The 51,322-nt window shown below is 46.1% G+C and overlaps 3 protein-coding genes and 1 non-coding gene across 11 annotated transcripts; 3 read left to right on the forward strand and 1 right to left on the reverse strand.

Moving 5' to 3' along the window:
- Positions 1–653: 653 nt before the first annotated feature.
- LOC133381374 (piggyBac transposable element-derived protein 1-like) lies at positions 654–10,841 on the forward strand. Of its 3 annotated transcripts, XM_061620424.1 has the most exons (6): positions 654–758; positions 5,619–6,679; positions 7,439–7,571; positions 8,820–9,578; positions 9,663–9,854; positions 10,244–10,825. In XM_061620424.1, the coding sequence occupies exons 2-6, from the start codon at positions 5,867–5,869 to the stop codon at positions 10,249–10,251; spliced, it is 1,905 nt and encodes a 634-aa protein (XP_061476408.1). In that variant the 5' UTR covers positions 654–758; positions 5,619–5,866; the 3' UTR covers positions 10,252–10,825. The 3 variants fall into 3 exon arrangements, with proteins under 3 accessions (XP_061476408.1, XP_061476407.1, XP_061476406.1); XM_061620423.1 differs by having other exon boundaries at positions 654–856; positions 9,663–10,841; XM_061620422.1 differs by having other exon boundaries at positions 9,663–10,841.
- A 19,512-nt stretch (positions 10,842–30,353) lies between these two features.
- LOC133381379 (gastrula zinc finger protein XlCGF26.1-like) lies at positions 30,354–42,011 on the reverse strand. Of its 4 annotated transcripts, none has more exons than XM_061620440.1 (4): positions 41,703–42,011; positions 35,693–35,802; positions 34,935–35,055; positions 30,354–32,443 (listed from the first exon to the last, which is right to left on the reverse strand). In XM_061620440.1, the coding sequence occupies exons 3-4, from the start codon at positions 34,966–34,968 to the stop codon at positions 30,651–30,653; spliced, it is 1,827 nt and encodes a 608-aa protein (XP_061476424.1). In that variant the 5' UTR covers positions 34,969–35,055; positions 35,693–35,802; positions 41,703–42,011; the 3' UTR covers positions 30,354–30,650. The 4 variants fall into 4 exon arrangements, with proteins under 4 accessions (XP_061476424.1, XP_061476425.1, XP_061476423.1 ...); XM_061620441.1 differs by lacking the exon at positions 41,703–42,011 and adding an exon at positions 38,818–38,938; XM_061620439.1 differs by lacking the exon at positions 41,703–42,011 and adding an exon at positions 37,214–37,476.
- On the forward strand, positions 34,176–34,294 carry LOC133382493 (5S ribosomal RNA). The gene has a single exon (XR_009761976.1). It is a non-coding gene; the product is annotated as a 5S ribosomal RNA (ribosomal RNA).
- Positions 41,818–48,761, forward strand: LOC133381395 (gastrula zinc finger protein XlCGF8.2DB-like). 3 transcript variants are annotated; one of them, XM_061620482.1, is made up of 3 exons: positions 41,818–42,030; positions 43,704–43,843; positions 47,139–48,761. In XM_061620482.1, the coding sequence occupies exons 2-3, from the start codon at positions 43,810–43,812 to the stop codon at positions 48,182–48,184; spliced, it is 1,080 nt and encodes a 359-aa protein (XP_061476466.1). In that variant the 5' UTR covers positions 41,818–42,030; positions 43,704–43,809; the 3' UTR covers positions 48,185–48,761. The 3 variants fall into 3 exon arrangements, with proteins under 3 accessions (XP_061476466.1, XP_061476464.1, XP_061476465.1); XM_061620480.1 differs by having other exon boundaries at positions 41,819–42,030; positions 43,723–43,843; XM_061620481.1 differs by lacking the exon at positions 41,818–42,030 and adding an exon at positions 42,128–42,450 and having other exon boundaries at positions 43,723–43,843.
- Positions 48,762–51,322: the final 2,561 nt, after the last annotated feature.

Genomic DNA, 51,322 nt, shown 5'->3' on the forward strand with positions numbered 1-51,322 from the left:
TAACTCGAAGACGACTTCCTTCCTGGGAGGCAGGAGGAGGCCTCTCTCCTGAAAGAGTTGTTATGGCTCACCAGCGTTTTCCTGGCAGATCCTTACACATGTTAATAAAGGCCCTTGAATGGAACTAGCCTGGCCAGTGGGGTAGGTTTCTTCCTTTGCAGAGCCCAAATCACAGGCTGGAAAGGGGACTCACAGAAATCATCCATCTCAACCCCCCAAATCCCGTAACAGAACGATTCTTAACAAGCGCGGGATATAGGCGGTAACCCAAGTGAACTGGTCCCAATTGGTTCAGGGCTTCACACGTCCTACAGAAGTTTCCAAATGGCCGTCATAATGCCGGGGAGGGGCGGGGGGAAGGCTCCCTTGGAGCAAACGCTGAGCCGAGGACAGCCGACCTGCTCCAGCTAGACGGGGATGGAAGAGTGAGATCAGAAGGCAGCCTGAAAAAAAGAAAGGACCGTTTTGCAGCCAGTAAAGAAAAGCGGTGCTGGGCGATGGTTGGTCGGTTTTTCTATTGCTTTAACACAAAGGGGTTTAACAACAAAAAGGAGTTTTGGATTCCTAGACAGAACACTTCTCCCTTTAACTATTTTTTAACAAAGAGACAGACCCGGATGTCAACTGAGGCTGCCACCGTTTCCTGTTTTGGTCCCGCCCACAGATGCAATTTCCAAATGTTGATTTCCACACGCTGGAAGAGTTGGCATTTGGAGGAGGAAGCGGCGGAGGGCGATCCCTGGCCGTGGGACGCTTGGGTGAGTGAAGGGCAGGAAAAGCCAGGCGCTGAGTTAGAGGAAAAGTGGATCTGCAGCTTCAAGAGGAAGAAGGATTTGCAGAAAAAGGGGAGGAAAAGGTGACTAAAATGAGTGAGGGTAGAAAAGTGTAAAGAGCCTGCGCTGAAATCGTTCAGGTGGGAGCCGTTGCATCATTGAGTCATTTAGAGCTGCTCTGTGTACAGCTTGGTATTTTTAAGCGGGGGGGGAACATTTGTGGTCCTCCAGATGTTAATGGACTACACACAACCCTATTTCCCCAGGCTGTTGGCCATGCTGAAGGCCTGGGCTGATGGGAGTTGGAGGCCAACAGCATCTGCAGAGCCCCATATGTTCCTCATCCCTGCTTTAAAGAGGGCAAAAGGACAGGTCTCTGGCCTGAGCAGCTTATAGGTGGGAGTGTGGTGTAGTGGTTAGAGTGTTGGACTACGACCTGGGAGACCAGGGTTTGAATCCCCACACAGCCATGAAGCTCACTGGGTGACCTTGGGCCAGTCACTGCCTCTCAGCCTCAGAGGGAGGCAATGGTAAACCCCCTCTGAATACCGCTTACCATGAAAACCCTATTCATAGGGTTGCCCATAAGTCAGAATCGACTTGAAGGTAGTCCATTTCACACACCATACGTTTGAAGTATGTTACTTCTCCCCAAAGAAGCCTTGGAAATGTAGCTTTAAAGGGTGCTGGGAATCGTAGCTCTGTGAGGGGATGAACTACATTTCCCGGGATTCTTTGGCAGAAGTAATGTGCTTCAAGTGTATTATGTGAATCAAATGATAGTTTCAGATCCAGGAGAGGAAGGATGATGAAATGAAGGAAAGGGTTAAGATTCAGTGGAAAAAAGGGTTAAAATGTATATGTGGGTAAAATAATGTACACCTGTATCTTGCCTTTCCTTTAATGAGCTCAAGGCAGCATCCTAGTTCTTCCCGCCTTCTTTTATGCTTACCTCAACCTTGTGGGATTAGGTTAGGCTGCGAGAGAGATAGGCATAAGTTCACCCAGTCAGTTTTGGGGCTGAATGGGGATATGAACCCTGAGGATTAAACAAATTCCTCTGACCCTTGAACAGCGATTTGTTGTTGTTGTTATGTGCCCTCAAGTTGATTACGACTTATGGCGACCCTTTGAATCAGTGACCTCCAAAAGCATCTGTCTTGAACCACCCTGTTCAGATCTTGTAAGTTCAGGTCTGTGGCTTCCTTGATGGAATCGATCTATCTCTTGTTTGGCCTTCCTCTTTTTCTACTCCCTTCTGTTTTTCCCAGCATTATTGTCTTTTCTAGTGAACTTCTCATGATGTGTCCAAAGTATGATAACCTCAGCTTCATCATTTTAACTTCTAGTGACAGTTCTGGTTTAATTTGTTCTAACACCCAATTGTCTTTTTCGCAGTCTGTGGTATGCGCAAAGCTGTTCTCCAACACCACATTTCAAATGAGTTGATTTTCCTCTTCTCCGCTTTTTTCACTGTCCAACTTTCACATCCATACATAGAGATCGGGAATACCATGGTCTGAATGATCCTGACTTTCGTGTTCAGTGATACAGTAATGGAGGATGTAATGTGCTTCAAGTGTATTATGCGAATCAAATGATAGTCTCAGATTCAGGAGAGGAAGGATAATGAAGTGGAGGAAATGGTTAAGATTGAGTGGAAGTAAGGGTTAAAATGCGTGTATGTGTGTGTAAAATAATGTACATTTGTATCTTGCCTTTCCTTTAATGACCTCAAGGCAGCATCCTAATTCTTCCCGCCTTCTTTTATGCTTACCTCAACCTTGTGGGATTAGGTTAGGCTGTGAGAGGAAGATAGGCATAAGGTCGCCCAGTCTGAATGGGGATATGAACCCTGAGGAAAATCCCTTCTCCCAAAAATACCCTTGGAATTGCCTCTTTTATTCTTTTAGTTTTCATCCTAACATTTAAAAATAATCTCTTGTTGTCATTCCTCCATGAGTACCAAGAATGGAGCCTCCCTATACAGAAGCAGTACACCCCTCTGATTTGCAAGTCTCATTAAAAAAAAAAAATCCAAATAGCCTCTGTCATAATGTTGACAAAAAAGGATTTAGAGTGAATGCAGGGCCGGCTGCTCAGGCTAAGCGAGGGTGAAGGGGTGAGATCAGGAGGCAGCCTGAGAGAAGGAAATGCCCTTTGTACGGCTGTACCTGCATCCAGCAAGGAAAATCTGGTGCCGGTAGGTAGTTTTGTGTTGCTGTATACAAAGGGGTTAAACAAACAAACAAAAAAGTGTGTGTGGTTCCTAGAAAGAGCTCTGCCCCAAGTAAGGCACTATAATTAATCTATTTATTTGTTCGTTTATTATTTGGTTTATATCCCCCCCTTCCTCCCAGGCAAAGAAAAGCACTAAAAACACTTTAAAACATCATAAAAACAGACATTAAAATACATTAAAACAAAACTTTAAAAATATTTTTTAAAAAGCTTTGAAGTTTTTTTTAAAAAAAGGTTAAAATACTGTTTTGTTTTGTTTTTTAAAAAAGGTTTAAAATCATATTAAAAAGCAATTCCAACACAGAAGCAGTCTGGGACAAGGTCTCAACTTAAAAGGCTTGTTGAAAAAGGAAGGTCTTCTCTAGCCACTCTGGATCTCAAAGCATGCATTTATCTCAGTTGCATGTTGTTAACCTTAGTTACGGCAGGGTAAGGGCGACTAAGCAGTTGCGTGCTTGATGGCAAATTGGGGAGTTGTGAGAGAGGGGGAGCTGTGCCCACATGTTACAGGAGGCACCTCCAGGCATATGGGGCTGTAAGTGTTCTAAACTGGGGGTTTGGGGAGGTGCCTGCCTCCTATAAGGAGATGGGCAGAGAAGGTAACAGCCTTACTGCACTGATGGAGGCAGCAAATGCCAGTTGCTGGGAATCACAAGTGCTTTTGGGCACACTGTATTTTGCTCCCACCAGAGGCACCAACTTGGCTGACTTTAAAAGAGAGGATTAGATACATACATAGAAGATAAGGCGGTGACTACTAGGCATGATGGCTATGTTCTGCTTCCACTGTCAGACTTACCATTCACACCAGATATTTATTCCACTTTTATTCCACTTTAAACAGTCATGGCTTCCCCCAAAGAATCCTGGGAAGTGTAGTTTGTGAAGAGTGCTGAGAGTTGCTCGGAGACCCCTATTGTCCTCACAGACCTACAGTTTGTCAGAGTGGTTTAGCAGTCATTTCCTCTTCCCAGAAAACTCTGAGAATTGTAGCTCTGTGAGGGAAACAGGAATTTTCTAACAGTTTTCAGCACCCTTCATAAACTACACTTCCCAGGATTCTTTGGGGGAAGACATGACTGTTTAAAGTGGAATAAATGTCTGGTATGAATGTGGCCACAGTGTATGCTTCTGAATGCCAGTTCCTAGGAATCTCAAGTGGCCCTGCCTTTGGGCTTCCTGTTGGGGCATCTGGTTGGCCACTGTGAGACTTTAATACCGGGCTAGATGGGCCTTTGGCTTGGTCCAGCTACAGGGCTCTCCTTACGTCCTTATTTGGGAGCAAATCCCTGATGAGTTCAGCGAGACCCAAATCTTCATCGGCTGGTTGGCAATCGTTTTTTTTAATGGGTCAAACTCTGAGTTGCACCCAGACCAGAAGTCTATAGCCTTGCCAGCTCTGCCTGGTGATTTGGTCCTCGGATTGCTACAGTGAGGACTCGTCGACCCCCTGCCTCTCCAGTAACAGCAGCAACGGAAGCTTTATCCTCCTGCCTGCCTTCCTCTGCATGGAGCCGACTGATTCCTTCATGTGAGGCAAGATGCAAGCAACAGGAACATAGGACGTTGACTTCTACTGAGTCGGACCATTGGCCAATCTAGCTCAGTATTGTTTACACTGACTGGTAGCCACTCTCCAGGGTTTCAAGCAGGAGAGATTCCAAGCCCTACCTGGAGGTGCCGCTAGGGATTGAATCCTGGGACCTCCTGCATGCAAAGCAGATAGTCTGCCACTGAGCTATGGACTTTTCCCAGTTGGGATTGAGGATCTAAAAAAGGGGGATCCTGTTGTTCCCACACTGCAGACAGAAGGGACAAAAGAGTTTTGGTGCTGCTGAGGGTGTGTGTCATGGGTGGGTGGGGCGGCTGTGGGCCAGTTGCTCACTTAGTAAGTCTGTTTAGGATTGCGGCCTTAAAGCATAATCCTATGCAAATTTACTGAAGGCGTCACTCCTGCTGTGTCCGATGGGATTTGCTCCTATGGTAAGTATGTGGAGGGTTGCAGCCTTAAAAGGGCTTGCAAGATGGTCTCAAGTGGCAGGAGGCTGTTTGCCTGGGAACAGCTCAAGGGGTCGGCAATTGCTGCTCAGCAACGATGAGTAAACACATCTGCCGACATTTACGGCAGGTGTGGGGAACCTTTGGCCCTCCAGATGTTACTGAACTGCAGCCCCCATCAGCCCCAGCAAGCATGGTCAATGGCCAGGGATGGTGGGAATTGTAGTTCAGCAACATCTGGAGGACCAAAGGTTTTTCCATGCTTGGTTTGCGGGGACCACAGACCTTGCCCCGCTCTGAGTCAGTCCCTTGATCCTGTCCTGCTGCTGTGATGTAACCAAGGACACACCTTGATTCTAGCCTTTCCTTTGTCAGGAATGCGACAATCCACAAGTCTGGATTTGAGCAATACCCTAAGCCAAACCTTAGCTTAGCTCGTAGCAGGAGGAGCCAAGCAGCCATGATTTTGTGCTAAGCCATGGTGGTGGGGATGGAATGCTGAACAGGAGCGTTGCATGCAACAACATCGTCTTGCAGTCCCACTTGCCATCATGTTTTGATTCTCATCTCACTCTCTTTCTGTTTCTCTTCTCCCCTCCCCTCCAGGAACAATCCTGTCCCATCTTTCATGGACCCCATTTCTTCCTGCTCATCACCCTTTTAGTCTCTGAAGAGTAATATTCTGGTGAGGGAAAGTGGCATTGTGGGACAACCCTCCCCACCCACCCCACCTGTGCCTGATTGCAGCAACCCTAGCGGCAACAGAGAGCCGCCTGCAAGACCTTCAGTGATCAACATTTCCACCCACACTGTGGGAGAGCACTCTCTGAACCGTCCTCCGTTGGAGGAGCAACATGGCTGGGGTGGAGCTGAGAGGCTCAGATTTCGGCCTCCGGGTCCCGACTGCCGCAGAGCCAAGGGAGCATCCTGGGATAAAGATAGAAGAGCAAGATCCATTGGAGTTGGACCAGGTGGGAGATGGACGAGGCAGGACCCCTCATGTTGTCCACGCCGGGAGTATTGAGGAATTTGTGCAGAGGAGTACGGAACCGTGTGTCGATCTGGAATCGAGGGAGGAGTTGCTCCAACGCTGGGAGGCCCAGTGGGAAGAGTTCTTGAGGAAATTGGAGTCCCCTCACCTGGAACGGGGAATCCCACAGTTGCCGGAAGAGCCCACCCCATGGGATGACGCTAAGGCCTTCCTGGCCTCCTTCGAGCTAGTCGCTGAAGCCTGCCGCTGGCCCAAGGAAGAGTGGGTGGCCCGGCTCTTGCCGGCCCTCGGCGGGGGAGCCCAGCAAATGTTCAGCAAGCTGGAATCCCAGGACTGGAAGGACTACCAAAAGGTGAAGGTGGCCATCTTGCGGGGGGCAGCCCTGAGGAGGGAGAAGCAGCGACAACACTTCCGGCGCTTCTGCTACCAGGAGGCCGGGGGTCCCCGGGAGGCTTATGGCCGCCTCCAGGAACGTTGCTCTCAGTGGCTGAGGGCCGAGAGGCGCACCAAGGAGGAGATTCTGGAGCTGCTGATTCTGGAGCAGTTCTTGGCCATCCTCCCGCCGGAGATCCAGAGCTGGGTGAAGGAGCGCGGCCCGGAGTCCTGCGACCAGGCGGTGATCCTGGCCGAGGTTTTCCTGCAGAGGCAGGAAGAGGCGGAGAGATGGCAGCTCCAGGTGAAGGCAGTTCTTCTGAGGGGTCCTTGTGACTCAAAAGTGTGAGGGGGATGGATATGGTTGGAGAGACCTCCAGTCCCCCCCTTTTCCATTTGAGAGCGGCTTGGAAGGTGGAGAGGAATCTTTGCCTCAATTCTTCCCACGTAGACTGCAGGGGGTGAGTGAGTGGATGGGTGACCCCAGGAGAAGGAAGACGGGAACCTGTGGCCCTCCAGATGTTGTTGGACTCCATCTCCCTGGAGCCCAAGCCAGCATGAGCAATGGGTAGTGGTCTGGAGGGCCACAGGTTTCCCTGCCCTGCCCCAAAGGTTGCTCTAGCACAGCCTTTCCTAACCTCTGGGTCCCCAGATGTTGCTGGACAACAACTCTCATCAGCCCCAGCCGGCACTTGCTAATGGTCAAGAATGATTGGAACTGTAGTCCAGCATCATCTGGGGTCCCAAAGGGTAAGAAAGGCTGTGCAGCTTTAAAAATGGATCAATATCGCACAGAGGAAGCTGACACAGACCTGGTCAGACCCTGTGTCCGTCTAACCCTGTATTGTCTGTTCTGACCGGCAGCAGCTCTCCAGGCTTGAAGGCCTTTCCCATCACTTGCTAAGATAGCCTTTTTTTAAAATCTGGAGGTGCCACTGGGGGTTGAGCCTGGGACCTTCTGCGTGCAAAGCAGGTGTTCTGCGACTGAGCTCCAGGGCCCCTTCCGAGTCTCTTCCGCTTCCCGGCTTAACTCTGAACAGACTCTTTGCTGTTGTTTCGGCAGCCGGTGCCATTTGTGAAAGTGGCTGTGAGTTCCCCAGGGGCAGAGCAGGCGCCATCTGTCTCCAGGCAAGGGCAGCCATGCCAAGAAGTGAAGCGAGAGGAGGAGGAGGAGGCCTTCGAAGTGACCTCGCCTGGTAAGTAACATTTCTCTCATGTTAATTCTGGAATGCTTCTGATTCCCTGAAGGGGCTACCTTGGTTTTGTTTCTTTATCCCACCTTTTTTCAATGGTAGATCTCAAGGCAGCATAAGGAGATCCCCTGGATGGTCTCCCATTCAAACGCTGACCAGACCTAAACCTGCTTAGCTTCAGTAAAGTGGCTACGTTAAGCACTTTCAGACTGTGACTTAGTCCTGTAGCCTCTCTCCATGTAGAGAGCATGGATGAACTGAAGGACCACCAGCACCCATAACAAACCTGCCAGGGCTTACAGTCAGCCCCAGAGGCCTGGCTCATAACCACATGATGAAGACCCATTAGACTGGCGAGCACTGGAGACTGGGCCTTTTCAGTGGTGGCTCTGTATTCGTGGCAATCTCTACAACGCAGCTCCCATCTCTATTACCTGTCAAACGCAATTACTCCCCGAGTGTGGAGCCTTGTGTAGCCAAAACAGCTGCACCCCTCCAGGCACAGAGGGAGATAGGAGCAACTTGCAACGTGAGGGGAGTGCCAGGGTTTGCAGTATAAAAAAAGGCTTTAAAGGGAGGGGGGAAATCTATGGAGGGGGCAACCCCCTCCCCTCCAAAAGAGCCCACTGAAGATTGAGCATGCTCAGTAGGCGTGGAATGGAGTATGCTCAACAGGAACACTCCACACTGCAACATTTTAGTTTGTTTGTTTATTTGTTATTTGATTTATATCCCGCCCTTCCTCCCAGCAGGAGCCCAGGGCGGCAGTTGTATCAGTCGGTTATATTGCTCTCTTGTCATAACATTAGAACTTGTGGACATCCAATGGCGCTGAACGTTAGAAGATTCAGGACAGGGAACAGAAAGGACTTCTTCACACGCACACAGTTAAACGATGCAATTTGCCCCCACAGGATGGCCACAAACATGGATAGCTTAAAAAAAGAGGTTTAGGCAAATTCACAGAGGGCATGGCTATCAACAGCTACTAGCCACAACGGCTGTGCTCTGCCTCCACAGTCGAGACTGTATGGTTACGAATACCGGTTGCTGTAAACCGCAGGAGGGGAGAGATACTTTTGCACTCAGGTCTTGCTTGTTGGCTTCCAATCGGGGCATCTGGCTGGCCACTGTGAGGACAGGATGCTAGACTAGATGGGCCACTGGCCTGACCCAGCAGGGCTCTTATGTTCTTATCTATTAGTAAGTCACATAAAACAGAAGTGCAGGATTCTTTCCTCCTTTCAACAGGTTGTGGAGCAGCAGATGAGTGCAAGAGGAAGAATCTCCAACAGGGATGCCCCAGGCGAGCAGAACCATTTGGGAGAAGGATGAGAGTTTCTGAGGATGAGGATCAGGAAGCCACTGAGGAGCAGCACAGGCTAAAGAAACGACAACGGCGACGGAACCACTGTGGGGAAAAAATGGGAAGACCTGTTTTTTGTACACTGACTGACAAAACTCCACACCGGCAACAGCAAAGTCCAGAGCCAGTCGTCACGGAAAACTTCCAGCAGGGCTCCGGCTGCTGTAGGCATGCTGCGGCCAACGGGAGCAATTCCGCTCTGCCTTTTAGGCAGGCCTTTAGCTTGCACGTCCCCACGGAGGGAGACCTGCAGCCCACCAGAGATCCGGGGACACCAAAGAAGCGGAGGAAGCCAAATTGGAATATGGAGGAGAAGAAATTGCTCTACGAGTTAGTGGTAGCGAACAAGGAGGCTGCTCTCGGCCTCGTCCCGGGGAGTGGGGCTGCGGCACGCCAGGCAGCCTTTTTTGTGGCTGCAGGGCGGAAAGTGTCCACCTTGGGTTATTACGAGAGGTCGGGGCCTGCCACCCGCAAGAGGTGGAACGACACTTACGGGAACCTGAAGAAGAGGGTGCGAACGTACCGGCGCCTAGGCCTGTCATTTGACAGGGCGGTGGAGAAAGCCACACGGCCGGAAGAGGCAGTCCTCCGCCCGCTCATCCGCTGCAAGCGCCTGAAGGCCATGGCATCCGGCACCCGGAATCGTGAGTATCGTCCATGTGGTGGGTGGGAAGAGGAGGGTGTCTTGTTTTGCCCCTATCTAATCTTGTCTTGCCCTTTCATTCCAGCCCCGCCAGAAGAACCCACAGACACAGAAGAGGACTCCACACCCCCGACCTCAGACCAAGAACACTCGCCAGGAAGGATGGTGGAGCTGGTGGCATCCCCAGGGACTGCGACTCATTGTAAAGGCGCAGGAGGCAGATTGCAGTCAGGGACACCTTCCCCAACAGCATGGGAGGAGGTAGCATTGGGGAAAGGTGAACGCTCAGGAGCTACTCGGCGGGCTTCCGAAGTGGAAACCAGTGTCCCTGCAGATGGTGCTGGACTACAGCTCCCATCATCTCGGACTATTGGTGGTGCTGGCTGATGGGAGTTGGGGTTCAACATCTGGAGGGTCCTGAAGATGATATCATAATCCTTACAAACGATGCGTTGCAATATTAATCTGCTGGTTGGCTGCAACAACTTGAGTTTATGGTGATCTTCATGGCCACCTTACAATTTTTTTTAAAAAAGGTCATGTTGCCCTCCAGTGCCAATCTCTCTTCTTCTACCTAGCAATTGTGAATGAAGCAACCCCAGTTTGTTCCTCCTCTTTTCTTTGTATGTTTCATTTTCATTCATTTGTATGTGTTTTATTTCATAGAATCATAGAGTTGGAAGGGGTCTTGTAGGCCATCGAGTCCACCCCCTGCTCACAGCAGGAAATCCACAGCTAGAGCATCTCCCGCAGATAGCTGTCCAGCCTCTGCTTGAAGACATCCAGCGAAGGGGATCCCACCACCTCCCTAGGCAGTCGGTTCCATTGCCAAACTGCCCTTACTGTCAAGAAGTTCCTTCTAATGTCCAATCTGAATCTACGCTCCTGCAACTTAAAACCTTATTTCCTTATTTCTTACATGTTGCCGATTATGTTTTTGATTGAATAAATTTGGAAAAAAAATCTGGAGGGCCACAGGTTCTGAATTCCCCAGAATTGCAGCCTGAATTGTTTAAATATGCATTGCAATTGAGAGGATGTTTATGCAGCTAATTATGCAATATTTGAGAATTTAAGGAGGGAAATAAATAAGTTGTCCCCATTTTGAATCTCTTGGATAAGAAGGAAAAAAGCACTTTAACCAACATTTCTTAAAGCACTTGTTTTTTTAAAAAAGATGATTGCTTCTGTTTTGTCAAGAATGTAATCTTGTTGGTTACAACTATAAGCATTTTATCAACTTGGCTGCGACAGATCGTTTTTTTATATTTCTTAAATCATTTTTAATTTAAGTTGAAAAAAAAATAGAGTTGGCTATCATTAGCAGAGCATGCTTCACTCCAAATATTTGAATGACCTTATACTCAGTGCTTTAAGGTACAATTTCCAATAGAACCTTGGCCACAGGCCGTTCCATTGCCAGTGAGAGACGAACCATTCATAGAAAGATTCAGGATAGACTAAAGAAAGTCCTTCTTCATGCAGCACACAGTTAAACAATGGAAGTCACTCCCACTAGAGGTAGTGATGGCCCTCAACTTGGATGGCTTTAAAAGAGCATTAGACAAATCATATCAATAGCTACTAGCCATGGTGGCTGTGTTCTGCCCCCACCAGTTTTTTACTACCTACTGGCATGTAGGTTCAGGACAGACGAAAGAAAGTACTTTTTCATGCAGTGCATAGTTAAGCTATAGAATTCACTCCCGGAGGAGACGGTGATAGCCACCAACTTGGATGGCTTTAAAAGAGGACAGATTCATGGAGGATGACTATCAAAAGCAAATAGCCCGAACTCTAACCCAGTCCTTCAATTAGCTAAAATCGCTGATGCTAGATAGTGTCTGGTTTTTATATTTTCAAAGTGGGATTCCTAGAGCATGCTTACCTTATGTAAGTTGTATAGAAATTCACAAGATCTGCCTTGGGGCAGGCACACATAGGATCATGCTTCTAATTTGCTTCTTTAGAAAAGTGTGTCATATAGTTTTTATTATGAGGTGTGTGTCTGGTTGTTTTTTTAAAAAAAATCAAAATCATCTGTCTTAATTGGTCTCTAAGAACTCTTTCAACTTATCTGAAGACAGATTACAGATTCAGCCAGATTCTCACTCCCTTAAATATCTCCCCTCACTTAAATTCCTTCCACTAATTTCATAGAAGCCCCCATTACACAATATTACAGACATATTCCAATGTTCACCAGCCAGAGTGAAACTCTCTCTCACCTGCCACTCTCCCTGCTGCTTCTCCTCTGCCTGACTCGGGAGGAAGCCTTCTGCCAGGGCCACCGCCTGGGCACTGGTCTCCGCTCCACATTTCCTTGCCCAGCTCGCCATCTCCGGGGGAAGGACAGTCAGGAATTGCTACAGGATCACCAAATCCAGCATCTGAATCTTCGTGTGTCACTCTGACTTCGGCCACTGATGGCAAAGATGATAGAGTCGGCTACAAACCTCTGCTGGTAGCGGACATGCCTGATAAGCTGGCACTGTGCATCTGAGCTCAGGGTGCTCCAGGATCTTCTTCATAGTTATTTCCTAGAATTCTCCACTGCTCCCAGCTTGAAAGTTATGAGGCCCACTTCCTGCCTCAGGGTCAGCCGAGTCTTCCTCTTCCATCTGTGATCTGTGTTCCAATGCAACCTTAAACATGATTGAAGAATCTCTTTCCTCTTCTGCCAGATTTTGTCTTAAGGCAAAGGACTGGCCAAACAAGTGGGGGGAATACCACGTCCTGAAAAACCACGAAGGTGTTCTGTGATTGAACTGTTTATCATTAACATTTTTTTTTAATCATTTTTATTGTAAATATAACAGAAAGAAAAAAGAAACAACATTTGTTTGCGTTAAAAATAATCAATCAGTCCCAATTTTAATGTATACATTAATATAGGCAGTCCATATGTCCAAATAGACATCCCATCAAGATTTATGATTATAAAATTGATGTTCAAATGCAGGAAGGCCTATAGGGTTCCAACCTTGAAGTGTAAGTCACATTGCAACCATAACGGCTCGCAAGATCCATTTTTGTTGGCCATCTATTAGTTCCCACTTCACAGGAATATAATTTAAAAGTGTGTGAACATCTGCAAACTTTCCAAAACAACATTAATACCGTGGGTAGGGAATATTTTTGGCTTGGTAGTAGGCCAGATCATTATCTCCATCCAGCCCCATGGGCCAAATTTGTAGGTGAGTGGGACCACCAACCTGTCAATCATCTGACATAATGAGGCCAGGTGATTGACACCTTGCACAGCGTTTCCCTAGCAGCCAACAATCAGCTGGTTGTCAGGTGCCTGGGAAGCATTCCACAAGGGGCTTCGCAAACCCAGTGTTTGGGGCTTGGAAGTGCCTGCAAAGCGCCTTTTGGGCAAGCCCCACCCTTATGTGGCAATCATATACAATGTCAGGTATAGGGCATAGGTATAGGTGTGGGTTGACCAAAATGGCCTGATGGGGCAAGTGGGGAGGCCTGGTGGGCCAAATGTCCTCAACCAGAGGTCCTCTACACCTGTTAATACAAACAGCAATTCTGACCAAAAACAAGTCGACATGCTCCCCCATCATATGCCTCAAAGAGGCATTGTCAGCCTTACAGTGCAAGCTCCTATCTGAGCTAGCCAATTCCTTTCTATAAATTCCAGCCTATATATCCAAAATACCCAGAACATGATATTTTTTTGGTTAAATCAATCTCAGTTTTCACTGATGGAAGAATGTTCTGTGTTTCAGAATTTTTAACAGTATTTTAAAAAATATTTCAACTGTGTTCTGAAATGTTTTTAGTTGTACCTGTATTTCACTACAGTGTGTGCTAGAACTCACTACATTTATTTATTTATTTATTTATTTATTTATTTGAGCATTTGCACCCCATCTTTCAACCAAAAAGGCTCCCAGAGTAGTTTACATACAATCAATCAAAACGAGACAGTTGCTGATTACACCTTATGGCGACCCTATAAATCAGTGACTTCCAAAAGCATCTGTCATGAACCACCCTGTTCAGATCTTGTAAGTTCAGGTCTGTGGCTTCCTTTATGGAATCAATCCATCTCTTGTTTGGCCTTCCTCTTTTTCTACTCCCTTCTGTTTTTCCCAGGGTATTTGTCTTTTCTACTGAATCATGTCTTCTCATTATGTGTCCAAAGTATGATAACCTCAAGTTTCATCATTTTAGCTTCTAGTGATAGGTCTGGTTTAATTTGTTCTAACACCCAATTATTTGTCTTTTTTGTGGTACTTGGTATGCGCAAAGCTATCCTCCAACACCATATTTCAAATGAGTTGATTTTTCTCTTACCTCCTTTTGTCACTGTCCAACTTTCACATCCATAAATAGAGTTCGGGAATACCATGGTCTGAATGATCCTGACTTTAGTGTTCAGTGATACATCTTTGAATTTGAGGACCTTTTCTAGTTCTTTCACAGCTGCCCTCCCCAGTCCTGGACTTCTTCTGATTTCTTGACTATTGTCTCCATTTTGATTAATGACTGCGCCGAGGTATTGATACTCCTTGACAAGTTCAATGTCCTCATTGTCAACTTTGTTACATTGATATATTAATGTTATTTACCAGATCAGAGAGAAGGATATTACACTGGTGCTGAAAGCTCTCCTCTGGCTACCCGTATATTGTTGAGCTAAGTTTAAGTATACAAAGTCCTAAATAATCTAGGACCAGGTTGCCTTGTCCTTTATACCCCATCCAGGTCACTGTGATCATCTGGAGAAGCCTGACCATCCCATCATTATCTCATGTTTGTTTAGTTTCTCTGCCAGGTGTAGGGAACCTGTGGCTCTCTGGCAGGTATTGGAACTCCACCTCTTATCAGTCCCGGCTGTCAGCTTCCTCCTCATCCTCAGTGTTGGTGGTTTCTTTGGACAGCTCGGCTGGGAGGAAGATGGGGTCAAAACTAGAATGAGTTGGCTGTGGCTGTCATTGGCTGTGGCTCCGCCTACTATTGGGCTTTCTGCTCCGACCAGTCCCAGTGGGCACCAGGCACCAGCCATCACTGCCAAACTGCATTGACCAATTGTCCTGAAAGCTCCTCTGGGCTTGACTCCATAGGGTAGACGGTGGAGAGCGGGGTCTCCTGATGCAAAGGGAAGAGGCTTGCATGCAGCTGGAGAAAAACCCTCTTCCCATTTCCCAGGCCTGAAGGAAGCTAGTCAATTTCCTTCCACTAAGAGGAAAGGGAGTTTCTTTGCATTTGACCTGCATGTGAAATTGACTCGACCCTTTCCCCCTCTTTCTATAGCCCCAAAGCAGAGCTTAGACAAAGGGCTCTGCAGACTGATGTGCTGCTGCTGCTGCTGAAGGGGACCAGAGTGACTCCACTTTTCCTGTAAGAATTTCATTTCTGCAGGGGAAAATAAAAGGACCCCTGCCCTGAGGAGCTTACAAGCAACATGTTAACATTAGGGCAAAAGGTCAGCAGCCTTGTTGGGCCAGTGAGCACATATGTAATGTTGAGAAAGTGCCATGGGTGCCAGTCACAAAATGGCTGCTGGGAGGGTGTTACACAAAACAGCCGCCAAGGGGAGGGGGTTGTAGGAGAGGTGGAACTAGTGAACAGAAATTGGACCGGAAATCTTCTGCATTGCAGATTTTTGAGGGGAAATTTATTGAGATCTTTTGCAGGAGCCATACTGGCAGGCACACTGGTGGCCCATGGGTGCCATGTTGCTGAACCCAGCATTATGGGAAACACATGAGAGCTGGGGAGAGAGTGCCATGGGAGAGCTATAGGGAAGCCAATAATATTTTATCCTATTATCATTGCTAGTCCTATTGATAAACAGAACCATTAAAGTCAATAGACATCACTAACTTAGGTTCATTAATTTTCATGGGTGTGCTCTGGCTAGGACTGCGTAGGAGTCTGGCAGTTCTTCAGAGAGCCAAACAGGCAGCCAGCATTTTTTGTACTTCTAAGCCTTGGTGGCACCTGGGAGATTGCACAGTTAAACTATGAAATTCACTCCCAACTTGGATGGCTCTAAAGGAGGTTTAGACAAATCCAGGGAGGGTAAGGCTATGAATGGCTACTAGCCACAATGGCTATGGTCTCCCTACCCCGTGTGAGGCAGTAAATGCCTCTGAGTGCCAGTTGCTGGCGATCACAAGTGAGGAGAGTGCTGTTGCACTCAGATCCTGCTTGTGAGCTTCCCACTGGAGCATCTGGATGGCCACTGTGAGAACTGGATGCTAGCCTAGATGGGCCTTCTTTGGCCTGATCCAGCAGCCAGGCTCTTTTTAGGTTCTCAATTAGACATGTTACCAGCACTTTACCATAAGGTCCTAGGGTGGGTTACACTATAAAGATATATTAAAATCAGTTTTAAAAAATGACATTAGAACTGAGCACAAGTCATATTACAGTGCTATATTTAATGTCTTTATTTTTATTCTGTACCTTATAAAATCTATAATTTTGTATCTCCTGAGAAATGTATCTCCTGAGAAATGTATCTCGTGTGTGCATGTGTATATGCGCACACACACCCTTTTTTGGTATATTTCTTAAGACTTGTAAAAATGTATACATTTCATACGTTTCATACGGTATCTACACCTTATATATTTTCTCTGTATAAAGAAAGAAAAAAGACTAGGGTAGGTCATATATACATATATCCCAGAGCGTGGAAAAGTTACTTTTTTTGAACTACAATTCCCATCAGCCCAATCCAGTGGCCATGCTGGCTGGGGCTGATGGGAGTTGTAGTTCAAAAAAAGTAACTTTTCCAAGCTCTGATATATCCATGGCTGTGAGCCGTGAAGGTTATGTTCTACCTGCCCTGTCGGAAGCAGTATGCCTCTGAAAACCGGTTCTGGGAACTGGAGGTGAGGAGAGCACTGTTTCACTCAAATCCTGCTTGTGGGCTTCCCCATTGGGGAATCTGGTTGGCCACTGGCCTGATCCAGAGGGCTCTTCTTATGAACACTCTTCCGTTCGCTGAGAGGCTGTTAAGTTCCAGGGTAGCGAGTTTATGGTTTCCTTTGAAGGATGGATCACTGGAGACTTAAGGCATTTCTGTAGTATCCGAGTTTATTCACAAATTAAGACATGCACACACACAAGCTGCCTTGAGCATAGACGGAGGCAATTGTTGTAAACCGCCCAGAGAGCTTCAGCTGTGGGGTGGTATACAAATGCAATAAATAAATAAATAATCCGCACAGCACATTTTACATTCTGCAAATCCACCATCCCACATCACATCCTCCACTGAGGCAGCTCCAGAAGCTCCAAAAGATCCTTTCCAGGACTCAGAAAGCTCTCCAACTCAAAAGCTGTGTTTCCTTTGTACCGGGAATAGCTAATGTGGTGCGCTGCAGATGCAACGGACTACAGTTCACATCAGCCCCAGGCAGTTTGGCCAGTGGTCAGAGATGTTGGGAGTTGTAGTCCAACTCCAAACATCTAGAGGGCTATCTCTGCTTTACACACACAGGGAGACCTAAATTGCATCATCCATAGTTGTGGGGGGGGATGCAGAAGGTATGCCCCCTACTCCAATTGGAGGTCAGCCATTAACAAAGGTGCTATGGACTTTGAAGAAGCACGAATGCAGGGTGAATGGGACAAACAAGCTAAGTGGAAGGCACGTCAAGCAAATCCTCATCGTGACCATCTTCCAGAGCTTGGAAAAGTTACTTTTTTGAACTACAACTCCCCATGCTGGCTGGGGCTGATGGGAGTTGTAGTTTTAAAAAGTAACTTTTCCACTGTGGGAGGCTGTGTGGATCCAGAATTGGCCTCCACAGTCACTTACTGACCCACTGTTAAAGTCCTTCTCTTGGAAGACAACCTTACTCTGCCACCAGTGATCACCAATGAATGAATGAATGGCTTCGTCCCCTCCCCCCCACCCATTCGGAACTCTCCCTGGCTATTTGGGGCAATTAGCCAGCAACCTCGCTAACAAAAGGACCCGGCAGGAAGGTTTGCACAGAGTGCCGCTCTGAAGGGGTGCCTCTGGCCCCCTTCTGTCTAAATGCCAGAATGTGTTACAGTAACCTGATAGCAATGCAAATAATAAAGAACTCGGGATTTATCAACTGCATGAAGCATTGCCCCTCAAGGTAAAATGGATGGTGATGATTTAGTAATTTATATTGGCTGCCCAACAACAGAGTTCTGGGAGAGGGCTCCCAAAGAGAATATCCCTGGTTAAAAACAACTGAGAAACAATGGCAGCATGATATGGTTGGTGGGGGGGTAGCCTTTGTTTGGTCTTCTCAGCCCCCACTCCCGGCTTTTCTCTCCAGTCACTGGCTGAGCTCACTTTACTGGCTTACAGATGCACACCCCACTTCCCAATCAACTCCCTCCGCCCATCAACCCCCACCTTTTTTGCAAGGAACATTCTCTAGGCAGGATAGGGAAGGATTGGGAACATTTGCTCTGGAGGACACCCCCCCCCAAATTCCCTTTCTCTTTAGGAATCAACCTCTGTCAGTGTGTGTGTGTTATGTGCCTTCGTCAATTACGACTTATGGCGACCCTATGAAGTAGCAACCTCCAATAGCATCTGTTATAAATCACCCTGTTCAGATCTTGTTAGTTCAGGTCTGCGGCTTCCTTTATGGAATCAATCCATCTCTTGTTTGGTCTTCCTCTTTTTCTACTCCCTTTTATTTTCTCGGCATTATTGTCTTTTCTAGTGAATCATGTCTTCTCATTGTGTGTCCAAAGTAGGATAACCTCAGTTTCATCATTTTAGGTTCTATTGATAGTTCTGGTTTAATTTGTTCCATCACCCAATTATTGGTCTTTTTCACAGTCCAAAGTATCCATAAAACTCTCCTCCAACACTACATTTCAAATGAGTTGATTTTTCTCTTACCTCCTTTTGTCACTGTCCAACTTTCACATCCGTACATAGAGATTGGGAATACCATGGTCTGAATGATCCTGACTTTAGTGTTCAGTGATACATCTTTGCATTTGAGGACCTTTTCTAGTTCTCTCATAGCTGCCCTACTCAGTCCTAGCCTTCTTCTGATTTCTTGACTATTGTCTCCATTTTGGTTAATGGCTGTGCCGAGGTATTGATAATCCTTGACAAGTTCATTCATTCATTTATTATTGTACAGTCACAGACCCGGTATACAATACAAAATTAAAGTAAACAATGTCAATCAAGATACAGAAATAAAAATAAGAATAAAAATAAAAATGGGGGCGCCAACCTGAACTTATGGGACTTGGTTTTTACGTATAAGTTGGGCTGCGTGGAGGAATTTGGCCACCCCAATAGTTAAAAGCTTGTCTGTGCCTGAAAGGAGAATTTTCAGCTTCTCGGCTGTTGAACTTCCCGGCAGTTTCTCAACCATAGGGTTTAAGAACCTGGTACGTTCATTGGAATAAAATGGGCAAATAAAAAAAACATGAAACAGATTCAATGTCCTTCTGACGGCAGGAACAGAATCGGTTATCGTAGGGTACCCCGCGATAGCGGCCGTCAAGAAGGGCAGATGCAAGGCAATTAAATCTGGCCCTAGTAAAAACCTATCTATAGGATGGGAAATCTAAGAACTCCAAGTAGTGAGCTGGGAAGGGGGAATGCAACTTTAGGCCTAAATGAAGTGGGGAACATATTTTGGCGGCATTTGCTACATCTCGTTGGAGGTCAATGTCCTTTATGCGATTAACAATGATCCTTTTGGCTGAACAGTAGTCAAATAAGGCTAAGAAGTCCAAAGAAAGACCGAGAGAGGATAATTTATGCTGAATGGCTTTAGCCCATGAACTGACGAAACAGTCTTTCTGAATGGCATTGAGATAGCCAAAGGAGGGGGTTGCTTTTGAGCCACCTTGAACCAAAAACATAAAGTTCGAGTCCAAGAAAGGCAGTCTAAGGATGGAAGACCAGCTTCCAGCCGTAGTACTGCATTTGTAACACAACGGGGGACTCCAAAAATTAGGCGAAGAAAGCTGGAGAGAACAGCTTCGATTTTGGGGCCAAAGTCCTTTATCCAAATTGGGGCACCATAGAGAAGCTGTGCAGCAATTTTGGCGAGAAAGACTCTGGTGGCAGCAGGAATGTATTGCCCGCCTTTGGGGGGAAAAAAACAGAAGAGGGCCTTAGACATGGTCTTAGCTGAAGCCACAGCTGTACGGATATGGAATGACCATGATAGAGAGGAGTGGAATATGATCCCCAAATACTTATATTGTTTAACTTGGGAGATCCGCTGGCCACTAATTACCCAATCGGTCGTGGGAGAGTGAGAAGAGAAGGCTAGTATTTTGGTCTTAGTGAAATTAATGCATAGCATGTTATCTGCACAATAGGCTATGTATGCACGGAATAATCTCTTCAGGCCTATTCTCGATAGAGACAGTAGGACCGTATCATCAGCGTACAGCAAAAGAGGGCAGGCATGATCAGCTATTTTGGGAGGATGGAAGACAGGGGAGTGCCAGATTTGACTCAAATCATTAAGATAGAGATTAAATAGGGTGGGAGCAAATATACACCCTTGTCTCACTCCCCTGGCAACAGAAATAGGATTGCTTAAAGAGCCATCTATGCCACATCTGACCCTAAAGGTAGAGGGTTGGTAGAGTTGGTAGATGAGGAAAAGAAGCCTTTTGTTAATGCTAGACTGAAAAAGCTTTGTCCAGAGTCTGTCTCTGGGGATGGAATCGAAAGCAGATTTCAGATCAATAAAGGCCACGTACAGGCCATTTCCAAGAGAGCCAGAATATTTTTCTGCCAGGTGGTTTAGCAGGAAGCAATGGTCAAGTGTGGATCTATATTTTCTAAAGCCTGCCTGCTCCGGGCCCAAAATATTTTCCTCCTCAATCCAAGCGGATAGTCTATCATTAAGATGACCTGCGTATAATTTCCCAACTGTAGAGAGCAAGCTAATAGGTCTAAAATTTTGGGGATCATCTCGAGCCCCCTTTTTGTAAATAGGGATCACTATGGCGTCAAGCCAAGAGGCAGGAATACATCCATAGTTATCAATCATGGTAAAAAGGTTAGCTAATAGAGGGGCCCACCAGTCCTGCTGGGATCTTAGCAAGTCAGGGGGGATAGCATCTAGGCCGGGGGCTTTGCCAGCCTTCAAACATTTGATGAGGAATATAATCTCGCTTTGAGAGACTGGCAGCCATGTTGGAAGATCCACAGAATCGATTATATCTGGCCAAACTGAAGAAAGAGGAGATTCCTTGAAGAGGGCCAAAAAATGATGTTCCCAAACATGGGAAGGAATGTTACAGGCTATGGGGTTTGCGGACGACAGGGCATCAGTGACAAGAGCCCAGAACATTTTGGAATCATTCAGTTTGGATCCGTTAATTAGCGCCTTCCAACCTTCTTGTATGGCCTGCCTTTTTTTGGAGGCTAAGAGAAGTTTATAGGAGCATTTTGCGTAATAATATTCCGGCGGTAGTTGGTTGAGATTATTGGTCCTATAATTGCGGTAAATCCTTCTCAAATTTCTCTTCGCTTCCACGCAGGTATTATCAAACCAGCAGGCATGATGGTGAAGCGTACGGGTCTTATGGTGGGGAGGATTAGGTTTGAGGAAAGACTCCAAAGCAAGAGTCAGAGTGGAATAGCCCTCAAAGCAGGTTTGGACATCTAGGATGCGTCCTTTAAGGGCTTGACCCGATGGGGAAGCTAAAAAGGAGGCTATCCTATCCGAGATGTCCAATGACCATTTAATTCTTATATCGGGAGGAGAGCGAGTTATATGGGTAGATGTTTGTTGTCATCAGGTGACCACTCTCACACACTAAAAGTGTAAAAGTTAGAGGGAGATGGTCACTATCCAATCTGTTTCCCACTGTAAAATTAGAAATCCACCTAAGTAGTTGGGGAGAAATCAGAACATAATCTACCACACTGCTGCCCCCACCCGAAAGATAGGTGTATTCCGCTCGGTTATGAGGCAACCTTAGCTATTAAAAAGAACTTAGAAGTCAAAGAGGAATGGAATAATCTCATTCCAGCGTCTAGGTCTAAAAATTCAAAAAAAATTTGGTCGATAATTTCGAACGCCTTTAGACTCTGGCGACCGGTCATTTGTAACATCTCTCCCCATATATGGGAATGTTACTTTATGACCTTATATAATAACAACTGCTCTAATGTCACTACTGCATTCTTACCTCCTGAGCCCTCTTCGCTTCTGTTTTGGTTGCCCGTGAATTCAATTGAAATAAAGACCTTGATTGCTGGGCTGAAATCAGGTAAAGCGCCTGGATCGGACAACATTCCCCCGGAACTTCTAAAAAATTTCCCAGACTGGTGGGCCCCGTTACTTGCAAAATTATTTACTAGGTTTAACAAATCGGGTCATTTCCCGACATCTTGGCGAGAGGCAATAGTCATCCCCATTTATAAAAAAGGGGATAGAGAGGATCCCTCTAACTACTGTCCCATTAGTCTTCTATCAGTTATTGCCAAACTATATGCTTCTTATCTGAAAGCAAAACTCCAGAATTGGATGGTTGAACAAAATATACTTGGTAAGGAACAGGCAGGATTTAGAAAAGGTTCCTCTGTTTTAGATCACTGTCTTATTTTACAACACCTTGCGGAAAAGTATAGCAAACATAAAGGCAATGGTTTGCATGTAGCCTTTATTGATTTAAAGGCCGCATTCGATTCGATTCCTAGGGACATTTTGTGGTCCAAACTATCAAAAACCACTGTTGATAAAAGACTTTTATTTTTGATGTATCACCTGCATCAACAGACATCCCTACGAGTACGTTGCGGAAAAGAGGGCGGGTTGACCAAATCTATCCCCACGTCCACAGGGGTGAGACAGGGATGTATACTTGCACCTCTTCTTTTTAATCTTTTTTTGAATGACTTGAATGAATGTTGCCTATCTCATGATTTCCATACTCCCAAGATTGCGGATGAGAGATGTCCTTTGTTATTATATGCTGATGACGCTGTGATTCTCTCATTATCGAAGGTTGGCCTCAAACGTACGCTAAGGGCGTTTATGTCCTATTGTACAGAGAACCACCTAATCATAAATTTTGATAAAACAAAAATTTTAGTGTTTTCAAAGCGAATAAACACCCCAGTTTGGATAGTCAATGAACATCCAATTGAACAAGTTGCCGACTATAAATATCTTGGTATCACCTTTCATTCTTCTATGAAATGGTCTTTTCATATAAGAAAGACAAGAATGAGAATTAAGAATTCCCTAAACAGCCTGCTTCAATATTTTTACTATAAAGGGGGACAATTTATTCCTGCGGTCATCCAGATTTTTAAAAATAAAATCATTCCCCAAATTCTATACGGAGTTCCAATCTGGATCCACTATCTGGACTCTACAGTTGAAGCAGTTCTCTCCTCTTTCTTACGACGCTTGGTAGGCGTCTCCAGATGCGCCCCCTCGGTGGCGCTTAGACTAGAATGTGGGTTTATGTCAATGGAATACCAGGCCTGGCTGTTGACTGTAAATTATTGGGTCAAAATATCAACCAATGCTATGTTTGGTTTTCTATCTTTACTTTGGAATGATAATTGGCCTTCTAATTGGAACCATAAATTGGAAATGAAATTAATGCAAATGGGTCTCTCTAAGGAATATTTACTATCTCAAGCTCCAAACGATGCCTTAGCCATAATCCGCTAGCGAATTAAAGATATCGATTATCAGAATACAATTTTCCTGGCTTCCAAAACATGCTCCCCACTGTATTTGAAATTAAACTGCCTCCCTGGAAAGTTTAGTTCCTATTTAGATTTCCTTACAATTCCCAAATTCCGTTTAGCATTTTCTAAAGCCAGGTTTAATTCTTTATATTCTGCAGTCCTGGAAGGGAGGTTTAGGGGGGTCCCCTATGAGCAACGTGTCTGTCCATGCGGTGCTGATATTGAAACTCTGTATCACAGCTTTTTCTCATGTCCCTTGTATTCTCAGATTCGTTTTAAGCATCTTAATGATATACTGTTAAAAGTCACACATAAATCGCCTGAAGCCACGATTGTCTATTTGCTTTCCGGCTCTGTTAAAGAAATCACTTTTCAAGTTGCCAAGTTTGTTTCTGCGGCTCAACAGAAACGCATTTCTCTTTCATGTACTTAATCTTTGTTCATGTTATTATTGTATGTACTTTTTTAATATGGGTCTATGACTGTAAATAAATATTGAAGAGTCAGAGTGGAATAGCCCTCAAAGCAGGTTTGGACATCTAGGATGCGTCCTTTAAGGGCTTGACCCAATGGGGAAGCTAAAAAAGAGGCTATCTTATCCGAGATGTCCAATGACCATTTAATTCTCTTGTATCGGGGGAGAGAGAGTTATATGGGTAGATGTTTGTTGGCATCAAGTGACCACTCTCAAACACTGAAAGTGTAAAGGTTAGAGGGAGATGGTCACTATCCAATCTGTTTCCCACTGTAAAATTAGAAATCCACCTAAGTAATTGGGGAGAAGTCAGAACATAATCTACCACACTGCTGCCCCGACCCGAAAGATAGGTATATTCCACTCGGTTATCAATCAGATGGCAGCCATTCAGAATCGTCAGATTATAGCAGCCCGCCAAAAGGACCAGGCAGATCCCTCCAAAATTCACCTTCTGATCTTTAGATGATCTTTCATAAGTGAAAATGAAATTGTTAAGGTCTGTAGCATCCCAAAGATTGGAAGAAAAGAGAGTGGAGTTATTAGGGCCAGTCCTAGCATTAAAATCCCCCATAATAATCAGGGGGACTCGGGGGTAAAGGGATTCTAAGTCTAGAATATAGCTCTCCAAAGCTTCCCATGCTTGTTTAATATCCGCCCTAACCGAAAAAGGAGGGATATAAACATTAATCAATAGGAGAAACACAGCACTAAATTCCAGTAAAACAGCCAGAGCCAGTGAACCGCATGATGGAAGTTTTGTTGATTTAACAGACAGGGAGGCTGAAAGAAGAATGGCCAGTCCAGCCTTAGGTCTGCCCTTACTCAAGGGGGGTACAGCTGGTAAATCAACGGTTAAAAAACCATTGAGATAAATTGAGTTCGTAAACCAGGTTTCCTGTAAAAGGATTACGTCAAACTTGGAGAGATAGGAGACCAGATCTGGGGATTTCTGCTTTACAGCAATGTTCCATGATAAAAAGGTCATTTGATCCCTAAGGTCAACATGACTGGCCCCAGATGGGGGAGGATGAGTAAAAGGAAAATTCGTGGGTGATTCGGGGAAGGGACCAGGGGAAAGTCAGATGGGAACATTGATGAGGGAGTGGGCTGAAGGTGAAAGCGCAGCAGATGAACAGCTGGGAAAAGAAGGGTTAATCAGATTATCTTGGATATCAGAGCGGAGTAGAGCCTTCCCGGTCAAGATAGCCTCTACAGACCTTACGGTGTTTACCCTGTTTAAAGGGGTGAGGGAGCATTTCCCAGTCTGTTCAACGCTCTCTCCAAGGACGAGGCTGCCACTGTCCAGTGGAGACTTTGAGACTGAATCAGCCTCTTCTGTGCTACAGACCATCTGTGCTTTCCCCTATTTGAAAATATTTAACAGATGGACCTTAAGCTGATCGAGGCTAAGCAGGACGTCGATTTGGTCCTGGGGGGATAGCGTGTCGAAGGAGTTGATAATCATTTTCTCTTCCTCATTATACTGGTCCACAAAGTTACTAAGAGGAGGACTGACATCACGGTTTCTGGCCGTCCGGCTCTCTGCAAGGTTAGTTGAAGTAGATGCATCAGTAACAAGTGAAAGTTCAACTGGAGTCCGATCCTCTGGATCCGCCCGGTTCTTATTCCTTTCCATCCGTGAAACAGTATTAGATCTGTGATTGAGGAGGCTGAATTGAGAAGTGGCGAGGGGGCAGAAACATTGATGAAATAATGTTGAACCCATATGCCAGAATTCTTCAACTTCTCCTTCGCGTTATAAATCTGGGAGGCAATGTTCACGGAGTGGAAGGAGACAATCAGTCGCCAACGGGATGTATTGGATGACAGATTCACCATTTGCTTAGTATAGCTCATGCGATGCGTTGCAGAGAGAGTCCGACTAAAGCAGGAGTCCAGAAACAGAATAGCATGTGATCGCGAGCTTTTCAGGTTCCAATTTTAGATTCCAAGAGGTGGATTTGGAGAGACTTGCTGCTATAGATGAAAGAGCAGAGGTTTCTCGGCGTGTCGGGAGGAGAGAAAGGTTTATCCCCGGGACAACGTTGCTTTGTTCAGGAGATAGATGAAGGTTCCTGTCATATTGAAAAAGGCCCGACTTAAACCCCTCAAACTTGGGGGGCAGCTTTATGGGAGAATGATACGTGTCTGGATCTTTCTCTGCGGGGATAGACAATGTTCTCAGGACCTGGGGGCCAGACTTGCCGACATCCTTTTGAAGATCTTTGCACAATGCGGCTTTCTTACGCCTGACAACAGCATGAGGCTGGGTGGCTGAAGGAGGAGTTGGTGGAGAGTCCAATAATCTAAATAGCGGTTTAAAGTTCATTTTCCTATCTCCAGCTGGTTTTGCATTTTTGATGTTCTTTGACTTTTTGGCCCCTAGTAATGGGCGTTCATGAGGAGAAGGTCTGTTAGATTTCCTCCTCGAAACCGTCTTTGGGCGGCAAGAGTTATTAGGTGAGCTAGGAGACGAGCCTGTGTTACTAGATTTATTTTCAAGGATCGAACCCATAGCCTGGACCAAGGTGGTTAGTAGGTTGTTTGTTTCGGCAAGGTATGCTTTTATCAGGCACAGTTCTTCCATCACAGGTTCTCCACTACTCAGCGAAGGGGGCTTAAGGTTCGAGGGGTCCGAATAGGGGAACTGCTCATGCTTGGAGTGGTTGGACAATGGGGGGTCTGAGGGCTCCTGCGACTCATGCAGTGAGTCTAAAGTGAGCAGTTCATTAGGAATACTGCCATCAAGGAGGCTGAGAGAGCAGGTATAGCCAGCATCAAACAGTTCCTCAGCCAAGCTTTTGGAGTGAGAAATCTCCCTTGCTATTTGCATGGGTAGTTGCAAATCCAAGGACCATTCACGTGAGTATTCATTGTAGTTTGGAGCCTTCTGAGCATCTGGAGGTGAAAGGGCAGTGTCAGAGCTTCCAGGCTTAGGGGGGAAATATTGAGTGATTTTAGGCTGTTGACCATTTGGCAGCCTCTCTGCCCCCGGGATATACCCCATTCTCTGCATTTCTGCCTTGTGTATATCATTGGTGCTGTGCACCTCCGGCCTCTGAGCAATGAGAGCGTAACGCTGAGAGTCAGAGGTCACTTTCAAGGCTGCCTGATAAACGTGTTTCCAGACCCCAGGCAGATGCAGAGTTCAGGGAAGGAGAAATATCACAAAGGAGTGTAGAAGTTTGAGGCAAATACAAAACAGGCAGAGCAGCAGAACACCAGCTTCTTATCTCCTTAGCAGAGATAGCAGAGTCGAAACGGCCAAAGACTATGTTATGTTTTGCATGAAACCAGAGGTCAGTGGCCATGCAATCAGTGGAGAGATAAGAAAGAAAGGAGAAGAGCTGAATCACGTCTTACCATGGCGGCCGCCAAACCGGAAGTTCAATGTCCTCATTGTCAACTCTAAAGTTACATAAATCTCCTGTTGTCATTACTTTAGTCTTTTTGACGTTCAGCTGTAGTCCTGCTTTTGTGCTTTCCTCTTCAACTTTCATCAGCACTCGTTTCAGATCATTACTGATTTCTGCTGATAGTATGGTATTGTCTGCATATCTTAAATTATGGATATTTCTCCCTCCAATTTTCACACCTCCTTCTTCTTGGTCCAATCCTGCTTTCCGTATGATATGTTCTGCGTATAGATTAAATAAATAGGGTGATAAAATACACCCGTCTCACACCCTTCCTGACGGGGAACTGACATCAGACTAGGATGCATCCAGACTCAGAGGAAGGCAATGGTAAACCTCCTCTGAATACCTTTTACCATGAAAACCCTATGAATAGACTAACCTCATACAAGACCAAGCAGCACAACCTCTGTCTGGGAATCCAAGGCTGCAGTCTGATCCAAACACTTCTCTTGGATGAAATCCCCATTGGGGGTTCTACTCCTGAGTAAGCATGCACACAACTGGTGATGAAAGCAGGATCCATTATGGGCCATCCACTGTACACTGTCTTTTTGGGATTTGCCTGGGTACAAACTTCACTGGGTGGATTTGGGGGTGGGTGTCTCCCACTCCCTCCTCCCTTGTCTGTAGGGCATATCCCACCCACCCTGCCTACATCCACGAGACTCCCCTCCACCTCAATGCTCTTGGGATTCATCAGATCTCTGGGTGGGGGGCCTCGAGCCCCCCCAGGAAGCACTTTTCATGCTGCCTTGTTCCAAGATTCCCTCCCCACTTTTCCAGGAATCCTGACTCACCCACTTTAACCCTTAGACTGACTCCCACTGGGCAGCAAAGAGGATGCGCCTCACAAGAGGGAAGAACAGCAGGGGCAGGATAAAGCCTTAACCTTGCACTGTTGCTCCGGATTAACAACCAAGTTGGGGCACCACCTCGCAAAATTCCTGTGCCTTTGCGGATCTACGCGAGATGCAGAATAGCGAGAGAGGCACAGCTCTGCCCAGTGTTCACAAAACACAATGGGATCGGCCTGTTGAATTCCTGCCTCTCTTCACACAACTGGTAAAAGGAGAACCATCACTGACCCTACCCCCAAATACTAATCTGGCGGTCTTTATTTTATTTTTTATTTATTTATTAAATTTATATACCGCCCGACTAGCAATAGCTAGTCTTGCTGTCCGGATTCCCATTTTTCTGTACTGAGGTTCACTTCTGGCTCTTACCCAGAGTCACCTACGGCGGATTAGTTACCCCTCAGTCAGCCTTTCGAAAAAAACAAAGTGATTGATGGGTGAAGAAATACATTGCCCACCCCACCTGTACACACACACATGGCAGAAATCACATGGATCCATCTAGCTTTTGTCTACAGTACTGATCTTCAACCTCGGAGCCCTAGATGTTATTAGACTACAACTCCCATCATCCTTGACCATTGGCAAAGCTGGCATGGGTTGATGGGAGCGTAGTCTCTGATAACATCTGGGGACCAAAGCTTGAAGAATAGTGGTCTACACTGACTGGCAATGGCAGCTCTCCAGGATTTCAGACAAGGGTCCCTCCCAGCTAGGGTTGCCAGGTCCATGGCCTGAGACTGATCCTGTATGTTTAGGAGAAGAGAAAGTCAGCAAGTGCAGGTGTTCTTGCAACTCTGTAACAGGAAAAACCACAAGGTAGAATTCTCCCTTCCCCCTGCACAACTTTTAAAGATACAGAAGACCTCTTGGAGAGGTTGTGCAGGGGGAAGGGAGAGTTCCACCTTGTGGTTTTTCCCATTACAGGGTTGCAAGAACACCTGCACTTGGCTGACTGTCTCTTCTCCTAAAGATACAGAATCAGTCTCAGGCCATTAACCTGGCAACCCTACTCCCAGCCCTACCTGGAGATGCCACTAGAGAAGACCTTTTGCATGCAAAGCAGGTGCTCTGCCACTGAGCTAAGGCTCTTTCCCAAAGATCAGCTGCTATCTTAGGAACACAGGATGCTGCGTTATGCCAAGTCTGACCAACGGTCTGTGGTGCTTTCCAGATGTTTCTGGAGTACAACCCTCATCAGCTCCAGCCAGCACAGGCTACAATAGACGTTGCTGTCCCGAGCATCCGGCGGGCACCAGGTTGCAGAAGGGTGGTCTACACTGAACGGCAGTGGCTCTCCAGGGTTTCAGACAGGGGATGTTCCCAGGCCCACATTGACATGCCAAGGGATTGGACTTGGGATCTTTTGCATGCAAAGCAGATGCTCAATACTACATTCCCCCCCCCCGCCATGTGAATCACATCGGGGTGGTTCATTTGCAACATAATAAAGAATTGAACAATCATGATCAGAAAAAATAAATATCATCATTAAAAAAGTCTACAAACATTTAAGCTACAACTTCAGTTAACTCGAGATCAGTGGGGGGGAAAACACCCCACTATGGCAGCCATGGGAAAAGAGATCTACAACAAATGCACCTAAGTGGTATGAGAAAAAAAAAGCCCATTGAAAACGGCCCATCTCTTTTTTGTTTCTTGAGGAAAGGTGAGTAGCGATGGGGCTGGGTGAGCTGACTTCGGCAAGGTGTCCCACTGACTTGGCGACTACACAGATAAGGCCCCATCCTTCACACCCACTGGCTGTACATCAGAAATACAACACAGAACCTCTGTAGATGATTTGAAGGCTTGGGCAGAACTCATACAGCTGGAAGGGATTCTTAAGCTACTCTAGTTCCAAGCTTTAAATGTCAAGATCCACACTTTGAAGTGAAGCCAGAATGAAATGGGTCCCAGTGCAGAGGCTACAAATGCAGAATGATAGGCTCCAGTCTGATTGCCCAGTGGACAGCTTGGCAACCTTGAACAATAAAGGCTTAAAAACATCCCCACAGGCAGCCCCAAGTATGAATGTAACTTGAAAGGGACCAGAGCATGAGCAACAGAGACTAGATGTTGTTATTTGAGAAAGGGCAGAGGCAGTCTACCAGCTAAAGATGGTATAAGGCAGCCTTTCCCAACCAGTGTGCCTCCAGATGTTTATTTATTTATTTATTTTATTTTATTTATATACCGCCCTAAGCCCGAAGGCTCTCTGGGCGGTGTACATAAAAGTTATGAGTGGCAGTGGAAAGGATTACCTTATACCAGCCTTTCCCAACCAGTGTGCCTCCAGATGTTGTTGGACCACAACTCCCATCAGCTTCAGCCAGCATTGCCAATGGTCAAGAAAGATGGGAGTTGTGGTCCAACAACATCTGGAGGCACACTGGTTGGGAAAGGCTGGTATAAGGTAATCCTTTCCACTGCCACTCATAACTCTTCAGCAGCGGGACCGGATCTAAGGACATCCCTAAGCTTCAGACATGCTTCTGCAGAGAAAGAACAATTCCATCCCAAAGAGGATCATCAGAACCCCAAGCAATAGTACCTCCATCTTGGATTAAGATCTACTACATTCATTATCAGTGACTCCAAAACCGACCCCAGGAATGTATTTTGAATGAAACAAATTCTACACTCCTTAACAGTTCTATCGTTTCTCCACTATGTGGATTCTCTGGTGTTTAGTGAGGTTTGTCTTGTGAGTGAAGTTCTTTCCACACTCAGAGCATTTATACGGTTTCTCCCCACTGTGAATTCGTTGATGGGAAGTGAGGTATTTGCTAGTACTGAACCTCTTTCCACACTCCAAGCATTTATATGGTTTCTCCCCTGTGTGGGTTCTTTGATGGGAAGTGAAATCTGAACTCTGACGGAAGCTCTTTCCGCACTCTGAACATTTAAATGGTTTCCCTCTGGTGTGAATTCGTTGATGAGCAGTGAGGTATTTGCTACTACTAAAGTTCTTCCCACATTCCAAGCAATTATATGGTTTCTCCCCTGTATGGAGAGTTTGATGTGAAATTAGGCTGGTGCTGAAAAAGAAGCTCTTTCCACACTCCAAACACTTAAAAGATTTCTCCCCGGTGTGGATTTTTAGATGTGAACTGTGGTTGGTTCTATGACTAAATCTCTTTCCACACTCCAAACATTCATATGGCTTCTCCCCTGTGTGGATTCTTTGATGTGAACGGAGGTTTCTGCTATCGCTAAACCTCTTTCCACACTCCACACATTTATACGGCTTCTCCCCCGTGTGGATAATTTGATGTGAAGTAAGGCTGGCGCTTGTACTGAAGCTCTTTCCACACTCCAAGCATGTATATGGTTTCTCCCCTGTGTGAAGTTGTTGATGGTAAGTAAGGCTTGTGCTGTGATTAAACTTCTTCCCGCACTCCAAGCATTTATATGGTTTTTCCCCCGTGTGAATTTTTTGGTGTGCAGTGAGGTTAGTCTGCTGACTAAAACTTTTTCCACAATTCAAGCATTGATATGGTTTCTCCCCTGTATGAATTCTTTGATGTGTAGTGAGGTTTATCTTCTGTCTGAAGCTCTTTCCACACTCCAGGCATTTAAATGGTTTTTCTCCAGTGTGGATTCTTTGATGGGAAGTGAGGTACTTGCTGCTACTGAAGCTCTTTCCGCACTCCAAGCATTTGTATGGTTTTTCCCCTTTGTGAATATTTTGATGTGCAATTAGGCCATCCCTCTTATTAAAATCCTTCCCACATTCCATACATTTAAATGCTTTTTCACCAGTGTGAATTCTTTGATGAGAAGTTAGGTATTTGCTGTTACTGAAGCACTTTCCGCACTCCAAGCATTTATAAGGTTTCTCTCCTGTGTGGATTTTTTGATGTGAAGTAAGGGCATCTCTCCTATTAAAGCTCTTTCCACACTCCAAGCATTTAAATGGTTTCTCTCCAGTGTGGATTCTCTGATGGATAGTGAGGTATTTGCAAGTACTGAAACTCTTTCCACACTCCAGGCATTTATATGGTTTCTCCCCAGTGTGGATCCTGCGATGGGAAGTGAGGCTGGTGCTCTGACTGAAGCTCTGTCCACACTCCAAGCATTTATATGGTTTCTCCCCAGTGTGGGTTCTCAGATGTTTTCTCAGGGTTGATTTATCACTGAATGTTTTGTTACAGTCTGAGCATTTAAATGGTTTCTCCCCTGTGTGGATTTTCCAGTGAGACATATGGCTTGATTTACAAGTGAAGATTTCCCCACACACAAGACACTGATTCTTTTCCTCTCCCTTGTCCATGTTTTCTTGGACTGGGATTTCAGAGATCTCAGCACTCTGGCAGGCAGAGGATTCATTTATCTTCTGTTTTGCTTCAGGTTGTATTCTTTGCTCTTCCTCCTCTTCACGTCGGGTTCTGTCTAACAATTCCCTGTATGGTTCTCCTTCATTCTCACTCTCCCTCCCACAATGTCCTGGAAAAAGGAGAGATGATTAATTTATAAGAGCCCAAGAGAGAAACAGCTTCTGAAATCAGCCAGCTTGCCCAGAGATCACCAATCTTTTTTGGCCCAGTGGGAAAATTTGGAATTTTGAGAGAGTGCTGTGGGCTGTCTTGGGAACATGGCTTCATACAAAATGGCTGCTATGGGGGTGTGGCATAGAGAATAAGGGCCAAGACCACAAAATAGTGTAGGTATGCCCCCATCAATGGGGAAAAGCACCTACATCAGCCATGGCCTGCCATGCCTAACCCTGACCTAGTGCCAGACATTGAGTTCTCAGAAGATGAACCAGATACTCCACCGATCCAGGGACTTGAGGAACAGGCAGCCACCCCCACCCCCGAATCCAATGCTGAGGATCCCCTTGTGGGGCCCTCTGGGTTAATTCCTGATGAAGAACCCCTTGGGACAGTCAAAAGAAGAGGGGGAACTGCCTCCCCAAGTCTTTGAGAGCATCGGGCCCAATAGCTTCAGGTCCAGGCCAAAGAGTGACAAGACAGTGTGTGTCTTTGGGTTCATAGTCTACTCGAGAGTAAAGGGTCAACTCATGAATAAGCAATCCTTGATACTGCTTCACTGCCAGCACTGACTGTTTCCTGACCGCATTTCTAGATCATGTTTTGGACATAGACTGATTCTCTGTCCTTGACCTTCCTTTGCTGAGACTATGCTGCTCCCGGAACCCGGCTCTCTCGGGTAAACGTTTTGGTAAAAGGCTTTACTCTCCTTGGACTAAGACCTTAGCCCCTGAGGGCAACCCCCTGGAGCACAGCACCAGGAACATTTCTTTGCACCTCTCCTCTGTTCAGAATGGAAGGGAGGGCGGCTGTCCAGTCCTGACATCTATTGAAACACAGGCACGTTTAAGGAGGGGTGTTTTATGTGGGAGAGGCGGAGGCAACGCAAACAGGAACCAAGCAGGAATAGCAAACGGTCTCTCTTGTGGGTTTTCCAGGACATAGTCACCGAGACCTTCGATGGGCTCATTAAAAGGTACTGGTGGGCACACTGGCACCCACAGGCACCATGCTGGTGAATGCCAGAACTAGCACGATTAACCGTCATTTTGAGTGACAGAACAGAGGAGGAGGAGAAGGCTGGCACAAACAGCAAACTGGCGTTTTGTAGGCTGAACAATTCCTCCTATGAGATTTCCTTGGATCATCCTCTGTTCTTCAACCCTGAGAAACGCCATCAGCGCAAGCGTGCAGAAGAGCCCTGCTGGGTCAGAACAAAGGCCCACCTAGTCCAGCATTCTGTTCTCACAATGGCCTACCAGATGCCCCAATGGGAAGCCCACAAGCAGGGAGTGGGATGCCTCTTCCACACGTGCAGGGAGTGAGCACAACCGCCCTCTCCCACTTGCAACAGGAACATAATGGTCCATCTAGCTCAGGGGATTGAACCTGGGACTTTCTGCACGCAAGACAGGTGTTCTGCCACTGAGCTCAGAAATAAAGGACATAGGAATGTACAGAGTGCACCTCCCTTGCCAATGAGGAACTTCGGTGCATAAGAAATTGCTCGCTAACCTGCAGTGGAGGCTGGTCTGTTGGGGTGAATGATTTAAAATACCAGCTGCTTGGAAGGAACAACTGGGCTGGGTGGGGGCTAAGTCCTTTACGCCCCGCTCGTGGGAAGCTGGATCCTGGACTACGTAGATCTTTGGCCTGATTTTAAAAAGAGCATGTATGATGGTCTTGCCTACGGCCATACTACCCTGAACACACCCAATCTCGTCTGATCTCGGAGGCTAAGCAGGGTCAGGCCTAGTTAGTACTTGGATGGGAGACCCCCTGGGAATACCAGGTGCTGTAGGCTTAGAGGAAGACAATGGCAAATCACCTCTAAATACCTCTTACCATGAACATCCTATCAATATATCCAAAAAAGATTCATAGGGTCGCCGTAAATCATAATCGACTTGAAGGCGTATATCAACAACAAAATGATGGTCTTATCTGCGCATATGAGACAGGCACATGGGAAGCTGTGTTCTGCTGAGTCAGACCCTCGGTCCATCTAGCTCAGTCAGTATTGTCTACGCTGACTGGCAGAGGTTCTCCAGGGTTTCGGAGAGGAGTCTCTCCCAGCCCTACCTGGAGATGCTATCGGGGATTGACCTTGGGACCTTCTGCATGCAAAGCAGGTGCTCTGCTCACTGAGCTAAGGCCCTTCCCCATTGCAGGCTTGGAGCATCACTTCGCTACCTTCAGATGCAAGGAAGGAGGCAGCCTCTGACACCATCTACTGTGGTAGATCCAAGCCTGACACCATCTACTGTGGCTTTGGCAAAGGTCTGCCAGCTCAGGGCTTCCTGGGAAGAGACGCTAGAAGCCGGCTCGGCTGGAAGAGGAAGACTCGGTGATGAAATGTAACAAGAGTAGAGAAAAGAAGGCTTCAACCATCTCTTAAAACCTGTCAACTGATTTTATCAGCTATGAGAAAAAGAGAGTCTTACCCAGACAGGTCTCTATTCCCGATTTCTCCTCCATGGTTTCCCTGTGCAGTGCCCTTTGATCTGGGTCCAGCAGGATCCTCTTACTGAAATGCACTGCTGCAGCCTCAGACGTCCCCAGAAGCTGAAAGAGAAGACATTTCCTCCTCAGTGTTTACAGTTCTTCCCCTGTTCTTGGCAGAACAAGAACAATCTTGGTTACACCTTGTGATTTGCTGCTCTCTTGTAACACTAAAACTCGTGGACACCCAATGAAGCGGAAGGCTGGAAGATTCAGGACACATGAAAGAAAGTGCTTCTTTCCACCGTGTGTTGTTAAGCTGTGGAATTTGCTCCCAGAGGAGGCAGTGAGGCCCACCAGCTTGGATGGCTTTCAAGAGAATTAGACAAACTGATGGAGGGTAAGACTATCAAAGGCGATTAGCCGCAACGGCTATGCTCTGCCTCCCTACTCGGAGACGGTATGCTTCTGAATACCACTTGCTGGAAACTGCAGGAGGAGCAATCTTGCGCTCACGTTCTGGTTGCCGGCTTCCCATGGGCACCTGGCTGGCCACTGTGAGAACAGGACGCTGGACTAAATGGCCCACTGGCCCGATCCAGCAGGCTCTCCTTATGTGCTTATGACTAGATGGCCCAGTGGCCTGAGCCAGCAGGCTCCTAATCCCCGCTTCCAAACCCTGGAGGTAATATAGCCATCATGACTAGTAGGCCAGAAGCTTCCAAACTCTCCCCCCCCCCCACCTCACAGGCCACTTAACTTTTTTTTCTTGCTTGTGGTAGCAACTGTCATGCGCTGTGCGAGTTGCTGTATGAGTTTTAATTGTGTTTTATTGCTGCTTTCACTTCTTATATTATTCCAATCTGCGTTCTGTAGAAGGGGGAAAGCAATAAAATACAATTAAGAATCAATATGAATATTGAATGCGTACATGCTGCAGAACACCTGAACATTTATTTTTATTTATTTTTATTTTGTTGCATTTATATACCGCCCATAGCAAGTAGCTCTCAGGGCGGTAAACAGAACAGGATAAAATACATACATCATCATCATAAAATCACAAAACATATAAGACACAATGAAAACAAAATACAATTAAACAAAATATAAGATGATAAAAGGATTAGTATTACAAGATTAAAAAAAAAAAGAATAAAATGATTAAAATGCCTGGGAGCATAAGAAGGTCTTTACCTGGCGCCGGACCATTGGGGACCTCATGGACCATTGGTGGGCCACAGGCCACAGGTTGGCAACCCCTATGGCAGGCCACCGAGGCTTGCCCTTCTCAGGCTGCTCCCCACAGGTGCCTCCCTGTCTTACTCTACAGTCAGGGGCTGGGGCTGTTCTCCCCTTAGGGTTTCCTTCCTGCCCCCACCCCCCGCCCACTTCACACCCTTGCATTTCCCACCCACCCTCCTTCTGCTGCACAGCAGCATAGTGGCAACTTTGGAAGTGCAGGGTCCCTTCCTGTTAATCACAGCCACACCCCCTCCCTGCTTTTTTTGCTGTGGGATTGAGAATGAGATCCTTTTCTCTTTCAAGGAGCCTTGCTGGAAGTGTGGGATATAAATCAATTACGACTTATGGCGACCCTATGAATCAGCGACCTCCAACAGCATCTGTCATGAACCACCCTGTTCAGATCTTGTAAGTTCAGGTCTGTGGCTTCTTTTATGGAATCAATCCATCTCTTGTTTGGCCTTCCTCTTTTTCTACTCCCTGCTGTTTTTCCCAGCATTATTGTCTTTTCTAGTGAATCATGTCTTCTCATGATGTGTCCAGAGTATGATAACCTCAGTTTCATCAGCCTAGGAACTAATAAACATGAAAGAGGAGAGTGATAGCACTGAGAAGAATCTTCTCAGTGCCTGGCTCACCTCCTTTCCCTCCGATTGGCTCCAATCTGCAGGAAAGGACAAGGATGCATGTCAGAAAACTCTTCGCAGTGGCTAACACACTCCCCTTTTCATGTTGATTGGCTTATAGGATGCAGGAGACATAGGGATCCTGCTTGGACCCTGGTCCTTAAAAAGTAAAAGGTCTAAAACTCCCCAGACCCCGCATAACTACCCCCTTGCTCCTGCAGTTCTGTGGGTCTCCTCCGCCCCCCCCGCCCCCCCATGCAAGAAGAGGGACTCACTAAATCATCCCTGGGCTGAAAAGACAAAGGCCAGTCCCCCCCCCGCCACAAGGTGGCGCTGGGCAGAGGAGGGCTATTTAGGGAAAGCTCCGCAGCCTTGCAATGCTCACCGTTTTGCTCCCTCCGTGTACCCACCTCCGGCTTCTCTGCAAGGATACTTCGCAAAGCGGGACGGGGAGAGGCCTTTTCTCTAGAGGACACGCTCCCCTTCCTCTTTTCCCTCCCTTCCTCTCTAGGACTCCGTCTCACACGCTGCATTTAACCCTTAGGAGACCAGGCAGCAAAATAACTTCAGACCACCGTTTCTCATCGTTTGTTGTTGTTATGTGCCTCCAAGTCGACCACGACGTATGGCGACCCTATGAATCAGCGACCTCCAAGAGCATCTGTCATATGCCCCCGTTTAGCTAGCATTAAAAAAAGTTTTTTAATCCCACGCCCTTCAAACCAGGCTCCCCTAATTATGTTATATGAATTTTCAAAAGGATTGAAATATCGTGACGTCTAATTATAAATAAGAGTTTGGTCTTAATAATAAAAATGAATCAAAGTACTTTTTTTTACAAAAAAAGATTCAGATTTTACTTATATTGCATATACACTTTTTAAACACTTGCCCAGCCCCCAAATCCTCATATGCACACACACCGTGGGGCACCCCACTGGTTGAGAAACACTGCTCCAGAGCTGTGTACGCACCATACATTGAGGAACGCTCCACTCACAAAGAATTCTGGGAACAGTAGTTTGTTAAGGGTGCTGGGAATTGTAGCTCTGTGAGCGTTAAACTACAGTTCCCAGGATTTTGGGGGGAGGGAAAGATGCACACCTAAATGTGATGAGGCGGTTTGAGAGTGTTGAAGAAGCTGAGAGCAATGCCATCAGGAGTCTAGAGCAAGAGGCTAGACTCCTAGTAGGGGCACCCAACGCAGAATGGTCCAAGCTGAGACACCAGACTAAGATGCATCCAGACTCAGAGGACGGCAACGGTAAACCACCTCTGAATACCTCTTACCACAAAAACCCTATGAACAGAGTATCCAAAATGCAACACGAGATAGTACTGGAAGATAAGACCCCCAGGTCAGAAGGCACTCATCGAGCTACTGGGGAAGAACAAAGGACAAGTACGTGTAGCGCTGTGACTAATGACGCAGCTGGGTCAAAGCTGAGAGGAAGCCCAGAGGCTGATGTGCACAGATGCGAAACGAGAGTCCAGAGTTCTACAATGCACACAATAGGAACATGGAATGTGAGAAGCATGAACCAGGGAAAGTTAGAAATTGTCAAGCAAGAAATGGAACGTATCAACATTATAATACTTTGTGTGAGTGAATTAAAATGGACTGGAATAGGACATTTTCTATCAGGCAGCTACAAAATATTTTATGCAGGAAATGAGAAATTAAGAAGAAATGGGGTTGCTTTAATAGTGAGAAGTGATGTAGCAAAAGCAATTAGGAGCTATAATGGAAGGTCTGAGCAAGTTATATCAATGAGATTAAATGGGAAACTTACTAATATAACCATCATCCAAGCCTGTGCTCCAAGGGAAACACAGAAGAAGAGGAATTGGAGAGATTTTACGCAAAGGTACAGGAAGAAATTGATCACACACCAAAACAAGATGTGATGATAATCATGGGGGACTGGAATGCAAAAGTAGGGAACAGAGAAGAACTAGGACTTGTGGGAAAATGGGGCTTAAGAGATAAAAATGAAACAGGGGAAAGACTTACTGAATTCTGTGAAGCCAATCATTTGTTTCTGGCAAATACATTTTTTGAGCAACCGAAAAGACGACTGGACAAGTGGACATCACCAAATGGTCAATATACGAATCAAATCGATTATATAATTGGAAGCAGAAGATGGAGAAGTTCCATACTTTCTGCGAAAACAAAACCAGGAGAAGACTGCGGTACAGATCATGAACTGGTCGTATCGAAAATCAGAGTAAAGCTAAAGAAGAACAACAAAGCAAATGCCAAAATACAATTTAAATAACATTCCAGAAGAATATAAAGATCAAATTTATTTATTTATTTATTTATTTATTTATTTATTTGATTGAACTTTTATACCGCCCATAGCAAGCTGTCTGGGCGGTGTACATAAAAAATAAAACACAAACAATTCAAAAGCAGCTAAAAAAACCAAATAAGGAACTAAAGTAATGACAACAGAAACTTTATGTAACTTTAAAGTTGACAACATTGAACTTGTCAAGGATTATCAATACCTCGGCACAGTCATTAACCAAAATGGGGACAATAGTCAAGAAATCAGAAGAAGGCTAGGACTGGGGAGGGCAGCTATGAGAGAACTGGAAAAGGTCCTCAAATGCAAAGATGTATCACTGAACACCAAAGTCAGGATTATTCAGACCATGGTATTCCTGATCTCTATGTATGGATGTGAAAGATGGACAGTGAAAAAAGCAGAGAGGAGAAAAATCAATTCATGTGAAATGTGATGTTGGAGGAGAGCTTTGTGCATACCATGGACTGCGAAAAAGACAAATAATTGGGTGTTAGAACAAATTAAACCAGAACTGTCACTAGAAGCTAAAATGATGAAACTGAGGTTATCATACTTTGGACACATCATGAGAAGACATGATTCACTAGAAAAGACAATAATGCTGGGAAAAACAGAAGGGAGTAGAGAAAGAAGAAGGCCAAACAAGAGATGGATTGATTCCATAAAGGAAGCCACAGACCTGAACTTACAAGATCTGAACAGGGTGGTTCACGACAGTTGCTCTTTGAGGTCGCTGATTCATAGGGTCACCATAAGTCGTAATCGACTTGAACGTGCATAACAGCAACAAAATTTGCAATGCATGCTCCTAAGGGCAGCCTTCCACAGCCTGGCGCCATCCATGCAGGGGTGTAGTCATCCAGGGTCTCCAGGGGGCCTTAGACCCCTTACTTTTTTGGGAGCTGGGTCTCAGCTGGGTCCCTATATCTCCAATGTCCTATGAGTCAATCAGCAGGAAAGGGGAGTGTGTTAGCCACTGAGAAGAGTCTTCAAACTTGCTTCCTTGTCATTTCCTCCTGATTGGAGCCAATCGAAGTGAAAGGAGTTCCTATTAGTTCCTACTTCAAAAAGCCACGTTGTGGAGAGTGAGAATTCTGTAACTGCAGAAGAAGAAACAGTGAATCCTAGCATCCCATTACATTATCCAGGAGTTTGTTAGCAACAGATAAACACGCACACAGAATTCAGTAATTCAAGCAGTATCTCTGATGGTGAGAAAGGACAGTCAAAATGGTGACAGTGATAGAGAAGCAGAAAGCACGATTCAAACCTGGCCAGATTATTCTGTAACCTTAGAAGGTTATATAATCTTAGAATGGGGTGTGGCTGTGGCTGTTATGAAGAGTCCTTGCACGTCTGTATTTGCCACTACACTATTGCATCCATGCTGGCTGGGGTGATGGGAGATGTAGTCTGAAACATCTGGAGGGCACCAGGTTGGGGAAGGATGCCCTTAGGGGCTCAAAAATGTGAATTGTGCAAGTGGGAGGGATGCAGAATTGGGAGAAAAGAGGACAGCAGGATGAGCACAGGTTGCTGGACTTCTATTTTACTTTATTCTCCGAACAACCCTGTGAGGTAGCTTAGGCTAAGCAATGGTGACTGGCCTGCCCAAGGTCGCCCAGTGAGCGTTGTGATTGAGCAAGGATTTGAACCCTGGTCTCCCAGGTCCCAATCTGACACTATCCGCTACACCACACTTCCTCCAGGGAACTGTGGATCTCAAGGGTGAGAACATGGTGCTCTCCAGATATTTAGTTGTTTGATTTATTTAGAGAAACTTATATTCCCATTTGACTGCAAAAAGCTGCTAAGCGGTTTACAAAAGACATTAAAATGGTCAACAGAACAGTTAAAAACAAGTAATTAAAAACATTGTTAAAACAATCAAAATAGCAACAGACTGAAAATGTTAAAACACATCAACATCTATGTTTCTGGATGGACTTGCCTAAACAGAAAAGTTTTAAGCAGGCACTGAAAAGAAGACAGCACAGGCTCCTACTTGATGTCAATAGGCAGGGAGTTCCAAAGAGTAAGTGCTGCCACACTAAAAGAACGATTTCTTACAAGTGCCAAACAAGTATTATGCGGCACATGTAACAGTGCCTGTTCTGCAGATCGAAGCACTTGAGTGGACATGTATGGGGTACTGCAGTTCCCCCAGTGAAATCCAGCCACATATGGAGAGCCACAGGTTTCATTACCTGTGGTCAGTAGTGTAGTGGCAAATTCAGAAGTGCAGGGGCCCTTCACGATTGTGAGAGACACACACATCCCCCTTTTTGAGATCTTTGTTAATATCGTCTCACACAATAACAGACATTCCTATGAGCTAATAATCAGGAAAGGGGCAAGTGATTGCTACTGAAAAGAGTCTTCTCTGTGGCTGACTCATCTCCTTTCACTCTGATTGGCTCCAATCAGCAGGAAAAGTCAAGGAAGCATGTTAGAAGACTCTTCTCAGTGGCTAATGCGCTCCCCTTTCATGCTGTAGGATGCTGGAGACATTGGGACCCTGCTCTCAGAAAGGTAAGGGGTCTAAGACCCGACTACACCCCCGCGGCCGCCTGCGACGCACCAGATTGCAGCCTTGGATTCCCGAACACTTTGACACTTGGTCTTCTAAACGGTTAAAGGAGCCGATGGAGGGAGATTCCTAGAGAGGAAGCAAATGTGGGGAGGAGGGGGGAGAGGGGTTTGTCCTCCAGAGCAAAGCCCCCCCTCCTTCCCCCCCCCGTCTCGTAAAGGGTCCTTGGAGAGAAGGTGGCGGTTGCTGCAAGGGAGGGAGCAAAGAGCTTCTTGCCAGGCTGGAGGTGGTGGATGAATAAGGGGGCGAAGTGCACCCATCGCTGCTTGCCTCCACCTTCTCTGTGGAGGGAAACCGGCCTTTGACCTGCCCGACCCAGGTGAGTTTCTCTTCCGCCCCCCCCCCCCCCCGCATTGTGAAGGGACTCCACAGAGCTGCAGCAGGTCAGGGGTGGAAACTGCAAGGCAGCCCAGAGGGGAGGAGCCGTGCCAGAGCCTGGAGAATAGCAAGCAGGCCTGAGGTGGAGGGGGGGCTCAGAAGAGCAAGCCAAGCACCAATCTCATGCCGCGATAGAAATGTAGGGAGCCCCCTTCTATTGGATCAGACCGTAGGTCCATCTAGCTCACTAATGTCTACACTGACCGGCAGTGGCTCTCCCGGGTTTCAGACAGAAGCCTCTCCCAGCCCTACCTGGAGATGCCCTTGGGGATTGAAGCTGGGACTATCTGCATGAAAAGCGGATGCTCTGCCACTGAGCTACGGCGGCCCTTGTCCCAACTATGCCAGTGTCTTATGCTTTGTAAGTAACAGAAACGTAGAAAGCCGCCTTACACCAAGTCAGATCATTGGGCCCATGTAGCTCAGTAGTGCCTACACTGATGGGAAATCTCCAGGATTTCAGGCAGGAGTCTCCGACCCGGAGATGCAGGGGCGGGGATTGAACTGGGACCTTATGCATGCAAGGCAGGTGCTCGCCCTCTGAGCTGCAGCCATTCCCCATTGCTTTTAATCGTGTCTGTTCTCTTTGTGAACTGCCCAGAAAGGAGAGGGTTCCACAAAGCAACCACCAAAACAAGGGAGTCACTACCCAGTCGAATGGAATGCAAAAACTGGAAAGCAACAAGCAGCGGGGCATGGCACTATCATGCAAGGCAGACAAGTGTTACGGCTGGCAAAAATACAGTACAGTTCAGGGCTGTGTTATTGGGCAGCCCATATAATTTCCTATATTATTATTATTATTATTATTATCCATTTCACCTTGCAGGGCAGTGTTCTGCACCGTTGTTAAACCCCCAATTCTTTCTCATTCATATTGCTCTCTGGTTGCAAGGCGTCGGCAGAAACAGGTTAAGGGGCAAGGTGTCCCGTACTGGGCGAACCTTCCTGCCAGCTCCTTTTGTTAGGGAGCTTGCCGGCTAATTGCTCCAAATAGCCAGGCAGTGTTCTGAATGGGGAGGGGGAAAGTGTTAGAGTAGGGGGTATGCTTTCTGCATCCCTTGCTCCCTACCTATGGATGATGTAACTTAGGTCTCCCTTTGGGTGTGTCAAGTAAAAGTAGCCCATGTTTTGGACTACCACCATCCCTGACTGCTGGCCAAACCGCCTGGGGCTGATGGGAGTTGTAGTCCGCTACATTGGAAGGCCACCACATTGGCTGTCTCTGGTGTAAAGGAACAGCAATTTCTGAGTTGGGGAGAGAGAAAGGGAGGGAGGCAAGGAGAGATCCAGCTTTGGGTTGTGGAAAGGATCTTTAGGAACATCTCGGCTTGCGTCTGTGAGGGATCTGATGTAGGGCGGTGGCAGGTTTGAAGAATGTAAAATGTGCTGCGCAGATTGCCTCTAGCTACGCTCATCTCTGCTTAAGGCAGCTGTCGTGTTTGCATGTGCCTATCTGTTAATCGACTCAAATGTTACAGAAATGCCATAAGTCTCCATCTGGACTGAGCCCGTCAGCAAGAAATTCACAGTAATCCGAAGCCGTCATTGCCTGAGTAGCCTTTTAAAAAATTATTATTGTGCTTTAAAGAGAAGGGATGTAAAATCCAGTAGCGTTCTCCCTTTCTTGTAGGACCTGGTGACCTTCAAGGAGGTGGCTGTTATTTGAGGAGGAGCGAGCCCCACTGGATCCGGACCAAGAGCCCTGCACAGGGAAGCCATGGAGGAGGATTGTGGGATTGTGGCCTCTCTGGGTAAGGCTCCCTCTTCCTCAAGCTTGACACAAAACTGTTTACAAGTACTTAAAAAAAAAAAGTATGGGTGCTCTTTTTTGCCCTCTGCCTCCCTTTCATTACCCCGAGTCCTCCTCTTCCAGGCCAGCTGGCTTCTGGGGTTTCTTCCCCAAAAGTCCGGAGTTGGCAGACCTTTGTCAAAGCCACAGTAGATGGCGCGGATGTCAGAGGCTGCCTCTTTTGCTTGTTTCTGGAGGGAGGAAGGTGATGCTGTCATCAGGCCTGCCCTGTTCTTGATCAACCCAAAGGGCCATCTCGTCCAGCATCCTGCTTTTCACAGTGGCAAGCCAGAGGCCTCCGGGAAGCTCACAAACAGGGCATGAAGGATTTAGTCACGCTCCCTGCCCCCCTGCTCTGCCTTCTGAGTATCTGTCATTTTCAGTTGTACTGCCTCTGAACATGGAGGTTCTACTTCAGTGGGACTTAAGTTGCACAGGGTAAACGCATAAGAGGAGCCTACTTAATCAGGCCAGTGGCCCATCTAGTCCGGCATGCTGTTTTCTCAGCGGCCAACAAGATACCCCAGTGGGAAGCCCGCAAGCAGGACCCGAGCGCAATGGCAGCTCTCTCCTCTGCGGTCTCCAGCGACTGATATTCGAAAGCATCCCACCTCTGGTTATGGAGGCAGAGCACAGGGATCACGGCTAGTAGCCACTGATAGCTTATCCTCCGTGAATTTGTCTAATCCTCTTCATGGGATCCATGCTGGTAGCCATCACTGCCTCTTGTGGGAGCAAGTTCCATAGTTTCACTATGTGCTGAGTGGAGACGGACTTTCTTTCCCCTCCTCCTCCGTCCCATCGCCGCATCTGCTTTCTTTGTTCCCTGAAGGTCTCCCCCTTTCAATCAGAATATAAGTGGTCATGAGCAGAAAACGCCCTAGCAAGGGATTTCAATCAGCAAAAGAAGCAATACAGGGAGACTTTTTTCCAATTTCCCCTCCTCCACCCACCCTGCTGTTGGGTGCAGAGGAGAGCAAGTAGTCTTGTGGGCCCCATGGCAGCCCTGTCTAGATCAGGAAGCTTTCAAAGTTTCCAGACCTCAGTCATTCCCCAATGCCTCTTTTATGCTCTTCAGCTCTTGGTATGTTTCTGCTGCTAGCATATTAGGTATTTTTGACCCTAGTCATACAGGTTCATGGGAGGAGTTTAGAACTAAACTTTCAAATGGGTTTAGAGGCAAAATGTAATACTCTACATCCACATCCAACTTACTGAAGGCTCCTGTTGTGTTTCGGAAATTGGCTTTCCTTTTGTGGACAGTTGTTTCCTTCCCCTTGAGTACCAGTTGTGAGAGCCAGTGTGGTGTAGTGGTTAAGATGTTGGACTACGACCCGGGAGACCAGGGTTCGAATCCTCACACAGCCATGAAGCTCACTGGGTGACCTTGGGCCAGCCACTGCCTCTCAGCCTCATGAAAACTCTATTCATAGGGTCACCATAAGTCAGAATTGAAGGCAGTACATTTACATTTTTTTGAGTACCAGTTGCTGGGAATCACGAGTGAGGGTGGGCTATCGTGCTCATGCCCCTACTTGTGAGCACCCCACAGGCATCTGATTGGCTGCTGTGAGAACAGGATGCTAGACTGGATTGCCCTGATCCAGGAGAGCTGTTCTTTTACATGTATTATACTGAAGGTGCTTATTTGCTTTGTAGAATCGCAGGTTACTCAGGAAAGATCTCAAAGCAGTGATTAGTTGGGCTACACAACACGTTGTTGTTTTTGTTATTATTATTGTTATTATTAGATTGATTAATTGCTTGTTACCCGAAGGTCTCCAAGCGACTTACAACACGGTTAAAAACAAAAGTAAATATATCATAAGACAGAATAATAAAACAATCACCACCTCTGTACACCTACAGAAAGCTTTGGCAGCACACTAATACACGCAACATAGCTGCCCATTAACTACCGGGCTAAGTTCAAGGTTCTAGTTTTGGTGTACAAAGCCCTGTACAGCTTGGGACCAGGATGCCAGAAAGACCGTCTTACCCCTTATATACCCAGTCGATCACTGAGCTCTGCAGGTGAGGGCCTCCTGCAGATCCCATCTTATCAGGAGGTCTGTTTCGCACAAAATAAGGAATGGACCTTTAGCATGGTGGCACCTACCCTTTGGAATTCCCTCCCCTTACATACTAGATAGGCCATCTCTGTTATCATTTTGGTGCCTACCTTCCTCTTTCAACAAGCTTTTTAAGTAAAAGCCTTGTCCCAGTCTCCATCTGTGTTGGAATTGTTTTTTAATATGCTTTTAAAGCTTTTTTTAAAAAAAAGTTGGTTTTAAATATGTTTTGTTTTAATATATTTTAAAGTCTGTTTTTAAGATGTTTTAGAGTGTTTTCAGCGTTTTGTTTGTCGCCGTGGACTCCTTCTGGGAGGAAGGATAGAATATAAACACAATAAATAATAAACATTATTTTAGGCTGCAATCCAGTATACACTTACCATTGAACCCAATGGAACTTACCTCTGAGAAGACATGTATTGGATTGCAGCCTTAGTCTGTTAAATGCATGGGAAAAAATAAGTCTTTACCTGGCACTGAAAAATGTCATTGAAGGCACCAGGTGGACCTCACCGGGGAGCACATTCCATAGATGGGGAGCCACAACTGAAAAGTCCCTCTCCTTTGCCACTACCCTCCGAGCCTCCCTCAGTTTACAGTTAATGTCAACCTGTTCCTATGTACCTACCTTTTCTCCTCCTCTTCAGTTCTGTCACTCACAACAGCAGTTAATTGTGTTAGTTCTTTGATTTCAGCCTCAGCTTCTCTCTTGTTTATTTATAACAAACTTTGTCTGCCACAATTTTATTTAAAAACATCAAAACGGTTTACAACAATTATAATATAATAAACGCATAGACAAAAATTACAACAGATTGCCAGCTGATTAGTATGGAGATTGTTTTTCTTAATTGTCTGCATGAACCTGGTGCCAAAGAAAAGTTTTCAGCGAGCGTTTGAAAGTTGATGCAGAAGGCACCTGCTGAATCTCTGTTGGAAGAGAATTCAACATGAATGGGCCAGTAACAGTGACTGCTCAGTTTCATGGTGATGTCAAATGAGCCTCAACAATCTGGTGGGACAATCAGCAACATTCTTACACGATCCCAGCGATTGAACTGGGATATAAGGGTTCAGGTAGTCCCGAAGGTATCCTGGACCTAAGTTGTTCAGAGCTTTGTAAATTAATACAAGAACCTTGAACCTGGGGGCTTACTAATTAACTGTATCTTTTCTTCCCAGGAGGTGATGGGCCAGAGAGTGGAAAACCACTCAGTGTGTTCTTGGAATTAAGCAGATGTAAGGGGGGGGAAGAGCAGAGAGGAAAAACTGAAGCAAGACAGAAGGGGAGGAAGGAATCTTCTGCTTTTGAAAATGGTGAGGTCTCTGAAATCTCAGTCCAAGAAAACATGGATGAAGGAAAGGAAAGGAGTCAGTGCCTTCTGTGTGGGGACAGCTTTAGTTGTAAATTGAGCCTTACTGCTCATTGGAAAAGCCACACAGAGGAGAAATCCTTTAAATGCTCGGACTGTAATAAGAGCTTCAGTGATAAATCAACCCTTAAAAAGCATCTGAGGATCCACACTGGGGAAAAACCATTTAAATGTTTGGAATGTGGACGGAGCTTCAGTCGGAGCACAACTCTCACTTCCCATCGCAGGATCCATACAGGGGAGAAACCATATAGATGCGCGGAGTGTGGAAAGAGTTTCAGTACTTCTGAATACCTCACTATCCATCAGAGAATCCACACAGGAGAGAAACCATATAAATGCCTGGAGTGTGGAAAGAGGTTTAATAGGAGAGGTACCCTTTCATCACATCAAAAAATTCACACAGGCGAGAAACCATATAAATGCCTGGAGTGTGGAAAGAGCTTCAGTGATGGCACAAACCTCCGTTCACATCGAAGAATTCACACAGGAGAGAAACCATATGAATGCTTAGTGTGTGAAAAGAGGTTTAGTTACAGAACCAACCTCAATTCACATAAAAAAATCCACACAAGAGAGAAATATTTTAAATGCTTGGAATGTGGAAAGAACTTCAGTAATAGCCAATACCTCAATTCCCATAAAAAAATCCACAAAAAGGAGAAACCATTTAAATGCTTGGAGTGTGGCAAGAGTTTCTCTTTCAGCACCAGCCTTATTTCTCATCAAACTGTCCACACAGGGGAGAAGCCCTTTAAATGCCTAGAGTGTGGAAAGAGCTTTACTAGTAGTAAATACCTCACTTCTCATCAACGAATCCACAGGAGAGAAACCGTAGAAATGAATGGAGTGTAGACAGAGGGCTGCATCCAGTGCTAGTCCTACTCAGAATAGACCCATTGATATTAATGGATGTGTCTGACCTAGGTTCACTAAGTTTGACTCAGAGTAGACCCATTCCTATTAATTAACATAATTTCAATGGGCCTACTTTGAGTCAAATTTAGTGGGATACAACCCAGAGCTTCCATCAAGAGTTCAGACCTTTTTTCACATTAGATAATCCACACAGGGGCGATGCATTTTGAATGCTTCAGTATGGAAAGAAGTTCAGTACGAGCCATGAACAAATTCATATGGAGGAAAACTTTCTAAATGCTACAAGTGTGGAAAAATCTTCCATCAGAGTTCTGATCCTAGCTCACACAGGGGGAAAAAAACTATCTGCCTCTCCTTTTTTCTATCTGTCCCTTCTGTAAATTTATAAGGGGAAGTTCTTAAAAGTCTCTGTTGTTTTGCTGCCTTTTATTGCTCTTGTAGATTTTTAAAAGGTGTGTTTTTTGCTATATTTTATTACTGTATTATTCTTTTCCATGTTTGGAAAGCCATCCTGAGAATTGTTTTAAAATGTGAAAAACAAACTGATAAATAAACAAGCCTTTCTTCTAAGTGATTGACTTTCATTATGGATCTCAATTGCTTTGTTTATTTATAATCTGCTTCATCAACCCCACCCCACACACTGTAAGGGTCAAATTAAATGTTTTATGCTGTGTAGACCTGTTTAAATTAATGGATATTTGTCACTTGGGTTCATTTCTACTCAGTCTTCCCCCACTGAATTCAGTTGGATAGAGTCCTAAGCTATATACATAAAATTTTCCTTTAGCGTTTGTAAATTTCCTGTCTATTGCATGGAACTCCGCAGAGACTTTCTAAAAGGGCTCGAACACTACAAGTGTTTTTGTCACTTTAAAAGAGGAGAGGGAAGCCGATGGTCCTCCCAAGCTGTTGCTGGACTGGAGGATCAGGCTATCAATGTCCGCTAACCACAATGGCTATGCTCTCCCTCCATGATTGGAGGCAGTATGCTTCTGAATGCCAGTTGCTGGAAACCACAGGAGGGGAGAGTGCTCTTGCACTCAGGTGATGCTTATGGGCTTCCCAATTGGAGCATCTGGTTAGCCACTGTGAGAACAGGATGCTGGACTAGATGGGCAACTGGCATGATCCAGCGGGCCCTGGTCCTGTTCTTATGGACTCCCAACTCCCATCAGCCCCAGCCAGCTGGGCCAATGGGATGATGGAAGCTGGAGTCCCAACAGCCTTTCGAGGGCCACAGGTTCCCCATTCCGCCTTTAAAACACGGTCCCTCCAGCTGGTGCTGAGACTCGGTACTGGGTGAGAGAAAAGGGGCATGTGCAATAGCGCAGGTGGTGAGGCGCATCTCTAGGAGAGTTGAGCAAAACTCCCAGTGAGTCTGTCTATAGGAGGGGTGGGGAACCTTAGGCCTGGGGGCCAAACATGGCCCTCCAGGCTTCTTTAGCTGGCTCTCAGAGCTATCCCGACGCCATACCTTCACTGATCCTGTTTCGCATCTCAGGTATTTTCTCCTGGCTCCTTGGGACTCTGATAATTAGCAGAAACTGTTTTCTGTAAACAGGACCTATTAAACTAAATAGACTAACTCAATGGAGAATAAAGGCTGCAGACTTTGGTAAGAAAGGTTTGGAGTTGTGCTACCAGCAGTAGAGCAGCATTCTATCACTGTGGAAGTTGTGTGGTATCCCCCGGCCAAGCCGCTCCTCTCTCAGCATCATGCTGCCCTGGTGCCCTGGCTGGAGGCCCTCCTGAGCCGCAGGGGGCACGCCGTCAGCCTCCAGCAGCTCTTCGAGGCCCACACCGGCCCACCCAAGCCACTGCTGCCGCCAGCAGGGCAGGAGGAGGCGCAGGAGCCAGAAGGGAAGCCCCAGGAGTGAAAAGACTGGCGCCATTTGATGATCTGGGTTGGGGCAGTCAGTGGCAGTGGCGCTAACCCATCGTCTTGGTCGTCATGGAGAAAGGATCTCTCCTCCAGGTCTTTCCCCTCAAGATCCATTCCTTTGGACTTCTCCTGTGCCCATCCTTCTTCTCACCCACATTTATTTATTTATGTATTGCCTATTGTAAATTGTAAACTGTATTGTTTTTATTGATGTATTTTTATATTTGTGTTTTTTGCAAGCCGCCTTGAGGGCCTTTTGGCCAAAAGGCGGGGTAGAAATAAACAACAACAACAAAACAACAACAACAATAAAATAATAACAATAAAACAACAACAATAATAAAACAACAACAATAATAATAACAACGGCAACAATAATAATAATCTTGCTTGTCTAGATGGAGGACAGAGAGGGGAGTGGGTGTGTCAAAACTAGCCTACTGTACGATGACAAAATTTCAACAGGCATCCTCGCTACTCATTTTCAGACATCTCTTGAAGATCTGTTTATGCCAACAAGCTTCTTTACTTGAGCCAGTATGATTATTTTGGATCATTTTTATAGTGTTTTGTTTTATTGTACTTGGACATTTTGTTGTATATCACCCTGATATTTTACATGGGGGATGTATAACAATAAATAAAAATAACATTTATATTAGCCCCACTTTTGCCTCTGGCCTTCCCCGCTACCGGCATCCGGCCCTCAGGAAGTTGCCTAGGAGGGAATGCGGCCCTTGGGCTGAAAAGGGTTTCCCACTCCTGAATTTAAAACATCTTCACCCTCCAGAAAAAAGGGAGGCAATCTTGGGAGTGGTGTTGAGCCTCCCCAGGGATTTGTTGTTCCGTATGTGATTTCAGAGGCAGAGGCAGCTCAGCAGTTCGTGGTCACCATCAGGCCCTGTCCCTGTGGTGAATCAGATTCTGGAGTTAGTGTATACCAGGGGTAGCCAACGTGGTGCCCATGGGCACCAATGGGCCCACCAGAACCTCGTTCAGTGCTTGTGAAATGTTTCAGCAAATATCCCCCCAGAGATCCACAATGCAGGAGAGACTGTTTGCTCTTCCTGCTCAGTTCCTGTTTGCGCTGGTTCAGCCTTTCTTGCATTGAATGTGCCCCTTTAAACATGTCCACATTTCATTGGATGCCAGGATTGGAGACCCACCCTCCCATCCATCCCAAACAGGGAGAGGCACAAAGAGGTTCTATGTATGAGCAAGCAGGCCAG

Source organism: Rhineura floridana, chromosome 3 (genome assembly GCF_030035675.1).
Source record: "Rhineura floridana isolate rRhiFlo1 chromosome 3, rRhiFlo1.hap2, whole genome shotgun sequence".
Taxonomy (NCBI): domain Eukaryota; kingdom Metazoa; phylum Chordata; class Lepidosauria; order Squamata; family Rhineuridae; genus Rhineura; species Rhineura floridana.

Bases quoted from the DNA above. Each gene is read 5' to 3' on its own strand.
- LOC133381374 (XM_061620423.1), top strand. From the start codon at position 5,867: ATGGCTGGGGTGGAGCTGAGAGGCTCAGATTTCGGCCTCCGGGTCCCG. The intron at 6,680-7,438 runs GTGAAGGCAGTT...TTGTTTCGGCAG, and splicing joins CGGAGAGATGGCAGCTCCAG to CCGGTGCCATTTGTGAAAGT. The intron at 7,572-8,819 runs GTAAGTAACATT...TCCTTTCAACAG, and splicing joins CTTCGAAGTGACCTCGCCTG to GTTGTGGAGCAGCAGATGAG.
- LOC133381395 (XM_061620482.1), top strand. From the start codon at position 43,810: ATGGAGGAGGATTGTGGGATTGTGGCCTCTCTGG. The intron at 43,844-47,138 runs GTAAGGCTCCCT...TTTTCTTCCCAG, and splicing joins TGGGATTGTGGCCTCTCTGG to GAGGTGATGGGCCAGAGAGT.
- LOC133381379 (XM_061620440.1), bottom strand. From the start codon at position 34,968: ATGGAGGAGAAATCGGGAATAGAGACCTGTCTGG. The intron at 32,444-34,934 runs GTAAGACTCTCT...TCCTTTTTCCAG, and splicing joins GGGAATAGAGACCTGTCTGG to GACATTGTGGGAGGGAGAGT.